The 72,089-nt window shown below is 28.8% G+C and overlaps 2 protein-coding genes across 4 annotated transcripts; both read left to right on the plus strand.

Moving 5' to 3' along the window:
- The first annotated feature begins 7,891 nt into the window (after positions 1-7,891).
- LOC132924290 (uncharacterized) lies at positions 7,892-21,004 on the plus strand. Its single transcript, XM_060988514.1, has 12 exons — positions 7,892-8,250; positions 12,599-12,832; positions 13,138-13,227; positions 13,366-13,969; positions 14,475-14,602; positions 14,666-14,824; positions 14,893-15,399; positions 16,457-16,724; positions 17,257-17,879; positions 18,536-18,721; positions 18,792-19,313; positions 20,026-21,004. Exons 1-12 carry the CDS (start codon positions 8,233-8,235, stop codon positions 20,515-20,517), a joined length of 3,831 nt encoding a protein of 1,276 aa, XP_060844497.1. The 5' UTR covers positions 7,892-8,232; the 3' UTR covers positions 20,518-21,004.
- An 8,492-nt stretch (positions 21,005-29,496) lies between these two features.
- On the plus strand, positions 29,497-54,816 carry LOC132924399 (calponin homology domain-containing protein DDB_G0272472-like). 3 transcript variants are annotated; one of them, XM_060988687.1, is made up of 6 exons: positions 29,497-30,209; positions 44,910-45,702; positions 45,974-46,939; positions 51,780-52,041; positions 52,151-52,655; positions 53,906-54,816. In XM_060988687.1, the coding sequence occupies exons 1-6, from the start codon at positions 29,980-29,982 to the stop codon at positions 54,462-54,464; spliced, it is 3,315 nt and encodes a 1,104-aa protein (XP_060844670.1). In that variant the 5' UTR covers positions 29,497-29,979; the 3' UTR covers positions 54,465-54,816. The 3 variants fall into 3 exon arrangements, with proteins under 3 accessions (XP_060844670.1, XP_060844671.1, XP_060844669.1); XM_060988688.1 differs by lacking the exon at positions 29,497-30,209 and adding an exon at positions 42,151-42,371; XM_060988686.1 differs by lacking the exon at positions 29,497-30,209 and adding an exon at positions 42,151-42,367.
- Positions 54,817-72,089: the final 17,273 nt, after the last annotated feature.

The raw sequence follows: 72,089 nt of genomic DNA on the forward strand, positions 1-72,089 counted from the left end.
TCCATAATAATGTTATTATTTTATATTATAAAATTAGTTAAGAAATATATTGATTTGTATATTTAATTACGTAAAAAATACAAAACTGCTAAAAATTGCAATAAATTGCAACATAAAATTAAATAGAAAGACTGTAATTAATACAAATCGTGTACATATTTGATCAGATTCGAATTATTTGAAGATACAAATAAGTTGCAATATCAATTAAATCCGGTCTTTAGTTATAAATTATAATACTGTAAATACTTGTATAATAGATTTACAACGCACCTCTCCCTAACAACCGATTTGCCTATATTACATCGACAGGTTCGCGTTACCAATTTCAATAGTCCTATGAGGCACCTAGGTTAGTTGTAGGTACAAAGCATATGCATAAAACGATGCGAAAATAAATCACTGACTTAGGTACCCGAACGATGAACACATTGTCACGAGATTACGACGATGTGCAATGATTATAACATAGGTACTATCAAAGACATAGAAAATAACTAATTAATTTTCAACTAATAGGGACAGACTTGAATAATCGTCTACAGGTACAGATTATTTTTTTTCAAGCACAGACCATTATGCTTACGTGTACTTTTTAATACTATAAATGGAGCCCTGAGCCCTAGCGGTACAATAATACAAAGGCGAGGGATACTCACCGCAGTAGTCGACGTCTATATAATATTATAATAGTCGTTAGCGTCGATCAGCTAGTCGTCGTCGGCGCGAATCGGGTTTTCGTTCCTCGACGTCACGGTCTAGGCTGTGGTACTCGCACTCGAGAGCCTCGTCGTCCGTGTCGCTACAGGTCGGGCTGCAGCAGGTCAGAGCCAATTTGACGACGATTGCGGTGAGCGCAGAAGCCAGGACCAGGATCACAGTGAGCAACAACAACGTGAACGCACCGGGCGACAGGGCTGTCAGCACCATGTCACTTGTGAAACGACGGCCGCCTGCGACGTAGTCGTGAAGGCGATTTGGCGAGAAACGGCCGAGGAGGGTCTTGCGACGAAGACGGTCTATGGCGGTGGACTTTGCTACGAAAGCTCGAAGAGCCGTCGCCGATGGCAATGTCGAATGACAAAGAGTCGGCGGACGAAGTTGAACGCCGCGGAAAAGGCCTCGTCGACGTGTGCTCGTGTGCTAGTCGGTTGCCGTCGTTTCAGCCGTAAACTTGGTGTATAATTGGCTTATTTTAGAATACAGTCGTAACGCACTCGACCGGGGTAAATGGATAATAATAATCAGAAAATTATTATCATTGTCGGCAGCAGTGATAACCGACGACAACGCCACAATCGAAAACGCCGATAGTACCTACACTATCGTGTAATACGCCGCCGCTCTTATAATATAATAATAATATTATTATTAAATCCCGATGTCCCGTCTTAGCGAAAGTCACAACTAATAATACGATATGAGCTTTTTAGACTTTCACTGGACACTAGGTTAACCACAATCGTTCAGCAAGCTCACAGCTGGAGTATCGTGAGCGATAGTTCCGTGTGACACGAATGGATATCGATGTCGACGGAATGATACGAGATAAATGATACCGATAGCTATCACGATCGTAAATTATACGCACTTATTATTATTTAGGTTTATTATTATAATTAACAATGATTACGATTTCATCAATGACGAGTTTAAAAAGACAAAAATATCATGATAATTTATTATAACAAAGCACCTTGTCGATAAATTAAGACGTATAAATGTACATAATATATACAGTAGCATTTTTCAGACAAGACTTTAAGCATGGAGGTGTGACCGAATTTAGTGACATGTCACAAAAAAATATGAAAGCAAATTATATCGCTTCGTAATTTGCGACCTAGGAAGATGTATATATGATATAGATATGTATTATTTTTCCAGATATGTTTTTGAAATTATTAACATTTTTCTATACTGTGCAAGTACCTATGTTTAATAAACATTTTAAGTACCTATACCTACTTAAATGTAATTAAGTATTGATATAATAAACTATCTTAATCATCTTCTCTATTCATAAAAATATTAAATAATATTTTTCCATAAGTTATTCTTACTCAAATTTAAAAAGTTTAACATAAACCACACTAAATTTTTATCAACGTTAGAAGCTCAAATTATGACAATATTAAGTAGGTATAAATTTACACGTTAAATAACGATTTTGTTACCTTTTTTTATTTAATTATTTAAGAATTAAAAAATAATAATCATAAAAACTGATTCCATTTTTATTTTCAATACACAATAAAATGTTCAAAATATTAAGAATTTAAAACTTATCGATAGAAATAAGAAATTTTTTATTTTTAAATACCCAACAACTTTAAGGGGTCCATCAAAAAGACTTAAAATTGAGAAACAAATTTCTGATAAATTTTACTTATACTGATTTACAACATCAAAAATATGCAACCAATATATATTTTTATATATATATATCAGCATTTAGATTACAAATCTAGATAGAATTGGATATTTAAACGAAAAATAATGACTAATTATTTTGTTTTAATTCAAAATATTAATGTAACCTACCGTATTACCAATGTATAATATGTATAATTATTTATAGAAATATACTGACAAGTGACTGACTGTCTTCGCTCAAAATTATTTATATTGTACCTATATATACAATTATCATAATATATTATATATATCATTAAATTCAAATTTAGCATATCCATAATTCATTGTACAGACGTACAGTGGTCATTAACCTACTCTACAATCACAACTCACAAGGTACACAGGACACTCATTATTAAACAACAGAACTAGTCATATGGTTTTTTTTATTTTATTTTAATGATTAAATAGTAAATATCTAACGTTTACGGAAAACATCAATAATATTAAAAATTAATGTACCTATAAAATTATAAACTGTAGTGTGGCGTTTATCCCGATGTGTAGGAAATTGTTGTAATCGAAACATAGGTATATATAGTGTTCAATAAATTTGGAAACAGTCATCAGACTAAATAATTGAGATTGATACGATAATATTAAATAATTAATGAGGTTATTAAATATTTTACATTATGAATGTCCAGCAGTGTTATTTTTTATTGCTCCATGTAGGTATTAAAATATGTATACACTATACAGTAATTAAGAGTTTACAAACTTATTAAACACCTGGTATATACAATATACATATTTAGGCATTGGTAAACAGTGGCGTATTTACGGGGGGGTCCAGGAGTACTGGACCCCCCCAAAACCTCTCCAAAAAAAAAAAACTAAAATTCTTACATATTTACAGAACCCGATTTATGTAGGCACGCGCGGACATATTTTTTTCCCGTTAACAAAATATTGTATAAAATATAGTTTAAAATTTGTTACGCAACATATGTTCCTTTAGCATGGTTTTAAGTAATAAGTATAGAAATTATACATTTATAATAATACAATTATATATTTTGTTCAAATTCCTCCAAAAACTGCATAAGGACGTAACTATTACAAGATATCATAGTTTATAGTATATAAACTATTATTCATATATTATAGTTTATCATAGATTAATTATGTATAAACTGAGGACCCCCCCCAGAAAAATTTGAAAATACGCCACTGTTGGTAAAGCGTGTGATCTAATTATGGGTCCGCCACTCCACCGTGATCTACTATTAATAGGTAACGTATAATAATATGCCTTTTGTGAATAAATACACGGTGATAAGGTCCTTGGGTGTTTGGTTTATGCTGGAAAAAGGGTGATGTATTATAACGCAGATATTTTTATTGTTGAACGAAGAGATAAAAATATATTAATTCTAATCATACAAAGAGAATTTTTGCCGGGGACTACCATAGTGTCTGATGAATGGAAATCATATTACTCCAGTCTAAATGATATTGGATATAATCATTTAACTGTCAATCATTCTAAAAATTTCATGAATCCTGTAAATGGGGCTAATACACAAATAATAAAATGTTTATGGTCAATATTAAAATTCAAAATATTAAGAAAAATGCATGGGACTAATGAAAATCTATTGAGACGCCATTTAATTGAATGTCAGCATCGCTCAATAACGAATCGGAACAATTTATTTATACATTTTTTGGAAAATATAAAAAAGTTTATTATTTTTAATATTGTAACAATTATCATATTTTAAACATAATTTATATATTTTGACTAATACTAATTGTATCATTTGTTTTGTAGACACAAAAAACTTTTATGTATTAAATATAGTTATTTTTTTAATTGAATTACATAATATTACATATTATTTTTATTTAACTAGTTATCTACTGTTTTCTCGCTTGATGACACATTAAACCTCTAAATGACCGGTAGATCACACGCTTTACCAATCCCCATATTTATAGGTAATAATAGTGTGATGAGATGGATGCGTATGTATATGTTAATAGGACCCAGAAAAAAATTGCACGATCCTAATATCTATAAAATTATAGTTGGTAACATGCACAATATAACATATTATTTTGTCAATTAATTTTGACGAATATCTAACCCAAAATTTATTTGAGAATACATTATTTAGGTGAGAAATAAAACCGATCGTTTGGGAAAATTTATCTTTGACTTTTGTATATATTATATCTACCTGAAGTATAGTAAAAATCAGTAAATATCAAGTGGGTCAATGTAGCAGATATGTTAAATTTGAATTCAAGGATATTAATATATATATATATATATATATATTATTTTATTATCATTACATATAATTTGCATATGAAAAACGATTCTGAGCGGAGACACAGTCTGTCAGCCTACCTATATCAATTTTACTATAAGTACCTATTTCATATTTGTTATTTGATCATATGTTTATTAATACTTTAATTTATTATTAAAGTAATTTATTTTACTGTTCGTAATACGGAAGGTAGATTTAATTGTTTCCTAAAACATTGCATTTATTATACTATTAGTATTCAATTATTATCATAATATTTATTCATGCCATATTATATTATTTACATTATTTTATAAACTTTTGAGTTAGTTCAAACTTCAAATGCATACAAAAAAAACATTTACACATAAATTTTAGTGAGTAATTATTATTTGGGTTTAATCCCAAAGTTTTCACATTTAGTCCTTATGCATATACAAGGTCACTTGGGGATAAAATATTATAATTCTATAATATGATTATTCCAATTATTGCGGTTATTATTCATGTAGATATATGCAGTACCTATACACATTATGTTTAGAGTGCTGTTTGTTTTACTTATTTGTTTTGTACTCTATTGACATTTTAAAAATAACACATATTAACAAAATATTAAATCCAGTAAATACCTATTACATTTTAATAAAATAAATACAAATACAGTAAGTCAACTCTCGATAATTCGAAACTTTCGGTAATTCTAAATAAATATTCGTTCTCATGAAAATCTCCCGTTAATTCAAATAAAAACAATTCATTAAAATACACTCGATAATTCAAAATTAATTTTTGGGAAACTGACCACTTAGGTATCGCGTGATAATTCAAAGTTACATCCGTTCAACGCTCAGCAAGTCAAAATATATTCACTATTTCACTAAATGTATTTTTTATATTTTTGTAAATAATTTATTATACAATTATTGTCTAAAATTTAGCTTATTATTTTTGATAACAATTGCCTACTGATTTCTTCAAAAAATAATATTTTTTTATAATAATAATTTTATATTTACATGTTAAAAACAATAAATTGATGTAATAAGTAATAACGCCTAATTTTCTGAAATATTTAATAATTATAATAATAAAAACAAAATAATTTTCTGATCTCAGTAATTTGAATTTCTTTTTTTTTTTGCTTTTAATATTCGAACTCTTGGTAATTCGAAATTTTTCTTAAGTCCCGCCAACTTCGAATTATCTAGAGTCGACTGTAATTTAAGTATATAGTCTTTAAAGACCAATATCAGTTATTTTTAAAAAACTATACATTTTTTTCTGTTTCAAAAAAAAATGTACTAACTCTCAAGTTTGAAAGTATTTTTATTATAACACTGCAGTATCAATGACATTGAATTTTTACTCTGATAAATTATTTCATTAGGTAGGCTCATATTATTAAATTTAAATTGTTAAAAGTTTCTATTTCTTAAAAAATGCATTAAAATTATTTATACCTACTAAACTGCGCAAACCACTAAAAAACAAATTTCATATTAAATTATTAAATTATATATTTATAGGTACATAATTTAAAAAATAAAGAAATTTAATACATACCATAACTTCGACAATTATATGAACAAAATATCATTCATAACCTAATGAATCACAAAATTTCAGTTAAAAATATATATTTCAATTATAATATTTACACAGATTCCTAAAGATAACATCAAAACAACAAAAACATCAGTATAGTATACCTCTGCTTATTTAATTCTAATTACGGCTATCAAATGACAATTTCTTTTCTTTTTGTTGTTTTAAAAATGTATAATAAACGATAACGATATTAATAATAAGTAATAATACTATTATGAACTGGCATTTTGTACTTATTATTATAATTTATATTATTATCTAATTAATATAGATAATTGCATTTACTCTGTAGTTAGTATAATGTGTCGATGTATCATGTATACATAATACTTACTGTTTAATCAAATATTTATCTTTGATTATTAATGGTCAATGTTTATCAATTTATTAATGTGTATCTATAATAAATAATTAATAACTAATGAGTAATAAATTACTAATGACTGTTAGTATTGTATTGTTATTTGATTATAATATGGAATACATTAAAACTGATCAAATGATTAGGACCACTAATAATCACTATCGATATTTTATTTTATACTCATTAACACAGCCATACATATTTTTCAAAATTGTTATGTCTATTTATTAGGTATTGAATCAATATTATTAATGAATATTATTTTAATAGTATTTATTTATTTGTTAATAATATATTGTATTTTATATAATTTAATAACATTTTCTAAAATCTTCTAACATAAAAATTGTGATATAGGTTAAAAGAAATATATAATTAGTTTTAAGAACAAAAATGTATCTACAGTGAATACTGAATAATAATACTTTTAATAGTTGCATGTGTTCACAAATGTAAAACGCAAACAATTTGGGTTCAAGTTACAGTGAATTGGACTATTATCAGATTTGTAAGTAAAAATATTATTTGTGTCCATGTTTTAAATTATTTTTATTTTCAAGCCGTATAGTTATTCATTTATTTATTTTGTTTCAAGTTGATTACATAATACAATTATAATCCTTACGTTTATTTTTTATAACAATACAACGAAATAAAAAAAATATACAATAATCTACAGACTATCATTATAGTGCTATCATTTAGTTTAAAAACTATGAGATTGTAAATTATTGTTATTTTGATCGAAACGGTTTTGAATTTTTTTATCTATCTACCTATTCGTTATTACAAATACGGTAAAACACGGGTAATAAATTAAATTAATAATATGAAATATATTTTTCACTTCTCCCTGAATCGTCAAGATTCGTGTAAGAATGTCTGTAAAAGTGTAAAACTGTAAATAAAAATTGAAATTATTAATTTTTGCTGTCCAATACTTCAATTTTATAGTAATAGACGCAACAGTGCATGTTGCGTACGTACGGAAAGCGCGCTGACGTAGTTGAATTCCGATTTAAAATATTTGAAATCAGAAATCTCAACTGCCGTTTAGCTTTGCCGCGTCGGAACGAGTCGTCGTCGTCGTTATCGTCGAATGTGATGGGTGTGGGCGCGGCGGAGTGGGACCGAGGCCGATACACACGTCTACCACCGACGCGACGGATTACCTCCACAGCGACGACGGTTAGAAAACGACCGTTGCGCGGCGTTCGTATATCCCCACCGGCATGTTGTTGTCTACGCGCAACGTAGCGGCGGCGGTGGCGGCGGCGGCGCAGTAACACCGTTGACAATCTCGTCGGACGTTAAATTCGAACGCGAAAAACGCTAAAAAGGTGAAAACCCGCGCTTTCATTGTTTCGTCGCCCGAGTCCAGTTGAACTCACTCTGCCGACGTCGAGTCGATCGATTTGCGTTTTTATTGTCGACAATACCGTCGTAAGAATAATTTTCGGGCCGAGTTTCGCTGTCGTGTGTTTTCCGTTCATCCGCGTCCTCTCAATCAAATCCCGTGACCAGCCCAACCGGACCGTCACGGTCGGAACTGCGACTCCTCTGTTCAACCGATACACCATGGACGACTTTACAGAGGTAAATCATAGGAATGCGTTTTAATTTAGTATAATTATTACTATGATTGTTGTACAACAGCCGATAGACATAATAAGCATAATAGCAAGCCGCTGTTATGACAGTTTGAAAGATTTAATAAGCTCTGCACTGTCGTGTACGTCGGCGTCCAATTTCAATAGATAATAATTTATACATCATATCAATGCCCATTGCTTACGGAATGTTTGTTTAAATTTTAAGTATAGGTATTCGAATTTGCCGAGTCCAAGAGAGGTTTCTGCTTCTGTTATTGTTGTTAAAATAAGAACACCAACGGTCACTTATCTAGGTTGATTTTTTTGCAATTGATACCTATTTAAACTGCATTATCATTTTTTAAAATTGAAATTTTACAAACATGCATTCTATATAAATTAATTCTATCTTGGTGCGTTTGTACTGGGTTATGTAGTCAATTTGAGTGATTAGACCGTCAAAATGAACAAAATATCTAGTTTTCTACCAAAATATCACTGAATAATATACATATTATAGGTAATTAGGTAATGATGTATCCAAAAAAAAACTCATTACCTATATGTTGTGTAGTTACTGCATGTTTATCCGATAAAAGCTGGAAAAATTACTACCATTTAATAATACATTTCTATTCTTTAGATAAGTAGATTCAGAGTTGGCTAATCTTTAGGTATGTTAAGTTATTATGAAAGTCAACTTTGTAATTATATAATAAGCATCTATGCATCTATTAAAATATCACATTAAAAAAATGTTAAAAAACATTGCAAAATGTATTTCCAGTATCTATGATTTGTTTTTTTTTATATTTCATATCAATATTCCATTATTAAGTATGTAGTAACAGTTCTATAAGGTCAATAATCGATACAATTGACCTTTTTTTCAATTATAGAATTTTCTAAATAATAAACTTATACAAATTGTGATTTAAAATTTTCTAAAATGTGAAAAATAGATACTTAACACAAATAACGCTGTTACATTTTTTAGTATTTTTTTTAATTTTACTGATAGAACTCACAAAAGTTGCTACTTATAATATAATTTAAGGAGTTTATATAGGTAATTTTTCTGTAAATTATGGATGTGTTGTGTAACAAGGGTGCCCAAATAATTGATTATAATCCATTTCATTGTTTATCTGGTTGTTAAATAGATTTTCCCTTAATAAATGCCGGGATAAATGACCCTAAAGAGGGTATTTTACCTATTGTATGTGTCTTACTAATATAAAACATAGACAATTTACTTTCAGCAGAATCCATTTAATGATATTTGCTTTAATATTAAAATCAATTTATTTATTATTAAAATTAAAAGTAAGAATATTATCATAGACTTTTTTCATTTTAAAGTAAGTTATAGCTGAAGTTATAGCTATGCTAAATACTGTTATAATACTAATAAAATTCCATGATAAGTAAAGTTATAGATAATAGTCTTACCTTTAAGTTTCTAAAAAGTAAATAGACTATAATTATAAAGCTAATAGCAAAAAACAGATTCTGCCAAAACTAAATTAGCAATTTTTATTATTAGTAAGATGGAATAACACATTTTCATGTTTTTGTAGACCTTAAATACAGGGTGTCCCGCCAGGATTTACCCATTGCGATATCTCCTGAAATAATAGAGATATCATAATTCTGTTTTTTTAATAAGATTCACAGGGACAAGAACTACAAATTTTTCATGTTTTAATTTATTTTTATGTTTTGGTAAAAAAGTTAAAAAATTTATTTTTTTATTTAATTATTTAAAAAAAAATTGAAGATAGCCATTTTGTAGAGTTTTTTTTTCTGAAAATATTGACGTTTTAAAATTTTAATTTCATCAATTTCCTGATTTTTAATATTTTTTCTAGTTTCGAAAAAAACTGCGAATTATTTAATACGATAGTGTCATAGTGGTATCATTGTATCAAACATGTGGCCCGCCGCCCGCGTGCTCGTACGGCTGGCGAACGGGTTTCAGTGTGGCTCGCAATAAACGTCATATTTTATTTCTTCAACATTGTTAAATTGTTAAATAAAGTTAATAACTACCTATTGTACAAAATATCAATATGTACATGTTTGTTATACCTAGTATTAAATATTATAATTATAATAAATAGATAAAACAAATGTATTTTGTTTACTTTGAGTTTGAATTTAGTAAAAAAAAGGTGTTTTGTCCGCCAACGTATAAATACGTAATAGTTAATATTTTATGGCTTGTTGGTAATTTGAGTATGACATAGTCCACAATTTAAATACCTAATTTAATGTTTTGATATTATTGTCTTGTCCCATTTTTTGGCAAGACATAAACATAATATTATTAATTTATTGTTGGTCTACAAAATTATGTAATATTTTGATAAAAATGATCATCACTACATAAATTCTAAAATCACATCATTTTGTATTTCATGTCTATCATATTAATTTATAAAGTAATAAAATGCAGTGTTGGGTAGTAACATAACGTCCGTTACTCGTTACTGTAACGTAGCTACAACTTTCAGTAACGTTATGATAACTTCGTTACTATTATTTTTTTGTAACGACAAGAGTAACGACGTTAATTATTTATAAATAATTTACCAGAAGAACGCGTTGCATTATAAATTTAAATATTTAATTATATATTTTTGTTTGTACATCGCGGTGCTATGAAGGCCGAAGCGGCACTTTGCAGGCAGTCCTTCCCCTCGTATCAGCATCAAAAAATTTAGTTATATTTAAAACTCAAGTAGATATAATTACATGTATGTATAATTACAACATTTTTCCAGTATAAATATTAATTTATAATATAATAATATAATATCCATGTATAAATAAACTACAATTTTCAGTTTCAATTTCGAGGAAAACTGAATATAACATTGATAAACAGATTGCAGGAGTAGAGATAGCAATATTAGCAATTGCTATATCTTATTTATTTTTAGATAATGTCTGATAAATTATACAACATAAGGTCGTCTTCGGATTACCGCTGTTATTGGTGATTAAGTGAAAACTTAATAAGGTAACATAAGAGTAACGTTAAAGTAACGTCATTGTAACTCAATTACTTTAGTACTTGAGATTAAGTAACTAACAAGTAATCTAGTTAAAAAAATAATTTACCTAACACTTACTATTTTACTAAAATGTATGGTACTTGTTGGTACTTGTGATACTACGTAGTACGAATACGAATTTTACTTTTTGGAAGAAGGAACATAGGGAAATTATTATATACAATAAATATTTTAGAAGGTCATAGCTGAATATATTTTGAGGAGGTTAACATTTGTTTTTTTTACAATACATGTATATATGTATATTACAATTGTGAGTGTTCAAACACTTTGTTTTGTGACTATAATGCAAAACACAGAAAATTTATCTAATAATGTTAATTTAATGTACTAAATTAAATAATAATCTACATTTTTCAATTTGTGTAAACATTTGATTATTCCTATGTAAAAAAATGTGTTTAGTGTTTTTCTATTTTAGAGTTAATACTTAATAAATTTAATAATTTATTAGTTTATAAAAATAAAATATTCTAATAAAGTTTCAAATATTTAATCAAATCTATTTCAAAACACTTAAACACATAAATTACTACCTATACATTTTGTAGTTAAGTTGTAGTTAAGTTATTACGTTTTACTTATTGGTTATAATTACTCATATATTATAATATTATATAAATTTATAATCTATTCATAAGTAACAGAAATTATTACTTAATTATTATATTTATACTACTTTAGTATTAACTTATATATGATCCAGCTATAACCACAATCAACTGTATCTTATTGTTTAATATTTACACACCAAATTTATATTTCATCTTATAAATACCAATAGTTAGTAGGTAATTTTTGTTTTAAGGCTTTTAAGTATTTTTAACAATATAACTTATTTTAAACATTTGAATCATTTTAAACCACGTTTATAACTTTTGAAAGCTTGACTCAATTGGATCTTAATGTACTGATTAAATGATTTCTTTTTATAACAGTTTGTTACCTAAACTGAGTGAAGTATAAAAATTATCTGTTATAATAGTTCTGCCAATATATTTATGATCTTATCCCTGACATTGAGAAATATCTAAATAATTTGCAAGAACGTAATTTTTGTTTTCTTCAATATTGATGGTTTGTTGAAAAAACTTACATCGTCATTTATGTTGTCTAATAATTGTTTTATTACTATCAGCATTTACTTCAAATTTTATTGGCTAAAATAATTAAGTTAAAGTTGGTAAATCATATGTTGGATTATAAGTTCATCATATGATCGCATATATATATATGCGATATATGTATCCTAAACTGTTATTGTGTTTTCAGCGCATGTTGGAAAGAACACAAAGACGTCAAGAGCTTCTTAAGTCCACATTGTCCCAGGTATCTCAACCAATTCCTTCATCAGCTATGGAAACCTCTCCAACAATTCAGCAATCGCATTCACCACCTTCGCGTCGTCAGAGACGCACTCGCCTTGCTGAACTTGCTAACCAAGTAGATCAATGGTTGTCAGATGATCAGAACTTTAAACAAAGTGAAAATATCTCCAACCCCAAAGTAAATATTTATTAAAAGTTGAAGTAAATTGTGTATGAAGTACAATTATTGATTTTAGATTTGACAGATGCACCTGCATCCCAAGTTTTATTATTTTTACTATTGTTTTATTGCTATCATAATTTTTTGGTCTATTTTATATATAAAACTAATATTACCTTCTAGTTATGTAATAAAAGTAATTGCACTTGTATATCTTAAATTATGTGCATAGTAAATGTGTAATTTATACTTATAGCTGCACATTATACTTTTTAATAGTAGTAATATGATTCTAAAATGTATTTATGTTTGTTTTTATTTAGAAGACAGAAAAAATTAACGACATTCAAAATGAATCTAAAAAATTGGCAACTGTATCTCCACAATATGCTATTACAAAAGATTTAATTAAGGTAATATGTTATAATAATATAAGCTCATGCATATTAATATTATATTAGAGGATATGTTTTAATAAGTTGTACCGTGCATTTATATAGTAATTTAAAATGATTATAAAAATAATGTATTTTAATATTTTTGATTTCTAGACTAATGAAAATAAATCAGCTGACATACAGCAACCAAAACCACAGCAGTATAATATTAAATTGAAACAATTACGCCAACAGCAGCAATCAGATAAAGAAACTCAGCCTCAAAATAGTTCACTAAATCTCACTTCTACTACTTTGACAGTTGCACAACGTCGAGCATTATTTGAGCCAAATATTGTTAATAATGTTGTTAATCAGCAGCAGAATAAAAAACCAATTACTACTACTACTGTAACCATATCTATGACTAAAACTACTCCTGCTACTGTTATTACTAAAACGTCAACAACTGCGGCCAATGGAGCAACTGAAGAATCTGTTGAAGATGTAATTAAAACGCCACCACGTCCTATTCCATGCAGTGCATCTACCCCACCTTCAAGACGTGGTTCTAGGCCTAGAACAAGTCTAGGTACTTCTACTGCCTCAAACAATTTGACTGAACAGAAACGAACTGTATGGACTCCCCCGTGTATAAAAAATGTGCTTTTAAAAAAGAAATTGATCAATGAACTGGAAGACGATGAACAATTGTCAGATAATAGTACTAAAAATAAAGTTGGATTAAAAAGTAGTCCTTTTGATAAATATAATCCAGGTACAATAGTTATATTATATTATATTTTTTTTACTTTCTAAAACTTAATTATAAGTCTTTAATTCTTACTGATTTTATAATTATAATCAGAATTATAAAATAATATTTTAACAAATATTAATATAATAAACATAATTAGTAAAAAAATTAAAACTAATTGTGTTTATGCATATATTATTCATTGCTTAATATGTTAATGTATATAACATTATTTAATTTTTTTCATTTACCTATAATTAATACATTTGGTTTTGAGTTTTTTAATATCAAAAATGCTTATGGTTTGATTTTAATTATTACATTATAAATGAACCTAGTGTTGTAGATTAGCATACAAATAACTGTTCTTATGTAGTATTGACAAAAATTATCGTTGGATTATTAAAAACCATACTATATTTTTAAAATACATTGAGTATATGTTTTAATATGTATTTTTATGTAAAAATTTTTTAATTTTATCAAAATTGTGTTATTTATGATATTGCGTATTTTTATGTTACAGGTTGTATTAAATACAAGCCAGCTTCACCATCTTCCAATTTGTATCCAGATTTATCTTTGATAGCAGATGATGACCTAGAAAACAATAGTTTACCAACTTCATTGGAAATCCAATCTATAGCATGCAAGGTAATATTGTTTGTGTTTATTTAATGTACATGTATCAATGATTTCTATAATCCATGTGTGCAGAGACGTAGCAATGGAAGCAGTGCTTTAAATATTTCTACTGCATCTTCCGAATCTGTGCCTGAAGACAGTGATGATGCTGACATTTTGGGGGCTAAACGTTATCGGTGCCATCAGAAAGAAAAAGATCAGGAGACAAATGACATTGCTACACTTCAAGAGGTTAGTATAGTAATATATTTTTTACATTACTTATATTTTATAATTACTAATAGTATGTAAATTTATAGGTAACTTCTCCATCCACGCCTATTACAGGATTTAATAGTACCCCGGGTGGTGGTCACTGTTCTATGCTATCAAGCCACGCAGGTAGTCCATTATCACAGGCTTGTTCCAGTTTTATATTTCAACGTGGCAATGAAAGTCTCTGTGGTAACAAAAGTTTCTCTAACTCAACTGAGCAAAGACAAGGTTTAGAAGATCAACAATTGGGTCAGACCAATCAGTTACCTGAGTCTCGGCTCATTGACAAGTACTTTGAGTTTGTGAATTCTGATGGTGAAGAAGAAGCAGAACTTACTAATAATGTCTTATCGCCTAATGAGTCGGGTTATCATGGCCAACTTCAGTCGAACAACAGCAAACATAATGTTGATATCGAACCTAACAAACAGAACAGCAGCAGTAGCAGTTGTAGTAGCAGCAGTACTAAGCCAGCGCTTGTACACACAGTTAGCACATATCGTAAACAACAGCAACAGTTACGATTAAATGGCGCAAATTCTTCTAGCAAGGTATTTGTTGTCAACAGTCTGTACATGTCTTAGTTTGTATCTACCAAGTATACATTTATACTTCGATTTTAGATTGCAGCAATGAATCTATTGATTTTACATTAATGTGTTTTTTATGTGTATGTGTGCATGTACAATTAATAATAGAAAAAATGTTTTGATTTTCAATATTGAAAGTTGTTATTGAAAATTCTGATCTATACTTGTTACAGAATAAGTACGTACCTCGTCACGCAAGTAGCGGACTAGTTCCCCATTATAATCTCATCATAAGTATATATATATATATATATATATATATATATATATATATAAGTATTATTTGTAAGCTAATCAAAAACAGATTTTGGTCCGCACCCAGGTATGCACTTATTCGGCAGCAAGTGTAGTTAAGTGTAGATAGGTCAAAATTGAAAATTCTTTGTATTTTTTAAAACAATCTAGAAAAACTGGAATTTTTACATTTAACCTGTTTTTATAACTTGTGGGTATTTGAAACATTTAATTTGTATTAATATATTTTATATACACAATGATTTTCAATTGTAATATTCTGGGCAACAATTAATTCAACACAAATTATAAAATAAATTACTATTATAGCAATATTAATAAACATAAAATATATTTTGTAATATGGGCTGACAAATGGTTTCTTAATAGTTTTTCATAATTTAACACATTTATTGCTGTGATCTCTACTCCGTGCTACTCAATGACAAGATATATTTCTTACTTCCCACTTTTTTAAATAGTTATTTATAAATCATTTATTAGATTAGTGTTTCTCAGCCTTTGTATTATGGCGACACACTATTTATTATTTTCATACTTTGTGACAGACAGTAAAAAAGAAATAAGAATAATACCTATCAATTTTTGTAAATATAGTGCCAACAAGATTGGTACATTTAATATTAGTATTTCTCGCGAAAAGTTTGGACTTACCGGCGACACATTGGTTGTGAAACACTGTCTTAGATTATTAATGCATTATTAGTGTTAATATTAATTAATTACTTAGCTATTAACACTTAAATGTATATTTTTATCATAGCAACAAATGAGAATTCCGGAACAAGTAAAAGAACAAGATGAGGATACTGATGATGAAGAAATACATTTGCAAGAGCTGGAAAAAGTAGCAGCACGAGCTAGAGACTTAGAACGGATAGTAGTGCCAGAGCAAGACCGTATTATTGAACAAGCCACCCAAGCTTTGAATATTTGCGATGTATACAGGCAAAAAAACACTCTTCGTCCAGTGATTTCTAATCAATTTTCACCTGAGCATGTACACGCTGAACGACTTTTGTTAATTGCAGGTAAATACCTAGTTATGACTTTTTTAAAGTTGCTTAAGTTAAGGTGTTTTTAGAATAAACATTCATGGATGTCTAAGTATATTAATCTTAAAACACCAAAAATGACTGCTAAAGTTATTTTAATAAATACTAAACAAATTGTATTATAAAGAATACCTATTAGGTACTTATATCGTACAAGGAACTAATAACTAAATTTGTATACAATTTAGTAGTTTTAAATTATGCAGTGCTATTTTGCTAAATACTGCAGTCTTATCTTAACTAAATAAAAATTATAATAAATAACTATTAGTTTTGTGTTAATTTATTGATTGTTCATTTAATAGTTTTATTTTAATATATGTTAATATAATTAATAAAATATATTTTATTGCACTTATTATTATTTCCATTATTTAATTTGAATGTAAATATTTTTAATTTGTATTAAAGTGGAACGTAACTAGCTAGTTTTTATGAATTAAACTTTTTTTTATTAAACTATTAGTAAAAAATGATTTTTTAAGCATTCAGTTTTGTAATTTTATAGGCTTGAGACGAACAGATGCAGTTCGTGAGGCGCAACGGCTTCGTGTTGAACGCACATTGTTACCAGGTGGAATCATGGGGGACAGGTCCACATACTTAAATGCTCATGGTGATGGTAAAACACTTGTTATTCAGAGTCTGCGTGTTCCTATTTTATCATCCTTGAATGGTGGTGGAAACCACAATAAGTCAAAACATAATTCAGGCGAAGGATTAGAAAACCTAACCAGATGGCCAGGAGGGTATAGATATTTTGTATGTGCCATTAGAGCAGTGGCTACAGTTCACCGACCACCAGTGACAGCTGCTTCTCGACCAGCTGATGCAGTTGAAGAGTCAGTGCTCCGATTCTCCAATGATGCTTCCATCTGTCGTAACAACGATGAAATAAGTTATGGATATGTCGAATTCATTACTAAAAAAAGAGTTAAAAACTCTAGTAGCCGAAAGGCTCCAACCGAATCAGAGGGTGCCCCTATAATGATTCATGGGTTGGATGATAGAGGATGGAAAATCACCGTTGAGCTATATGGTGTATCCCCAACAGGTGCTGGAGATCATGACCACCATAATGGTGGTAATAATGTCAAGGAACACGATAGCCATGAAAATAGGAGTGTACTGGTTAGTATGTTGTTGCAATAATTTTGTTTGTTCTATATATTTAATTAATTGTTATATTTTTCTATATTCTATAAGTCATAAATATGCTATGTTTTAATATAATAATAATATTAATATTCATTATTGACGGGAAAAAATGACCAATTACATAAACTAAAATATAAAGACACAATGTAATAACAATAAGTAATGTTATAATAGTAATAAATTTATATAAATAAGAGAAACGTGAAAAGCAGAAAAAAAATAGTATATAAATATTAAATAGCTATGTTATGATAGTTATGATTTAAAAATATAAAATATAAAGTGATATGAATAATATAATTAATTACAGAATAATAGGGTGACAAATATAGGTAAGAAAAGAAAGGAGTAATATAAGAGAAACAAAATTTAAACCAAATACTTGATAAATTGAATAATGCAGTATTAAATAAATCTGAATTTGTATTTGAATTACCCTCAAATATAAGCATATTTGCAGGAGTATATAACATATAACATATAATTTATCTTGTTTTATTAATCTTATTCAATACTGAAATATTTTAAATAATTTTAGACAATATTGATTATAAGCTAGAAATAAATATTTTAGTTGTATATTAAAATAAATATTTTTTGATTCTAATACATAATTTTATGTTTACCAGGATAAGTTATGGTCTACAGTTACTACCCCAAGTAAGGAACCCAAAAAACACCATGGTTCAACAGCAACAGCATGTATTGAATCGCCAGGTGGACCTATGGCTGTGAGAAATACAGTTTTTCGACAGCTTGGTTACTTTGTATTTTCTGATGGTCAGGTAGACCGGAAGCAGTTTACTCTGAATAAGGTTTTTAATTAATTTTCTTTGTTAGTCTATGATAGTTTATTTATTATTTATTTTGTTATTCTATGCATAGGTCCATCAATCTAGTGGTATTTCAAGCAGTTCTAGGGTTACTACAAATGCTGCTGTGGAAGAAACGGTGCGTGTGCAGATGTGCCTTTTAGAGGAAGGAGAGGAATATACCTATGACGATGATATGGGAGGAATTAATTTGGACAACAAATCTTCGGGATCCAATTCATATGCTACTGGTGGCATTAGAACTGTTTCAGCACAAAAATCATTGAAATTCCCATCTGAGTGCAAACGATTGGAAGGATTTTTAACACTTTTTGACGACCATGAGTTGCGTACACAACATTTTGAGCGAGAGGGTCAATGGAAACGTCGTGCAGATATTGGTGGTTGTTCTAAAGGTGGCACTACTTCGTGGCGTCGTCTTTGGTTTAGAGCTGAAATAATTGATGTGAATCAACAGAAATCTATAAATAACAGTGACAAACCACAAGAACAGCCAAACGATAAAAATTTAAAGCAGCAATCTATAGTGTTACGCTATTGGATGTATCCAGAGTATGCTGAACAAGAACGAGAGGTATCTATAGTTATATGTTTATTTTTTTTTTTTTTTTTATTGATCTCTTAAAACATCGGCTGCAAGGGCCATTAGTTTAACATACAGTTAATTTACAGAAAGTAATTAAGTTACATGTTATATACAATATTTACATTTAGGTTTTGTGGCTTAAATTAAATTATATAGTTGTGCTTCTTTTAGGAACCGTAGGATGTTGATGGATGATTGTGGTTCTGGACCTAGTGCTTCCCCAAATATATGTTTATTATATTATACACTTGAGTACAATTTAAACATTTTGACTTTTAGAAAATAAATATTCTTATTCATATTAATTATTTCATTAAAAGAATGCCACATACTCGCTTTTTAAGAGATTTTATCCAGAAAATTATCGAGAAATACTAAAATTGTAAATCCTAATTCAAAATAACTTACAAATGGTCCAATGTTTGTACCATTGTTGGTTATTATGTGATTGTGAGATTCTATAAAAAATAAAAATAAAACTAGGACACGGCAAGTATTATCTTCTGCATTGTGTTTAAATATGGTTTTTAAGCTTTAACTAGATTGAATAATTCTTTGTCGCACAAAACAATTTTTACACATAAAAAGTGTTAAAAATCAAGAACTGTTAACTTAAAAAATATTTCTATTCACATTAAATCAATCATATATAGTACCCTATAGTGATGATAAATATTAATTTTTCACAATATTTTTACAGCCTTTAGGTAGCATAGACTTGAATTGCTGTCTACCTCTACCCCCACCTGAAGAAGAAATTACTAGTGCTGCCTCAGGTCAACAGCTTAAACATAAACAGAAACCAATCCCTGCTGCTCCAGCTCTTCCAGATTTATGCACTCGACCAAACACTCTGCGTTTGATTTTATATACTGTTGGCGCCGAATATGATATCTTAAATGATGGTGATCACGATGATGAAAAAGCTCATGAAGTACTGTTGCTAGCTGCTGACACTGCAGATGAACGGCGTGAATGGTGTGAAACTATAAATGCAGCAGTAAATGCTATTAGTGGACACCGTGAACAGATCAGATTAGCTTTAGCTACTCAATTGAAAAAAAAACAATACAATAACGAAAAGGAACAACAACAAATACGACAACAAGTTGAACAACGTACTGGTGCTTGGCCTACTACGCCAAGTGGTAATCGTCAATATTACGGCAAAAAAAAGAAGTTCTACAAATAATTGATGACTTCAAAATGTTTAACCTCAAGTTGTTTTATAACTCTTGTTTCATTTTAGGTACCTTATAATTCATTATATATTATTATTATTATTATTATTTTGTTTGTTTTTTTTATAATACAATACAATATTGCATATAAGAAGTTATACTTGAATTTTTAAAATTCAACTTTTCATAATATATTTTTAGTTTTGTGGAATTTTTTAATTGTAATTTGAAGTAATGATTTCAATACAAGCTAAAATAATAATATGAATATTATTATTATTACTATTTTTTGTTTAATTAACAATATTTTAATTTACAACTATGATTATGTTCTAAGTTATTATATCACAATTTATTGGTATACAAATGGTTGTAATTTTTCGTTTTAATTTTTTGCGAATTATTATCATTATTATTTTTGTGTATTTGAAACATATTGTAAGGAGTGAATTTACTCTTATCTTATTTTATATACATTAAACATATTTATAATTTAAATATTTAATTGTTTTATGTGTCGTAGCTATTATTTAGGAATCAAGACCAAGTTTAATTAAGATCTTGGAAAAAAAAATTAAAATATGATACTAAACATTAGTGTAACTCATAAAGTGTAGTACTCAATTTTGCTATATATTTTTACATAATTGATATCTATTCCAAATTTATCAATTTTCAGCTAGGATAAGTAGAGATTGAACTAACAAGAATTAATATTTTAACTAATTTTGAGATATACATACATATTATATTCTATGAATTCAACTTTATAAACAATAAATCCATTGAATTTTTTACATATTATTTTTATGGTTGAAATAAATAAATCTTAGATTTATTATACATAGAGAACAGTCATTTTAAGTAAGAGATAATAACTATTCAACTTTTGAGATTTAATAGTTTTGTTAGAGTTACTGTGATTTTGAATATAAAACTATAGAACTAGGATAATAGATAATTTGTTAATTGTTGTCTCAATTTTTATTATATACATAATATATATTCTGTTCAAGTTAAAAACCGTTTTATGTTTTTTTTAGTTTTTATTCTAAGCAGTCTGGCAATGCCCGCCCATCACCAAATGTATTAACTGTTTGCCAGCAGCGTTGTGAAGTGAGTTTAATGTGCTCCTGTGCATAATTCATAAATGATTACACGAGTTTCTTATTCTGAAGATAGTTTAGTTAAGCAGGTTTATTTTAGAATAGGTGAAATACCTTAAGAGGACGACATATCCGCATGTTTTATACTTAAAAATTAAGATATCAATAAAATCCTATGATATGCCCTAGATAATGTTATTACCTTTAAGTTTGATAATAGGTAAATTGACTAATCTTAGCTATAACAGCATAAAATTGAATCTGCTGAACACAAATTGTCTCTGTCTTACGAACGTAAGACAGAGACAATACATGCGGGTATGACGTTCTCTTAAATTTTGACAAAATTAAAGTTAGTTTTAATCGTTTAAGATGTTTGATTTTGATTCTGAAAAAAAATTTCAACTTACAGAAAATTGTCTATAAATCGTATGGAATACTTTGCAAAAATTAAATCTTATATTCTAATGAAGTGTTAAGAGAATGTCAGCTTAGTATTTGCTATCTCTCTTTAACCCACGCGCAACATAGCAATTATTACGTTCACAACAATGACTATAATAACCATATTAATTTCTCAAATTAGAATGAAATAAACTCTTATAAAATTTAAAATTAAGAACATTCTCTAAGACTCTAAGCGTCTTATTATATTTTAATTTTAAATCAAATTGTAAATTGTTTATACATCTTAAAAAACTTATAATTTGATTTAAAATTAAAATATAATAAGACGCTTAGAGTCTTAGAGAATGTTCTTAATTTTAAATTTTATAAGAGTTTATTTCATTCTAATTTGAGAAATTAATATGGTTATTATAGTCATTGTTGTGAACGTAATAATTGCTATGTTGCGCGTGGGTTAGAGAGAGATAGCAAATACTAAGCTGACATTCTCTTAACACTTCATTAGAATATAAGATTTAATTTTTGCAAAGTATTCCGTACGATCTATAGACAATTTTCTGCTGAATTTAAATATTTTTTTAAAATTAACATCAGACAACGTTAACTAATTTTAATTTTGTCAAATTAATATGTAAGTTGACGTAAAATTCGTATAGTGAATTAAAAAATTATTTTATGAACAGTACCAATTTGTAGTCAACTTTGATTGATTAAAAACTTAAAACCGTTATAAGTTTTAATTTAAAACTATTAAAAAAAAATCTTTAGTAGAAGTATATTTTGAAATTTGAATTTAAATTAATCGTTAAAAATATATGTGCCGATTGCCGATATGCCAATTCACCACTGTATGAGAATATCGTACACGACATCACTCGGTACATTCACGATGAAAACATCAAATTTTTATAAATTATTAACAACGTCATTGATGATAATATGTGAGTTATATGACGTTTGGATTCCTAGCGCGAATACAGACTGAGCACCAGCCACCAGATCCTTCATCAGTGTTTTTTTAGTGTTAAAAATTAAAATAATGTTTAAAAGTATAATAATGTTTAAAAATATAATAACGTTAAAAAACAAAAATAAGTAATATTTGAACGTATATAATGTAATAACGTTAAAATAATCGAAAATGGATAAACGATATATTTTTTTAATATTTAAGTCCTGGTTTTTTCACCAAATTATATGTAAGAAATTTATTAAGCATTTAAAACATTTTAAATAAATTAAAGATCACGGCATCTTCAGAGCATCTTTTATCGGTATGTTTATTAGTTATTACTAAGTTAGCATTAAGCTAGTTTTAAGTATAAAGTATAATAATATTTATAATTATATTTGTTGATAATTATTTAATTTCCTTAATTGATATATATTTTATTTAACGATTGTAATTTGTAAGTTTTTATTAAAATAATAATATATCAAAAATTCATATGAGACGTTTTTAAAAATATTGTAATCTTCAATTTATACAGTAAGGGATTTCATTCAATAATTAAAAGTGGTTCTATCAGAACTGCACATTTTTTTATACAGGAACTGCAGAGAATGTATTTTAAGTTATTAAAATTATTGTTTATATAATAACGTATTACGTATATCGGTATATCATATAAAAATATTTAGTCAAGTTATCAAAAAACTAAAAACTGCATTGTATATCTACAAAAATTATAACAAAATTATGTTTTTTTCTATCATTAATAAGTATCAAATAGAATCGTAGTAGTTTTAGTTCGAACAAAATTTTTTATTTCCGAGTTATAAGTCACAATTATACAATTATACATTTTATTTTTATTTTTAAATTAAAAATTATAGAAGCCCTTAAACATTTTATCATAACAGAACTCTTACGTTGGGTATAAAGCGGTTTTATAGCTTCGAATTATTACCCCAACACATACACTGAGTCATCAAATCGCGTCGTTCCGCGGTGAATAAATTGAGGGGTCGCAAATGGGGTTGATGTGGAGCCGCGGAGGAGAAACTACCACTGCTGAAACAACAACCCCATAGCAAAAACATGGGCTCAATCGATTTCACGGGTCCATAAATTAAATTTAACGTGGGGTGGAGAGGCCATGCCTAAAGCAGTGTACAAATAAGCCATATAGTAACTCGTAGCAACCGTCGCCGAGCAACAGCTTATTTTTCATTGTAATACTTACACCACCGAGACGAGGACAGGTGCATTATTTTATAGTGGTTTTTATAATCATATCGATGGCGTTTTAAGAATGGATGTAAACTGAATAGTTTCCAATATACTTAAACACGTTTTTAGTTACTTTTACAAGTATAATCCTGCGTTTAATTTAAGAGTACGCGAATTGAATCATGTAATATTTATTCACAAACATTTTCATTTGTAGGTACTTACAATACAACAGGGAGTGATGAATTTAACGCATCTGAGCACCTATGAGTATTTAAGTGTAATCTTGGGCTAAGGATAAACATTTTTATAGAATAGCCAAAAGTATCACCGTTCATATTTTTTTATTATTCTGTGAAAACATATATCTACGAGAGTACAGGAGTGTTCAAAATCATTTTTAGTATCTCAGTTTTAATGTAGTATTTGTATATTGGTATTTTTAACAATAATTATACGCTACCGTTTAAAAGTAGGTATATACATACACAAATTAAATATTTATGAAGTCCGTTATAACATTTATTTCAATAAATTTAGAAGTTTATTTTGATGGGAGAGTGGTCACCTTCATTAATTTGTCAGAATGTTCAAGAATTAAATAATAAAATAATAATAATAATAATCTTTATTTAAATCATTCTGCGCGCCCGGCCCAACTCGGCGTATGGGCGCAGACAGACTACTCGATATCAGACGTATACATAAAAAACATATAATTATTCTTTTGTCACTAGTCGTCGTGGTCGGTCCGAATCGTCGGCCGACACACGCCGACAACGTACGTAAAATAATAAAATATAAAAATAGATCGAATTATAAAGTGGCTGTGCGTCGTGCAGACCACGGCGATAACATAGAATAATAAAAAAAAACATAATAATAATAATATTTAAAAACAATACAATTTAATTGATAACGTTCATGTATTTTTCAGTACCCGTACAAATGTAAAATATTGTGTTCGTTATTGTTGCACCCTCTTTGTGATTTCAGCGACCAGCCGGCTTTATTGATTTTATATATACATGCTCCGCACCGGCGAGGCAGTGGTATCCTAGCAACTGCTGCAGTACAGCTGCCGGCGAGGGTGGCCACAGCTGCCTCAGAAGGCAACACCCTTGTTGGTAAAAATAATTTTGCACACGCCATTCCCAAAATTCAGTGTTGATTTTGGGGTATTGAATAAAGGGGACTAGCGGGTTTCAATTATTAATTAATTCACGAAAGGGTCGTTATTAATAATTAGCTATTGCACTAGATATATTATGTATAAACAATTTATCATTTTCTTTTAATTTAAGTTAAAAAATATAATATAAAACCATTTTTAAGTTTGACTAAAAATTAACAACTAATATAAAAATGATAAAGGTTTTTTAATCATTTATTTTTGTATTAGACTTAATTTTCATAAATAAAACAAAATGTATTTTAATATATTAATATAGAAATACAAAAATTAATCATGATAAATAAATAGATATAAATTATTAGTTATTTCATGATAATTTCCTAATCAATTAATTACAACAATGATATTCTATTATGTAATTTAATGGGTGATGGTAGGATCAATCAAATTAGAAATTCCTAGACTTATGAACTATTTTTGTAAAAACAAATTCATAATTATAATGTTTTATTTCAACTATTAGGGTTTAGGTTTATTTCTATATAATAAAAAATATAATTAACCATGACAGGTATAGCATAAATTATTAATATAACTTGAATATAGGAAATAAATATCATAATTCTTATAAAAGTATTATGCATGTATATTAAATTTCTTATAATATATAGATATAGTATGTTATTGTATAATACACGAATTAAAAAACCATCCATCTCAAACATCGATTGGTTATTACTTATTACTATTAAATTGAGTTATTTTAAACAAGATTATTCGGATATTGAAGTAAAAAACTGAACAAATTTGTTAGTGACTTAGCTTAAGCTACTTTAGATAAATTTAATCTGAAATTATATCCTGGTATATAGTAAGTACATCGATCTCGTTTTCAAAATAAACTAGCATAAACCCAATATATACGAGATATCCATTATACAATATATAGTTTTATTGGGGCGATGGATTTAGTGCCAATATATATTTATATTTTACTCAACTTAAATCTGAAAACTGAAGAAATTAAATTAAACTTAAAATGCTCTGATTTTAATTTTGAAAGTATATTTTAATTATTCATGTTTTTATAATTTTATTATTACGTGTTCGGAAATATAAATTTCATAATTTTATTATAATACTATTTCCAGTAATTTACATAATGTATTTTGTTTTGATCCATTATAATATTATATTATAGACTTAAAATTAAAAATAAATCTTTTCCGATATAAGACATAATCTGAGCTTTTATGGATTTTAAAGAATTATTGTTGCATTGTACGTCATTACTCACTTCTATACGCACGTGCAAGGAATATTATTAAAATCCAATAGTTGTGTTAGATATGATAACGAATTTCTTATTTCTTATGTTGTTTTAAGTACTGTTCATCTAAAGACCAACATAAAAAAAAAAAATGATGAGAAAAAAATATGCAGAAACGTATTAATACGTTTATTTTATTGCGATCACCTCCGACTATCATTTTTCATTATTATCGCAACTATAAATTTGTTAGTCTGTTGATAAACACATAACTTCAAACAAACACATTTCTCTATAATAGTTGTAATAGTATTTTTTTAAATTTTACTATTAAATATGCGTATTACAAGGATATCATGAATTTAATAGAAAATAAGAATTTATTGCTTACCAAAGTTTTGCATAAACTTACTTTAGACAGGAATATTTCAAAAATTCATTGAAAAGCGTGTTCATTTAATTTTTACGTAATTAAATATTTTGAAATTTTTTCTCTTGATATGTTTATATTCTGTTGCTATTTAATTTTAATTTTACTTATGATATATTATATGAACACGATGTTAGGTAAAGTAATACACTAATACCATGGGTATATTATGACACATTTGAAATTTATAAAATATAATATTGTTTTAATAAAACATAATACCTATAACTACCAAAGGATATAAGCCATGCATGACGTAAATGTAATATTATACTGATATGTTTTAGACAGGTACATTATTGTTTAAATTAATCGGTATAGGTTTCGTTTAATTTACGGAGAAAATGAATACCAGGGCAGCTTTGCGTTGCTGTTGTACGTACTAGTTTGTTTGTTTGCCGAGACCAACGCCGTGTTATTGGCGCCAGCGGTTAGAAAACAATGAACATTGTTTGACATTGATTAATACTGTAATATGAACGAAAAATATGTTCCGATTGATAAAATGTCAAAGAAATTCCGTTATGTAAGCACGAAATATTTTATATAACATATTATTAATTTATGATGACTACAATAAAATAAAATTTAATCGAATATGAACCAATCGAACTGTTGTGGTTTTGACAAAAAAACGTATACGTTATGAAAAAAGCGAAAAGAGTAAATTATTGCGTATTTCACTAATTCAGATCTGTAGGCACAATTTTATGCTCCGATTGGATCTGTAGGGTTTTAGCCGTTTTAGGCTTACAATATTAGACTGGAACCGATTGGCAACCTGCTATATGGGTTGTCAACTCTGTTGAAAAGATAATATTACACAAGACTTTACTCGTGATAGCTCATTTTCACTCGAACGTTATCTGAACTAAAGTCAGAGCATAGTAAAATGTCATTAATTTTATTCGTTAGTTATTGCTGTTAACTGTAGTATTTAATCTAGATATAGATGATGTACTTACGATATGCGGTTCGTCCGCAATAGTCTCTGTATTATGTTTAGACTCACATATTATATGTAATATAAATCATTATTATTATTTAATGACGAGTGATGACTGTCAGATGAATAGTGAAAACAATCGACTTGTCAAATATATCAAAAAATAATTAATTAAAAACAATTCGTCAATAACAGTTTTTGTCAAAGTACATCTCATAAAATAATACAATATAATGTATGTACATAATTTCACAGTGTTTTTAATATTTTATTTGTTGAAGTAAAATTTTAGTTATATTATTTATTATATTGTAATAAATGTTTTTTATTAATTTAAATTGAATTGTTGGTTTTAGACGTTTAATTGTGGATTTGACAAATAGATATTTTTACAAATTGTCTTTTTTAACGATAATAATTCGTGTGTTTGTCATTTTTTAAAAACTGCCCGGATATCTGCTGCATACAATATTAATTGAGTATCACAAAGCGGATATTTTTTGAAGTTGAATATATTTTAGCATCCGTTCTTTAATAAGTGGACGGGTTTCAAGGGATTTTATGTGGGGAACTATTCAGTAAAATTAAAATTTTAATCTCAAATAGGTATATATATTTAATAATAATATAGTATAACGCATAAATGGTTCTGTGCCAACAATATTTTAGATGAGATTATGTAAAAAAAAAATGGTTTCGCGTGAAAAATAACCACTCAGGTTACACTCATAGTATAGTTTATAAACCAAATTTATACATATATTATACGATATACTGCAGAATTCAAAATTTTTTTTTTTTTAATTAGTGTCGTTTCTATAAGATAAGTTATTTAACTTTGAAAAAAATAAAACTAAAGGATTTTAAAACGGATAATAACTTTATTTTTGTATCAACAATATCGTCACGACACAGAAGATATTGTGTTCTGTATCTTGGATAAATTCTGAGCGGGGTTCTTTTTCACACAAAACGGGTTTTAACGAGTGTTTGGCGTACTCTTGCACACATCACGTCTCCAACCCTTTCCCGGTCCACACGACGGGCACCATCTCTGGACAGTGTACGCACATCGTCGTTCGCCGGCGCGTGTTTACAGTGTTCGCGGACACATTATTATATCAACGCAGTCGTATTTTTATAACAACAAAAATATAATAAATCTCTTCTTCCGTCTCACGCGTTACTACGTCATATTATATCGTCGCTGTATACACCGTCCGTTTACCGTTATTCTCCTATTAACTTTTATTATTATTATTATATTCTACTCGCGCGTGATTCCCGTAACAACGCGGCGGCGACGAATTCGTGTTCGCAAGCCGCCGACAGCTCCTACAGCTAGTGCAATCTCGGCGACGGCGGCGGCGGCGTAGTTATTTTCGTTGGCCGCCGTCCCTGTTACCGCCATCCCCGCAGTCGCCTCCACCGCCACGTATGGCGCGTGCGCGCGCGCTCGCGTCTTGATCCCTTTCTCGTGTTCGTGTGTGTGTGTGTGTGTGTGTGTGTGTGTGTGCAAGTGACGGTGGCGGCCACGACAACGTGTCCCCGGCGCCGGCCGTTTAAATCGCTGTCGCGGACCTAACGCCACTGCACCAGCCACAGCCACCGGCGTAGCGCGTTCGTTGCTCCCTCTCTCTCTCTCTCTCGGTCTCTGGCTCGCGATCGGCACGGACCCTGTGCGCGCGACGCTCCCGAATTAGATGCACGGAAATCAACAATAATTATTATTAATAAATAATCATTAATATCGCGCGCGGCTCGACAGCAATTCAATTTATACAGGTTTACCGCACTCGACAATACGATTATATAATATATTATTATAAACTCATAGGTAGGTGGTAGGTATATATCTCGTCAGACTCGCGCGCCCGCGCCGCGCGCTCACCTGTATACAGTGGCAGCGGACGAGATATTGTTATTGTGCGTCACGCGCGTTTTTTTTTCCGGCCCCGACGGGGCTGACCGACACGGCGGCGAAGGTCCCGCAGAGCGTGCCGCGATGCTGGTGACGCCTACGGACGCGGTGGACCAGCCCGACGACGAGCAGCGGAAAATCGACGATGGCGGTGGAGGCTGTGACGGCGGAGATGGCGACGATGGCGGCGGCGGCGGTGGTGGCGGCGACGGTGGAGGCGGTAAGAAGCACCGCAAGCGGCGGAACCGCCGGAACCGTCAACGACAACAGGCCGAAGACGATCGCGCGGCACTGTCTCAAACTTCTCCCGCAGGGTGAGTACTCAATACTATGCTAATTTTATAATGAACGGTGTAGACACTCGTGTGTATGGCATTGCAGTGGGGTATATAGGTAACGCATCGATTATAAGTATATATATATATATATTAAGTATAGTAGATTATACCTCGCAGATCTGTAGTCCATTTGCGTTGAAACTTATACGTTATAATTTAGTAATTATAGGGTGTTTCATAAAGGCGCGGTTTTTGAAAATGCGATAAATCGGTCACTGAATTACTCAATGACAATTATAAGTTCAATAAAAACGATTTACCTTCCAATCGGAGTGATAATAGAAGAAAAAATAATTAAAATAGGGTTGACAACCTTCAAACGAAAAAATCCCACGCATTTTAAAAATCGCACACTTCATGTAACACCTTGTATATATAATATATATAAATATATATATTACCCATATGTTATATAACTACCTGTGTAATTTTTAACTATAGGTGCTTATACTGTTTAATGTACAACTGTACAACCGGTGCTTGAATTGGAAAAATAAAAGTAGAGGGACAGTTTAATGTTTAAAAAAACCGACCTTATCACTTATATTTACATAATTACATCTTATACTATTTACCAGTTGTACCACGAAGACTACGCCCCCAGGCTCCAGTCCCTTAAAAACACGTTTTAATTGTATAAACATACGTTTACAATTTTATGATACAAAACTTTAAAATTCTATCTATATTATAGTAGAACCTCATTAATTCGGACTCCATTTGACCGGACTTCGCTTAATCCAAACTGCTGATTAAGGCTGTTATCGTGTTAATTTTATTCTAAAATATAAGTTATAATAAGTACCACAAATTGTCTACATGTTATCGCAATTAGATATCATTTAAACATTGTCATTCACATTTTCCTTTATTCGCCTAATACTGTATTTATGTATTTTGTACCACATTATAAATTATAACACATATTTTTAAATCTATTTATTTTGTTTAAAACGGACAACCTAGAGCCTTAATTAGTCTGAATTAATGAGGTTCTACTGTACTTACATACTTTTAGACTTTAGTTAATAATTAATTGTATTGTACATTTTATGTTATTGAAATAAGTAACTGTCAAAAGACTTTACTTACTTTTATTTGTTTATTATTATAAGATTTTTTATGTCAATCACCGTACAGACATCAACTCTAAGTACAAAATAACTAGTATACCAACAAATAAACAACTAGGTATACATAAATTAAAAAATCAACTATCACAGAAAAATGGTTAAAGTAACTTATGTAAAACAAAAATAAAAACAACGATCAATAATTGGTAAAAGATAAATTTTAGGTAAAACATAAACAATATAATACTAATTATTATTATATTATTAATTAGTATTGTCTTAATAGTTAATTTAATCGTTAAATATACTATTATAAATAGAATACCCATCTATCGTAATTGTTTTTTCGGTGCAATATTAAAATATAGATAACTTACAGAAATACTGTATAACCACGGTTGTAAGTATTATTATAAAAGATTAATTATCAGCGGTCTGTTGACATATTTTTTGTATAAATCACTATAATTATTCATTCACGATAAAATAACTTATAATATACGATGAATGATGGTATCTGGTATCTTAAAATATGATAAAATAACACTTGAAAAAAGTAGTTTAGTCAGTTTAGAGGTACGAACAAAATTATTAAAAAATAAGTCGAGGTACTCAGTATTTTTCCTCCTTCAATTCAAGCACTGGGTAAAATGTAATCACTAATAACTATATATTACTCAATGCTTGTATTTTTTAGTTAGTAATAAATATTAGTATTCTTAGATATATTATTTTAATAATATAAATGTTTGAATCTAAAACAAATAAAACTATAAACGAGAAATATACATTATAAACATTATGTGTATTGTTAAAATTATTATTAATTATTTCTTTATTAATCGTCTATTTTAAAAATCTATGTGACAACTTGTACATCGACTCATCACCGGGTAATAGAGTGGATAATAACACTCATTAGTCATTTCTGCACAAAACAATCTATAAACCTATCTATGAATCTCAATAATTATATTATAAATAATTATATTGATATTAATTTAACATTAACCAATTCGGTTGGAAATTACTTAATGTAATAATAAGGAATTATTGATGACAAGTGTGATTCGGAAATCAAAAGTATATATTTTTATTACTGTCGCGTACACAGGATATTATAAATGATATAATAAACTAGATACCTTACAAGATAACTACAATATGACAAAAAGGCCAAGTGTTGCTGTTTTTCCGCTAAGTTGTTGTGAGTTATAGTATTTTGTCAATTTTCATCGTCAATATGAATTAAGATAGTAAAATAAATTATCATATATCAGTATTCAGTACCTATATGTAAATAAACTTATTGATAAGTTTAGATATTATATTAATCATGTGCCCTGATATGATAACATACGTAATAATGTAATATACTGAGCTCACAACCAACGTGGTGATTACTTGACGTCGGTTGTTATTACCTGCAATTAGCAATCTAGTTAGTAGTTTAAAGTTATCAAGAAAATTATAAGAGAATAATACAAACACCGTCGATAACCTATATAATAACTGCTTTCAGAGATTTTTAGAATTTTTATACCCGGTGTTTAATTTTTTTCAACCCATCTCACAATTGAACAAATTTTAATATTGTTGGAAATAAAATTCAATTTTCTACAATTTAACAGGGAAAAAATTTCAACAAAGAATAATAATCACTTTTCTGCAATCGGCTTCTAACGTTCTGAAACGTGTATTTGATCCAAGCACGTATTCAGGATTAATTTTAGGGGGAGGGGTTAAAATATTAATAATACATAAATTAAAAATACATTATAAAGTTTATAGTTAGTTTGTTTCTATTTTAAACATTTCTGGAGGGTTTGAACCCTTAAAACTCCTGCGGCCCCGCTGTATACGGGCTTTATTTGGTATCTATATATCAGGCATGTCAAACACGCGGCCCTTGGCTCATTTTTTTGTAGCCAACGGCTACCAATAATAATGGACAAAAAAAAATTACAGTAAAATATTAATGTCGTGTCACAACTATCTTAGAATTTTTGAGAATTTTTAAATGCTTTAATGTTAATATTTTGTTTAACTTTTTTAATTTAGCTGTACCCGCTGTGTTTGTAAACGTAAAGAATAAAATTGAAAATTTTGTTTTATTCAATTTTTATGTGCGGCCCGCGTAGTAAACTATTCAATATATTTGGCCCACTTGATACTTTGAGTTTGACATGCCTGCTGTACATGATACTCGCACGAGTTATTTATAATTTGCTCCATTATACATTTATTATAATTCTGATTTTGAACTTTCAAGTGTCAAGTTTTTTTAACTCAAGTTGACTGTGGTATAAAGTTTGCCACCTCTACTGTGATACACATCGTATACATAACATGGTACACGCTCGCTAAACTGTTATAACTCTGATAGGTATTGCCTATTTTCATCAATATAAAAAATACCATCCCGTATATTATATGTATATAAATAAATAAAGTTGTTGGAACCTTGATGATTTTGATGTTTAAAAAATAAAAATGACATACGCCCGCAGCAACCACTGTAACATACTGACATCTATCGTTACTGATAAAAATCTATTGACAATTATCAATCTTAATAACTAATATGGCAATTTACTATATATTTATCATTAATCAATGTAATATAGCCAGTATAGGTGTTCGCACGCTTACAGCTACGCGTATTTAAAATATCTACTTCATACTTAATATAAAGGTAGAAAAAATTATTTCGAGTTAGTTATGCTAAGTTTACGGTAAAAACATTTGGTTATATTATGTTGATAGTTCAAGAATATTATATTTTACTCTAAACTTTAAAATTTAATAAGAAGACAATTATATGCAAAACATAACGCAATTAAAAATAAGGTACCTGGATTCATTGTTTTTTAATTAGCACTTGGGTCACACTCAGTGATTATGCAACTTTAAATTTTTTTTTAATTATACCTTACCATTTTGTTAACAATTCATCCTACTATTCCTGTAAATTGCATAATAGCTGTAGCGGTTTAGTCGAACGTATACTAAATTAGTAAATAAAGAAATATTAATCTGTTTATTCTTATTTAAAACCATTGTATACAGAATAATTAACCCTACTATTAAATACCCATTACCATACCTATTAAATCAGTTTTTAGTTTTAATCACATTCATAGACATTAAAATAACATGATGTATAAAATATATGAATATTAAATAAATTAAAATTTTTACTTGATGCATTATTTTCTGAAAATTTACTCGATGGTGAATACTATAATATTTGTACTAAAAGTTAAAATATAGCCATACTAGCTATACATAAACGATAAACTAGCTATATACCACCACTCGGGAGACAGTTATTATAAATTATAATACTCTTTAATCTTTATAAATTTCACTTTTTAGTAATAACAATTGGTTATATATATACATATATTTATATTATGTAATATAATTAAATAGGAAAAACAAATTTAAAAAGAAAATTAAACAGTTATTTACTAAAAGTAGATTAGTGATTAATTTAAAACTTAGAAAGTATAGAAATAATTACATATTAATAGCTATATAATATTGAATTATGTAGTAAGTAAGAATCAATTGTTAATAATTATAAAATAATAATTACTATACTTTATATTATTTATTAATATATTTATAGTTATAATAATAATATGAACACAATTATGTGTAATAACTAATAGTACTACTTCTAGAAATGGCCCTCTCCTTGCAGCTAGTTACCCATAAATCATAATACATAACCGATTGTCGTGCGACATATGAATAATTATTATAATAGGAATTAGGAGGTATACCGTATAGTAAACGGCGTGTACCTATTACTTTATCCATACTTTCATAAAATTGCAGATTTATTACAATACTAGATAGCTGCCTTGGAGATAGTGCTGAACTTGCTCCTAGGTCCCTAGGAGTTTACTTTACCCTGCGTATGTAACTTGCCCGACGTCCAGGCCACCAGTTGAGTACCAAAAAAAAAAAAAAATGTCACAAAATGAATCAACATGGAGAAATATTTCGTGTACAGAATATTATTTATTTATTTTTTAAGCTTTTGATAGAAATAGGCTTACAAGAATATTATTATGAGGTATAGGTTAGGTTACTGTATATTGTTATGGGTATAAAGTAATGGAAATGGGTGTAAAGTGATAATGTGTATCGGAACCGTATTTTATACATTTTTAAAAGAAGTTTTTATTAATATTACATTTTTATAAGGTCCCTTATTTAGTAGCCGCTTTGTGGCCCTGAGACCCTTAACTCTTAAGTTTGACACTGCTTAGAGATATTAGTGAAGCCCACATAGTCTAGCCGTCTGGTTAGGTTTTTCTCATCTAAGAGGTGTATTTTTACATTTTATTTACACTGATAAAGATTAAAGGACGTTTAAGATTATTTATGATGAAAAAAAAAATATTAGAACAGATGACCACGCACCATCTAATTTTATAAACATTAACCTCTTAAGTATGACATGATAAATTTTATAATGGCCATAGGTGATTTTAATCGCCTTCAATATTTTTAAATTATTTATAAATTACATTATGAAATAATGGATCAGCTATCTAGTATTTTTTTTTATACATCTACGTCCTACAACCTACCTGTCGGCTGTCGGCCGTTAGTGTTCCACCAAAACATGTTTATTGCCGCGTAATTTGTTACGATTAGAATATTAATAAATAAAATGCATAAAAAATACAAACTAATAATAATATACGCACAAACCGGTGCGCTCGTACCAATTTTAAGTTTCAATGTAAAATGTACACCGGCTAGATTTGTCGCCGGCAACACTCGTGTCTCCCGCGCACGCGTCTAATAATAGTTGACTGCGACGACAAGCTACAGCCGCCGGACACCGCCGTTGTCGAAACATGAGATACCGCCGCCGCCGCCGCCAGTTTATAATTAATCGCATTCGCGTCCTTCGTTAATATAATTATTTTTTTATAATAACATTAATAACATATTATTTTGTAAATTATTTTAAACATCATTATTATATGCGCGTGTGGAGACAGATTTATGTAATCTGAGAACCGAAAAAAACTCAAAAAATAGGCTCTGCCTATAACTGTATGATTATTATACGAAAGATCTATTCTTTACTTAGTTTTCTTAATATTTTGTTTTTGTTTTTAATCATAGATTACAATGAATTTAAATGTTTTATAGATACAGTAAGTAATTAATTACTACTTGGAATTATATGCACTAAAAATGTACGAAATATGCATACACTTATGAACTTATCAGTTATCAGTTTATCACTATGAAATACAAGACACCACATAAATCTGTAATATAAGCTATATAAGAACATTATAAAAATCTAGTCACAGTCTTTTTTATAAGTGTTTGGAGTTCAAATGTTGACAAAACTTATTTATTTTGTTGCATTTTTACTACTCCTAAATGCGATGATAGACTAAAAAAAAAAATATACGCACCATTGTAAATTAACTATAGCGGTTACAAACTCTTTTCTAATCGAACTCCGTTCAGAATAATTTTTCAAATGAAACGATTGAATGCATTTTAATTTAATTTAAAAACAAGCAACTAATAGGATGAGATGATAAAATTCGATTATTATAATTTATATCGATTGTAGTAGAATCATGTTCTTTAATATGTACTAAGATAAATAATTTTGGATTTCAATATAATCAAAATAGGTATATGCAATTGACAAAATTTACCATGTTTATTAACAATATTTTAAAACTTTAAAATAACTTTCGTAATTTTAAAACAAAAATATGCATTAGTAATAGCTAAAAACATTAGACAACTCTTGAATCATAAAAAAATAAATAAAGTAGTTATTCTCTATTGAAGTATCTATAATTTTGTCGATATTTTAAATTCAAATATCCAAAAAGAAATTGTACTTATATATATATTCTAGATCTGAGTGGAGTGATTAATGTATTGATATTTTACAATAATATGTATTTTTTTTATTTTTCATCCACATCTGCATTTATCGATCAGTAAAAATGCTTAGATTTTCAACTTTAATATGTTTTTTGGTAAGTAGTTGAAAAATTAAACTGATTAATACTTTGCTGGGACGGGGAGGGGGTAAAATAATTGTATTCAAATTATTAGTATATTATATACACATGATATAATTTTTAAAATATTTTAACTCACTATGAGCTATTTATATACTTTGAAATTTTTGATTTTTTTTTCTATAAATTTCGATAAAAATGTATTTGATCTGAAAACAGCAAAAAAAAAAAAATGTTTTATTATAGGTTTCTCATTAATTGTTATTTAATTAATGTTAGCATAATTAATTGATTGATTTTGACAAAATCACGAACATTTTAAAATTATTTTTCAATTAAAAACTATGTGATTATTATACGATTAATATTCATTGTCATTTAAAATTATAAAACCATGTTAAGTAATTTATCATTTAAACGTTATTTAACTTTGATTATTAATTCGATATCTACGTATAATTATAGCGAGTATTATTATACCACATACAGTTAAATAATGTACTATGTGCCTTATGCGAATAGGTTCATTGTACTTATATATCACTTAAAATTAGTCTTTGAAATTACATTGCCTATTCGATGTTAATAATGATATATGTAATAGCGAAAAGTTTCAAGTCTCGTGAATAATAGTTTTTAAATTATGACATATTGTTATCGTAATTTTGTCAATATTTGAACTTAAAATATTTATAAAAAGAAAACCGTCCATAAGTAATTTTGATATTTTTAGAATGCTGTTAAATACTATAAACTACTGTTAAACTATAAAGAACCTATTGAATTAAAAGTAATATTACCATGGCTAATAAAATTGAACATTTAATAAATTTTAGCATAATTTTTAAATTTTCGTGAATTTGACAAATTTAATGTTGTCAACATTTGAACTTTAAAATAAAAATGGTTAAAAAATTGATAATTTTAAGTACCTATAAATAGTTTACAATTTATCTAAAATTATAAAGATTAATATTATATTGTATAGAAAATAAATAATTCAAGCAATAGTAAAAATATAACTTTCTATGGTTAATATTTTTTTAACTATACCTGAAGGACAAAAGTAATAATTTTTATGGGTTATTATACATTTTAATATCCAATGCCACTCAAAAGCTTATGGAAAATTATTGTGGTTTTTTATTAACATTTTTCTAAACTTCCGTAATATATCTGGTAAGGGATTTTTCATTATATTTAAAAGTTTGAGGAGTTAAAATTTAAAGTGCGACGATATTAATAATTTATTAGCTACAAAATAATTTAGTAACTCGTTATTTTTACGGAATTGAAATTAAAATTTTAATTTTAAACGCTTATAAAAATTAGGGAAAATGTATTTTTATAAATCTATCGAATTTGAAAGCTTTTTGGCTGATAAAAAAATAGATCAACATTATTTAATAAAAAAAAAAATGTTCAAATGTCTATAAATAGCTCAAAAAATCAAAATAATTTTAAAACCAAACGATGTATAGAAAATTTAAATCTTAATAATTGGTATAGTTTACAAAACAAAAAAAAAAAAACAATTCTTTTCAAAAATATTGGTATATAGGTATCAGATAAATATTTTGTGTTTTTCTTAATTTCAATTTGATAGACGAGAATTATTTACTTTTGTCTATTTACTAATACTAGTTCAAATTTTCTACTAGAAGTTATAATTTAGCTATCTTTGAAATTGAAGTTTGATATAAGTTTTTTTCATTTCGACCGCGTACAACAATCAAAATACATATCAATTTTAATATATAGATTATTTTAATTATTTATTCTCAACAAATATTAATCCGAACTAGATTGAATTTTTGTTCACAATTAAAATTTTATTTTTAAAAAAGGTTTATTTATATGACATGTTTATACGTTTATTATTTCACATCAGAACTTTTTAAAACTGAATACGTCTCATTTAAATATTTAATAATAACTTTTTTATGGGTATTAAAAATCTGGCATTAAAAACCATATAATGTCAAATATAAATATACCTTTTTTCCTAATAATAAGCAATTAATAAAGAGTGAACTTAAATAGAATAATTCTTAGATAAAACTTTTTATGTTGCCGTATTTTATTAAATGCATAATGCATAATATATTCGATTGGAGTAATATTGTAGTTATACAATAATAAACTTATAATAGATCTATGTAAAGTATAAACATTAAAAATATTGATTGTTAATTTTACGAGGTGGGTATTTATTATTAGGTTTTATTTTTACTATATTGATTATTTGTTATTATTAAATAACATTTTTAGTAATTAAAATTAACTATAGTTTAAAAACTCGTTTTTTCTTGCGTTTTTACTTAAAACATGCCGAGTGCAAATTATGTAGATAAAAAATAATAAATCGATTACTAATAAATAGTTTTATTTTTATTTCTATAATATACTTGACTTAAATAAAAAAAAAACCATAAATAGAAGTATTTTCACAATTATGTTTCAATATGATATAAACTTTCTTTATTTGCCATTAAAGATTACCGAAGAGCTTTTACGAGTAAAATTGTATAGCTCGAAATGTTATCGTATAGTATATTAGTAGTATTTATAATATAAATAAATTAGGAGTATTGTAATTATTTAAATAATCTGATAAAAAATAAATGATCTAATGATGATTATATTTTTATTCAAAGTGTTGATTATTTATTTGTAATATTTTGAATTGATATTTTTGATACTTTTTACAATAATTATTAAATAATATAATATCTAGTAGTTTTTATTATAAATATTTTTGTTATGTATTGTTATACAATACCTATTGTGAATATTATTGAATCCTAATGTCTAATTGCAAAGGTTAGTATTCTATAGATTTGGAAAGGACGTTTGCCTGAAAATTAAGACACTTGGTGTTGTTTTTTTTTAATCATCGGGGAAAAAACCTTATTAAAATCTCGTTTGTCAGAAATATTTCATTGTACATAATATTACGTTGCTGTATTATGATAAACTAACGATTGATCAGTTTTATGATAAAAAGTATGTATTATAATAAGAATAAGAATATAATATATTATAACGGTTATTAACGGTTTCTGTTATATAATATAATATTATAATTTTAAATAATAATTAATAAGTAGGTACAATGTTACATTGTATTTATTATTATTTAAATACGGCCAAGTCATAAAATGTATTTTGAATGGCTTTGGTTTGCTTAAATTTTTAGCGGGTTATTGACTTCAAATTTGATCACACATCCGTCTAGATTTAATTAAATAGTGATTATTTTCAGAGAACATGTTTGAATAGAGTCGTATTATTTCAGTAGTTTGATCCTGAATGAAAATTGTATCAAAGTAAACTGACTAGCATTTAATGTAAGTTTAATGGGATGTTCTATAAACAAAAAGTTTTAATATACATAATAATATGATTGTAAGTATTTATCGTTTACTGAACCGTTTGAGTTTATATTATAATTCTATACAGACGCATTAATCGTCATGTACAACAAATGACGAGCGTCTCGATACGCAGTGATGATACATTGGTACTTTTATGTAGTTCTGCTTTCGTTCGACATTGTGAATCGTAAGTTCTATACTCATAGATGGCAGCCACCCAGTTTGTCCAGACAAACATGTTGGCAAGATATTGTAATTTCTCGCGGAGCCGATTAAACGTCATGCCCACGCGGTAAAAGACTCCATACAATTGCCTTTTTTTTCTAATAAATTTCGAACTAGAATAGACCCGTTTGAATTACGCGCATCTATTGTAATACATACTTTGTATTGTCAGGATTTTCGTCGACAGAGAATATCTAGCTGTAATCGGTCCTCTTGCGCTGTTTACAAATAAATTGTATTACGAAACCTTTATTAGAAAAGTTTTTAGTAACTTCGAGCTTTAATTGATCCAGAAATTCGATTGATTAAAATCAGACTGAGAATCAGGACTGTTAATTCGATGCACTGTTGAATTATTTAATTTCAACAAAATAATAAAACAAATCATCGTTAAAATTAATCGATCTATGCTATTTTGTTGTACCTCATTAAATTATTTATAGCAGCACTCACTATATATTATAATATGTTCAAAAATAACTATCATATTTCAAAGGCAGAACACAGTGTTTATTTTTTAGCGACATATGTAAATATTTATTTTGTTTTTTCAGATTAAAGTTAAATTATTAATTGCATCAACCTTTATACAAGTTGAACTCGTGCAGCTTCATAACCCGATGTTGATCATTATTATATATAATAGTATATGCAGGTGTACTATAATAATATGCGATGTAAAATCAGTGATTGTAAACTATTCATCCATATGATCATATTATTATTGTGATATACATATATACAGCATATACATAATATATATCGTGTAATGTGCATATTATATACAGTGTACGCATGCAATATACATACAAATAGCGCTTATACACTTTAAATCCGACGACGATCGCCGAGACTGACGACGGAGGCTTATAATATATATATATATATATACATACATACGGCTATAACCGCAAGTGTGTATATAATTAGAAAAACACTGCTCGTCCCTTCGCCCCTTCCACTACACTCACCCAATGACCACCGAAACCGTCTTCCTTCTATCCGTTCACTACTGCAACAATACGCACACGTATATAATATAATACGTATATATGTATATATACACGATACGAGAGTGTGTATTGTATAGCGATATACACTATATACACTGTATATATGTATATTGCACTCGTGTATAAATTAGTTATTATTAGTAAAGTGCGGTGGCGGCGTATTGGCAGCCGGCGGCGGCGCGCCCGTCTTAGAACTTTGGCGCTCACTGCCATTGACGTCGTCGGCATTGGATATATTATAATATTAGGTACCTACGCGGCGACACGAATTGATGCATCGTTTCGCAATCGCCACACTGGTGTAATATTATTGTATGTCCGTCACTTCGTCGGTCGCGTATCGTCCGTCGATTATAGTTTAACAATTATAATATACGCCTTTATATATATATATACAACACGATATCGTCACGTTATCATGTAGGTACGTATTATTGTTATTATTATTATTATATTGTTATTGTCATCAACTCCGGTCGAACGCCAATATTGCACACTCGTGATTCAATACGTTTTTTATTACGTAAAGTTTGATTATATTACTCGGTTATAATATCGTTGTCTGCTATCAAAATATATTGTTAATATAATTGTTAATTAATAAACGTCGCTATAATCGTCCGCGTGCGCGCATAATCAGGTTAATCGGTTTTAACAGACGACCGCGACGGCGACCTGTCAACTTATTGAGAAAAACAAATTAAATTAAAAAAAGTTACGACACGAGTATCGAAATACAATAATGCCTTTATAATATAATATGTACGTAGGTATTATTGATATGTTATTAATCTGTGCGTCGTATGATTTACTAAACATAATTAAGTATTAAAAACTGGTTAATTTTTTTTAAAACAAAATTATAAACAGTTTATTTATTTGACGAATTAAAAAATTAAATGAAAAAAAATAATAATCAACTATTACTTTAACGAGGCCAAAAAAAACTTGTTAATTTGCCCAGACTTCCCTTACCTAAGTGTCGCCCGCGTTACATCCACCTAATAAATTGTTAATTTTTACCTATTTTTTTCTTCTTCGATATTCAACATAATTATACAATTTTTTTAATCGTAATAAGAATTTATATAACGATTAATACATTATGCAATCGTTTTATAAATACATATAATATGAGAAAAAAATTATCATGAATATTATTATATGTTATAAATTTATGTGTATAATCGTACTACTTTGATATTTATATTTATATTGTTTAGTGTATCAATTAAATTATATTTTGTATATATTACATAGTGGATGATTTTTGAATAAAACAATTATTTAAAATTGAAAATTTCTGATGTTTATAAAAAACTCGGAGTTAAAATGTAATCGTTTAATGACAATAGTAATATATAAACATTTGGTGAAAATTGCATGAATCTATTGTTATTATATTTTAAATTATAATAAAATATCGAAAATTGTTTGAGAACAGATAATATTATTTTACTGGTGAATATCGAATATCGTAAACATTTAAACTTGAAATGCTTATAAAAAAATTGATTTAGCTTTTGGAAATTTTTTTTCATGTATAGGTTAAAAAACTAATAAAAAACGTTGTATTAAATTTTTAAATCTATTAGGTATAAAAAAGTTTTTATTTTATTTTTAATAATTTACTAATTTTTGCAATTTTTATCAATTTTATCAATTTTTTAACTATAACGCTTACAGAAATATATTGTGACTGTATGCATTTTCGATATTTTTTACTCAAGAAATGAACAACTTACTATGGTTATTTATATTAAATTTTCAATCTTTTGTTTCTTCTAATTTCAAGTATCTAAGGTTATTTGTTTTCAAGTTACATAAAAAACAAAATCGATTTTGCCGTAAATTGAATTTGCGTAAAAATTTCCGTTTTCCTTAATTTTTGTTTGTTTTTACTAATTATAAAAATAATTACTAGGAATTTTTAATGTTGACTTCTCAAAATACAAACTAGTTCCTATTTAATAACTTAAACCTCCATCATTTTTTAAAATCGAAACATTTTATCGACAAATTATATTTTACTCGTTGGTAAAAAAAAGAATACATAAAAAACCATTAAACATCCAACGCTTCATAATCTAAAATTCACAAGTATATTTTATTTATATAATTTTATTTATTACACAATATTAAATGAATGACAATGGATTAGGTTTTCTGATCTTAATAGTGCACACAATAAATGATTTGTGTATAATTAAATTAATAATACGGTAAAACATTTCAGTTGTTTATCTTTAATTTCAGTTAGCGTAAAATTAAGAAATAACTGAAAAACTCTAATATGAATCTTTATATACTATAGGTAAGATAAGTGATCTGCTTTATAATTTAATTTATTATCTGAGTTAAATTTCTATAATATTATTAGAAGAGTTTTGGGTCTTTAAAAAATTATATAGTTACATAATTTCTAACATTTACTTTACCGTTTAAAGTTTAAAAGTTAAAAATAAAACAATCATTTTTTTTTTCAAATTCCTAACAATATCGAGCAATAACTAATAAGTTGTATTGACACTAAAACTTTTTATTTTATTTTAGTCTTACACGTGTAAAATATCAAAAACAAGTACATAGAAAGTAGTGAATAATACAATAATGTTATGAATGATTGACAAGTGATTTAAGAGCCAAAAAATCCATTGTAACAAATAAAATAAATAGATAAAACAATATTTCTGAGTGAGCACAGTATTTTTGCTATGCCAAAATATTTAGATTTTTATTCCAATAGGATATCTATAGAGTATAACTTTTTTTATTTATAAAAATATTCACAAAAAACTTACGTTACGTTTAGAGCAATTAAGTTAAATAAAAAATTATATAATTATATTTTCTGGTGAAGCCATTCATTATTGTAATACATTACAAGTAAAATTAAGTGAAAATGTTTTTCACATTATATCGACTGTTATTTTAATATAATATTTTGTTTTTATACCCGCAGAGGCGACAACTGCGAGCAAACAACCATTACGGCTAAGGTCAACGACAAACTCGTCGAAGCCACCACAGGTGGTGCTGTCGCGGAGGCGGCAACACCCCTGACGCCAGCGCAACTGATCAAAAACGGCGGTAGTGTCGACGGTGTAACCGCCACAGAAACCACCGCCGCAGAGGACGTAAACAAAATGGAAGTACAAATCGACGACGAGATCGACGAAGATGACGGCGAACGGTACTCGTCGTATTCGATGTCGTCGGCGGAAGACGAAAACGGCGACGGCAGTGACGGTAGCCGTCAGGCCACTGTCGCCGCGAAAGCGACGTGCGACGAAGACGACATAGACTGCAATAACGACATGTTCAAGACTCAAAACAAGGGCCACGGCGGTGCTGGGGCCGACGCGACCACCTCGCCTCCCCCGGACGTCATAATGCATCACAGCAACCCCGACGCGATCAAGCGGAAAGGTTCGCGACGGGGCCGCCGAAAACGACGGTCGTCCGCCGCCGCTGCCGTTACCGACCCGGACGTCCTGACGACGCCCACGGTCGGCACGGTAGGCGAAGAGGAATCGCCGGCCGAGACTGACGCGACGAGTACCGCCATCGACAGCAACACAACCGACGTGACAACCGACGGAGACGACGTGAAACGCGTCGACGACGACCACATCGCCGCCGATATCGTTAGCAGTACTACTGTCGACGCCGGTACGACGGCCATCGAAACTACCTCCACCACAGACGACAGCGACCACCAATCCACGACAACGACTACATTGCAATCACAACAGGTAAAAAAGAGTAAATTATGACCAGACACGGGTCCAGACTAAAATTACGGGGGGAGGGGGGCGAATACTATATGCGTATTGTATTTTATCTGTTGCCAAAAACAGACATCCTAAAATTTACCCGTGTGGCAGAGTCTACGGTGGGGGGGAGGAGGGGCATGGTCCCTTGGCCCCCCTTGGGTTGTGATATATATGGCTTGACCGCGATCTAATCGTATCTCGTCGGTTTCCCGTCAATAATATATGATACGTTTGTTTTTTCTGTACACAGCAGCAACAAGAACCATCAACATTGATCTCGGGCTCCGTTACGGGGCCAATGGTAAACATTGCCGCCACCGTAGCAGCTGTCCAGGACGTGGAGAGTAGGTTGTTGGAAGATTTCGAGTGGAAACTCAGCGAGGTACATCGGCAATGGAAACGCCGTCTGTCGGAGCACGAGCGCAAGCTGGCCGACGAGATGGCCAAGCGGCAGCGCGAGCTGAACGACGACATGGAACGGCGGGCGATAGAGCTCGCGGAAGAGGTGATGAAACGCGAGCAGAGGATGGCCGAGGAGATGGTGGAACACGAGCGACACCTCAAGAGCGTGTTGGTAAAACGGGAACGGGATCTCGAGGAGCGGACGGCCGCGGAGGTGGCCGAGCGCAAGCGAGAGTTCGAGGCGTTGGCCAAGAGCCAGCTGGACGAACGGAAACAAACGTTGATGGCCGAGGTGGAGGCGAAGGTGGCCAGGCGGGAGAAGGAGCTCAAGGCGGAGGCGGATGAGGCGGTAGCGGCGGCGAAACGGGAGCGCCGGCTGGCCGCGGTGGAGGCTGCGAAGCGCGAACGGGACGCAGTGGCCGCCGCGTTGGCGGAGGCGGCCAAACGAGAGCAACAGATTTTGGCGGACGCGGACAAGCGGGAGCGGGACCTCGCGGCCGAGGCCGATCGCCGGCAATGGGAGATGGTCGAAATGGAGGTGGCCAAGGCGGCCAAGCGGGAACGGGAGTTGCGGTTGGAATGGGCGGCCCGGGAACGGCAGCTGGCCGCGGAGTCGGAGGAACGCGAACAGCGCGCGGTGGAGGCGGCCGAAAGGCAGGTGCGCCGTCAGTGGCGGCAGTGGGAGCGGGACGCTAAGGCCGAGAGCAGGAAAGCGGTGGAGGAGCAACAGGAGCGGGCCGAGCGTGAGCTAGCCGAAGCGCGTACGGCCTGGGAACGCGACAGAACTGACCGGATCGCCGCACTGGAAACAAGAGTATGTACATATTTTGTGTTGTCACTTCGGTGTGTCGTACGATAATAATATTACGTAGCACTATGCAAGCCACCGACTAATCATAATAATTATTGTGGTCGGTGTGGCGGTGTTGATCTATACCTGCAACGCTAAAAATGCTTTGCACGTGATTATTTTTTTGTTTTTGTTTTTATATAACTTCGTTAACGCATCACAAATTGTTAAGAAAGCAAAACAAATGTATACTCAAAAATTTAGGACACACGTCGTTCAGTATTATCGTATATAAGAATCGAAATTCCTCAATAACGTTATGCTTAGTATTATTATCGTTGGAGTTATCTGAAACTTTTCAGACCGAAAGAAATCTTGAAATATTTATATATTTTACAATTTGAATTGTTTGCAAATATATTGTTCAACACAGTACTCCTCAAAATCGATTTATCATAGAAATATTATTTATGGCGAAGGGGAAAAAATGCTAAACATGTTATGGTTAGAAGAAAAAGTTGCAATAATTTATTTCGATAGCTAGGTGATGATTATGGAAATATCAAATTATAACAGCTATATAAAATATCAAAACAGATATAATTTGATTTAATTGTTAATATTTTCGTAATATGTTTTGAAAATAATATCGATAGCTACGGCTAAGAAAGCGTCCCGTTTATATAAAACCTGTCTCATATTTTGGCTTTGTAATATTATGAGTATGTATGTTTCCAAAATTAATATTATTATTTGTGTTGCCGAAATTAACATAAACATATTTTACCAAATTCTGTACATAAAAATTAAATAGCACAGATCGGGTACAATATATAAAAATATAATATCATAATATTTTTTTAAAAATTCCGTAAAATGTATTGCTTTTGAGTATTAATTATACGTTTTTGCGTTTAACGTATTGTATAATTTGTGATATTACATTGATTTCGTTTCTTTCCATAATTCCATTACTGAATATTGGTAATGTTAAGGTATAAAAAAATGTGTTTTCTTTCGTGTAACTCTATTAAATTTATTTATAACTCATCTTAAGTATAGAATTAATATTTATTATAGTGCTTGCTATTTTAATACTATTTGCAATTTGCTTCATCAAACAATTTCCATAATAAAAATTAAATTGTGACAAATAAATTGAAAAATCAAAAACGTAATTATATTTTCTACTAAAATAGTAAGCAGTAATGATGTATTACTTACTTATTATAGTATACCTAATATTTGTATGCTGACTAGCGACTACTTATATAGAGTTACAACAAATTATAATCAAAAAAATTACTTTTTGTTATAATGGGACATATTTACTATTTAGTATTTAATTATATAATGATTTCTAACTAATAAACTCATATATAATTTAGATAAAAAGCCAAAAAGATTAGGTAGGTATATATATACTTTACGTATATAAAACCTATATATATATTTATTATTAACTATATAATGCCCTTTTATAATCATGACGTTACGACACCAGAAAAAATTAATGCCAAAACGGATTATGATTTTGTGCCCAACGAGTGTTGAAATAAAATACCCACTTAAGTTGTAGTGCTTTATATATTAATATAATTTTCAATTTTGAATTTAAAATTATTATTAATTATTTACTAAATGGTAATTAATATCATCAGAAAATGTACTTTATATTTTTTTTATTATAGTTAGTCTATTATAAATAATTTATAATTATTTAATTGATAATTGTTTTTATATGATAGCTAAAAGTGCAGAAATTTTAAACATTTATATTATGTATATTTTATATAATAATTTACAAAAATAAAAATAACTAATGTGAAATTTAAATAATTAACCAGTTAAATAGGTATATAGTTATAAGTGTATTTTTTAATTGATTTAAAAAAAATGTCAAGCACTAAGCATATATCTCTTCAATTTATATGTTGTTATACAAGTCTTAAAATACGAGTATTATAGTAAGCACATTATATAAATAAATAGATAATTCCATACATTTTTTCTAAACGTTTCATCATTTTCTTGGCGTCAATTCAATGCATAATTTAATATAATATTATATATGTTATTAACTATTCGAGACAGTCTTAACTTATTCGCTAATAATACGTATATTTGAAAATTTAAAAATAATTTAGCTAAACTCATAACTCAATATTGTCAAATACTCAATATCATTGTAGCAACTAGCAATGGATACTAATTATGTTTCCCCTTGACATTAATAACTAGGGCGCCCGGATTTAAATGCACTTACTAAACCATACAAATATGCTCTAAAAATAGCCATAAATGCCCTTAAAAATGACATAATATATATTTTTTTTATACAATTTGGTGTTTTAATTAGGAATTTATAAATAAGGTATAATTATTATTTTATTAAAAAAAAAACAACCGAAAATTAGAAAAAATGACTTACTAATATTGACACGCATATGTTTTGGCGCAATGAATGTATAGAATGTAATATTCTACTCATTATATTCATTCTAAACATACAAAAATATACATTAAGATTTATGTAAAATTCAAATTCAAAGTAAGCCTATTTTACTTACTACATTTTGTGCATTGCATTGAACAATAATATATTGTTTAATATGTTCAAACACCAAAGATCTTCTATTATCTGAAAGATTAGGTTAGAATTTATACAGCATATTGAACAAATATACATTAAAAACGAACAATATGCCCCAATAACTATAAAAACGCAAAATAAATGTTTACCTTTGAAACACTAAACACTCGTTACATGAAATTAATTATGTACTTGGAAAGCATTGTCTAAAATCAATCAAAAATTATGCACTTTGTATCCGAGTCCTATTAATATACCCATTGTATAGTGGAAGAAAAATTAAAATTAACCCCTTTTATTATATTTATTAAATATTACAACACTTGTATTTTAGTATTTAAGGCTGTTGAAAGCGGGTCGTTTTACTAATTACGCATTTAGACTAATAAGCGAAAGAAAAATTTACCCATTAACAAAAGTCCAATATTAATTTTAAAAACATATTTGAATTCCTTATTCTTTTTTCTAGGATATGTAGAAAATGGATTTAATTTTTTTTGTAAAGTAAGGTGAATTTTGAAAAACAAATTATATATAAATATAATTCATTTGTTACTACAGTAATTAAACAATACAAAAATATGACTCTTTATCGTACCTACAACACTAGGATCATATTTAGCGTATATCGGATGATGTATTCCATTCTGGTCGCGTTCTTATAGGATACCAAAAAACGCTAGTCCGAGTGTCCGATAGCTGCACATTCATAACAGTCGAGATCTTTATCAAATATATCCGATTTTTAAATTTTGTTGAAAATATATTATAAATTACATAATATGTACTTCGGGCAACGAGAAAAATACACGAAAAAATGCGTGCAACATTCACAACATTTATACAGTCCATCAGCACATTTGTGTGTCGTAGCTACCAGTGTCCCATGCAGACAAGCGCGCGTTAATCGTTCGAGTAGGTAGCAACCGACAACGCATGTAGTTGTAGTATGTAATATATTATTAAGGCTGTTGAAAGCGAACCATTTTTAAGGGGTCGTATTTAGGCAATATTCGATCTCCGTCGTGAGATATGTGTAACAGTGTGTTGTGAGTTTGTGACTGATCATTAGTGTGCGCGAGGTCCCCGAACGCTTTATGTAATTAAACATAAACTACGGCTAAGATTGTTGGAAATCAGTAACGTACATACGCGCGGTCACACGTCACTAAATTTTGCGATAAAAAAAGTTTTTACATGAAACTCCCAAAAAGCAGAAGAAAAATTCAACCAGTACCAAAAGTCCGATTTCAATTTTAAAAACATATTTGAATTTCTTATTCTCTTTTCTAGGTTATGTAGGAAATTGATTATAGATTTTTTATATTGTTTAATTACCATAGTAGGTAACAAATTAATTATATTTATGTATTATTTTTTTTCAAAATTCACTTTACTTTAGTGTTACTAAAAAAAATATTTTTAAATCCATTTCTTACATAACCTAGGAAAGAGAATAAGGAATTCAAATATGTTTTTAAAATTAATATCGGACTTTTGTTAATGGGTAAATTTTTCTTTTGCTTATTAGTCTAAATGCGTAATTACTAATTAGTAAAACGACCCGCTTTCAACAGCCTTAAATACTAAAATACCTACGCGTGAATATTTATTAAAATAAATATTGTATGCATACATATGTGTATAAAGAATGTTTTCTAAGTATTTATCTACTATTAAAATTTAAAATACATAAAATACGATTTGTCAATATTCCAATATTTTTTATTACCAATATCATCATTCATAATTATATTTAACGTGGCTAGATAACAAATTTAATTTACTGTAATACTTTATAATACATAGTGTGTGGTTGCTGTCATATATTTTTATTTCATACCCATGATGCGAATTAGAAATCACTGCATGTGTTTGATCTTCGTGTTGTGTATTCTAAACACAATAGTAAAATTAAAAATTATAATAATAATTTTATAAGTGATAAAACTTTCGTGCACTTATGTTTATAATAAACATTATAAACATTAAACAGTAAAATATAGTGATTGGCCATAAAATTCGATTTAATTATAATTATTACTTTTAATAAACTTCAACTTTTTATTTTTGCTCTTACTATATATTTTTTGCAATCAAAATAGTTTTGCCCTTTGAAAAAAAAAAATATTAAATAAATACGATTTTCAAAAAAACAGTTAAGATATTTCGCAGTTTGCTAAATCAAACAAAATCACTTCGTATCATGCACGCAAATAAATTGCACGATGGATAAATATAGTGTATAATAATACGATTTTCATTTCACAGTGGACCGAGCGCATGCAGGACGCTGTTCAAGCGGAACGGGCTAGGGGAGCGGCCGCAGCGGATGAGTTGCGGCGTACTAGTCAGGACGAACAGAAGCGGGCTGTGGCCACTGCAGCTACGGAGGCGGCCGCCGAGGCTTGTCGTAAAGCTCGGGCCGAAGCAGACACCGAGTTGGTCAAGTTGCGCCGAGCTGTAGACACGACGGCGCTGTGGTACGAGGACTTACTTGACGCGGCCCGCGCTGAACGAGACCGATGTATAGGTGAGTAGACGACGGTCGAATTATAATAATATCATGACTGCTATAATCGTTAATTAATTTAAAAACGCAGTATCTATTAACCGATTGTACTTTGTGTCTTTGCGTATAGAAAAAGCTGACGAAGCGGAACGGAAACATTCGGATGCGGAACGGAAACATTCTGAAGCGGAACGAAAACTGTCGGAAGCGGAACGGAAATTGACGGATGCCGAAAGCGCCAAAACGAAAGCAGAGAAAGAGCTGGCGGAAGTGTCCAGATGGCTGGCGGAAATGGAGAAAAATCTTGCCACAGCTAAGAGCGATCTCGTCAACCTGGAGAATCTCTTAGTACAGTCATCCAATCGGCAGGCAGAAACTGAGAGCAAATTGTTATTGGCGGAACGTAAAGTGACTGAAATGGAAAAAATGTTGGCCGCCTCCGTGGCGGCGAAATCAGCTAATAACCGCCACAACGACGATAATGACGAGGTCGAAGACGAGCAAGATAATAACGAGGATGACGAGGACGGTGATGGAGACGTTGAAAGTGCAGCTACAGGCTGTGGTATGGCTACAGACGAGGATGACATGAACGGTGAGACTGAGCCGAAGAGCTGCTGCGTCCGGGCCGTCAAGTAAGCATACTTGTTTACATAACTTAATACTAAATTCGATATATTCGAGTCATTTTGGATGGGCTGGTCTCAATGTAACAATTTTTCTTGTTCTTTTTCTGTTACATTCGCTCTCGATTATATGGGGTTGCTAAGTACAATTCCATAGTGTTCTGTACTAAATTATTTTCTCTATTCATCTCTCGTCTTTGGGTTTTTACTCTCTCTATTTATTTCTACATTCATTTCCATAGTCATTCTCAGAGAAATATCCAAGATCAAAATTCAGGATAGACCCGGTTATAAGAATTATGTCTATATTATAGACTCTACATAATAGGTACACAATTTTTTTTAGCGAAATTGTAATATAATTTTTTAATGTTAGTACTTTGTACTACTATAGCTTGTAGTCGATCATAATATATAATCATAATAATGGCTATTTATAAACTATAATATTTAATTAATAAATATAATTCTTATATTTTTTATTTTACTAATTTCGTCAATTATCTTTGTAAGATCTTACAATAGCTGTGAACTGAATTACCTTTTTTTGTTTTCTATTTGCACCACTCATACACTGCCTCTAATGAATTAATTGATTATTTTATCCTTCCTAGTTATTCTATACACCTATATTCACCTCAGCATTCTCATATCTGCTAGACTAACCCTATGTTTTGTTTTATTAATCATTGTCTTACATGTTGATCCATAAAACAAGACTACTGGCACCCTCTTGTCATACACAACACGTTTCTCTTCATTTCATTCATTCACACATAATCATATTTTTCTTGTTTATATAAACCTCATGCTCCACACCATCCTACATGTTGTCGTTTGTACTTTTTATTTCCAACACCAAAGCGCCAAATCATGATAATAATAATACTAATAATATGCACAAACAATATTTACAATTTATCTTCATATTATAATAATACTTTGTTAATTTATTATCCAGATCACAAATAATGAATAAGACGGTATATAATTCGTTAATTTGGATTTTTTCGTTAAGATCCAAGATAAAACCGTTGCTATTTATTTTTAATGCTAGTTTACTAAATAGTTAAGCGCACAACATAGAATATAGTTTGGTAATGCTCTTTATAAAAATTAATTTAACATTTAATAAAAAGGTAACCTCTCATAGATCGGCTGTATATAATCAAATGTTTTTATACCACGTATTAAATTTTGATATTGATATAATAATTGCACAGTGTACTAAAGCTAAGATTTTATATTTTATTTAACAGGAGACGAGTGGCACAACTGATTGTGTCACATGGTCAGCGGATGGAAGAGCAGCGTGAACGGCATGCGCGACAGATGCGTCGACAGCTGGAGATGTTAATGGACCAACGCCAACAGCAGCACCATCATCAACAACAAAAGCATGAACAACATCAGCAGCCCCAACACCAACAACAGCAGGAGCAGGAGCAGCAACAAAAACACCAGCTTCAGCGGAATGGTCTGAACGAGAGTCGTCAACAAGAAGAACATCAGCAGCAGCAGCAGCATCAGCAGCAGAAACAGGATGAGCAGAACGAGCAATGGCAACTCCAGCAACGAAGACGTCGACCCCGTGGAGGTGGAGTCGTTGGAACCGAAAGAACGGAAGCAGGTACTGACCGCAGACCACAACAGCGTTCGTCACCGCCTCCTTGCAATGGTGGCAGCGGAAGTAGCAGCAGCAGTCGGAACAGCCGACGCCGGAACAAGCACCGGCAACAGCAACAGCAACAGAACCCGAACCCGAATCAACGGGGACCTCCGCCACCGCCCAGACCATCCGGCAGACCAACCACATGACAAATAACGAACGCCACTGAATTTTTATTATTTTTACTCGTATGATAACTGTTTCTATTGCGTGGCATAAGCCCACTTTTGTTTATAATTATTTATTTACGGCTGTATTTATTTATATTTATTTATTTGGGTTTTTTTTTTATGACGCGTGTGTTTCAAAAATACTCATTTACTATTACTACTATTCTCATTATATCATATCAAGTTTATTATATTATAATATGTATATCGTGGCCGCTGTCCAACCTGTGTAAATCGGCCACGACCGCGTCCCTCAGAGACGACGAGTTTCTCAACACTCACCCTCCCACCACCTTCCCTTTTCATAATAAAGAACTTTACGCACATTGAATACGATTGAACATTGTTCGTTAGTGATTTGTTTTGATCTATATGCGCCACGCGGCCTTTATTTTATTGAAACAGCGTCTAAACCTACGTACATTATACCCGTGACTCGTACGAGTAGTCATATTACGGGTTATCACGTTAATACTTCACAAAACTATTAATAATAGGATAGCTATTAGGCTAACCGAAAAATAATATCGTAAAACGAATGAGAAGAGAGTGCGACTAATATAAAACGGTACAATAATATTGCTCTTTTATAAAATCGGTCTAATATAATATTACACCAAGTACAAAGAGTTATATGATTTTGGCCATCTCAAAAATACGTTTTCGTTATGTTTTAAAACGATTGGTTGTTTAATTTTACAAATATAACTATAATCGTTCTCGTGTTTTGTCAATACAAAAATATAGATTAGGTAATCATCATTTGATATTAAAAGCATCCGTTATCACACTAAAGTATAACTGGCAGACGAATTGTGAAATTTAAGTTCAAAAACAAGTGCTGTTGTCTAAAACAGATTCCATAAAAGTTTTCATTGAGCAAGTGCAGTATAATATTTAACCTGGAAAATCAGAAAAATAATTTATTCTCACGAGTTTACAATTAGACATTTAAAAATGCACAATGGTATAGTACGAATACAATACATAATAATTATTAATTATTTTATTATTATTGTTTTACTTTTGAGCACCCAACCTATAACATAAGACACACGAATACGAGAGTATGGACATTAAGAAAGGCGTTGAGTATAGGCAATATAATATATAATATATCAGTAATATAAAATATGTATTATGTGAAATACAAGTATAAAATATAATTTAAATTTTAAACCGTGTAAATTTAGTAACAATATCGTTAATAATGAATAATATTATACACAGCGTATAGCATAATATCAAAATGAATAAAATATACAGCATGACTGTAGATATAATCTTAAAACATATCGAAACAGGACATTAATAAATATCTAATAAGTGCCTAATTATAATTATTACGCATGTAAAAACACGCAATATCACTATATCAGAGGTCACTCGATTTTAATATCGGCAAATAAATCATCTGTACAATTTACCGAGCACACATCTCTATATAACTATCCAGAGTTCATAACATTTACTTTTACACCATTCAATCATTTTAATCCCACTAATAAATCTTAAATCTTATTATCCATTTCATAAATCTAATACACAGATTGTAATATCGTCATTGCGGAATGGTTAAGTCAAGTTGTTTTGTGCGCGTTCATATAATGCAATTTATCATTATTGTGCACGCAATGTTTGTGTGAATACTTTTTAATTTTTTTTCGGATTGAATAATAAATGAATTAACAAGTCACAGAATTTTTCTCAATAACAAAATCTTAGATTTGATTTTAAATCGACCTAACACAATGCGTTTGCAGAATTTTAAATCACAGCAAACTACTCATTGACGCGCGTATACACTCGATTTCTCATTTTGAATACCACTAATTTTGTATTTATTATACTTGAGAAACCCATTTTTTGGTGAATCGACATAGTTCGGATTTATTCGTGAGTGTGTGCACTATTATGTCACGTGTTGATATAATATATACCATTTACTATAATGCCCACGTGCGGGTAAACGTGTCGGTCTGATATTAGGACCACAGACAGTTGATTTTATAATATTATTATATATAACGTATAATATGTTATAACCATATTAATATATTATTATTACTTCACGCCCGCCCAAAAAACCGGATGCCACGGCGTCCGTCGATATAACATAATATTATATTATAATATAATATTAAATGTATATTAAAATCATATAACGCAAACCGTAAAAAAATTAAATAATAAAACGTATTGATGGGAAAAACACGAAAAAAAAAACGCTACCTATACTTGGAATTTTTTTATAACATACACAATATTATGTGTGTACGATATACGTGTGTGTGTGTGTATTTATATTATAATATATTACACCGTTTAAATAATAAAAAAACGAACGTACACGTCGATGACTAGATCGGCTATGGCCATGTCGGCGGTATTGACATGACCTACATATGCGGATAAGTCGTCGTTGTCGTAATAATATACGTATATAGTATGATAATATTATGTGCCTATCTTCGAAGTCGTCTCGGTCGCCGGTGTTGCGTCGTCGGCACGGTCATCGTATTTTTCGTAATTATACACAGTCATACGTAAATATATACGTAATATTGTATATGTTCAACCTCCGGGATGGAAGCAACCTACCGGTGCGGCGTGTTGCGGCTTTGTGGAAAATATCGTTTTCTCGCGGTTTTACTTAAGACCAGGGCCTGATTTAATAAAATTAGGGCCAAGTGCACAATTTTTTTTGAGGCCCTCAGGTCAAAAAAATGTTCTAGAAAAATTCTACATGGAGGAGGGGGGGAATGTTAATTATAAAAAAAAATATTTATATGTTAAAAGTGTTAAATACAAAAATACCTATCTGAAAACTCGTATAATATTTGTACGTAATTTCATGTGCTATAAATACAATTTAATCACTCAATTTAGTTACTTGGTCTAGTAAATTAAGGACAATGGAAAGACAATACTAATTAAATAACATAACAAAATTATAAATAAATACTTAAGGAATTTATTATATAAATTTAAATTTAAATAATTAATTTTCAGTCTTCCATAAAATTATAAAAATGGAAAATAACTTATTAATTTAACAATTTATTTTATATAATTAAAATTTTTATTTTTATAACATTTTATCATAAAATATTTTAAATTAGTTATTAGGTATCAAATATTTCTGATGTTCAAACAATTTTCTAATATTATTATTTTAATATTTTGTGATGGTAATTTATTAGTTATTAGCACTGGGGTATGGAATAACAAAAATAACCAAAATTCAACTGACAATTTAATTTACTAAGGTCTGAACATTGACAGTTGGTATTACATTTTAGAAAATACATTTTCGTGGAATTAATATAAAAAAAAAATAATTTTCTACAACTTACAGAGCCCGGGGGCCAAGTGCAAGTGCTCCATTTGCACTTGCATAAACCAAGGCCTGCTTTAGACATAGGTCCGATGGCTTGCCGTGGGGCTAGAGTTGATCTTTTATAATGTGTTCAATATCTTAACGATTATTTAAACAAAATTTCGGGCACTGTGCACAATGTCAAATCAATTTGGATGATGTGAAAATGATAATACGTCTGAGACTCTAATATTATTTCCTACAAGGTTCGAACTAAGTACCTACATTCTGCCCAGGCCTCGGAGTTCTGTGGTCAATATGAATTATATCAAATTGTTATTATTAAAAAAAAAAACACGTACTTATTTGCTCGTTGGATAGTATTTTACGTTGTATAATAATACTGCAGTATTACTGTAGTAATAATTATTCGATTTGGGTATGAATATGATGTATAAATGTAAGAACCAGAATATTATAAAAAACAAAAATAAAATTGCAAAATTTCTTTGCACCTTTACAACTCTAAGTGCCTTAATAGTTGTTCGGGTATGAAACAACGAATAAAAATAATAATCAATTATTTTGTATAATAATAATCTAATATAATACCTACCTAATTTATTATTTTAAGTTTATTTTCCGTTTTAATAATCGTAATAATGGTTGTTATTATTATAAAAAATAATATCACGTGATTTCATCGTATTCTTATAATAATATTTTTTAATTTGTTTGGTTCATAGGATTAAATACTCTGTTAAATACGATTTTAATCTAATTATTTTAATATTTTTTTTTATTTGCCCGCCATTATTATAGTCGCATTAATTATGCGCAATGTCCGAACAATTTAAACTTTTTCTTAAGTTTACCACTATTGTGCATAAGGCCCGATTTCATACATTGCCAGTAATATAATGTAAATATATATAATATATGGACATGTTCTAAGACTTAGCAGATGTGTTTTTTGAGTGTTGTAGTAGGGCCTTAGACTTTATACAGTGGCATAATTCTTTGTCTTATTTTTATAAAAATTACATAAATGCAATGAATAATATATAATTACCTAAGTGTCGAGTCGCCTTACATTAATATTAAAAAAAAAAAAAATCATAGTTGTAAAGGGATGTACCTATACTTGATTTTGACAAAAATTTATTTTGAAAAATCTGTAAATACATTATGTCACTAATAGGCATAGGTAATAGGTATATATATTTATGTTATGTGTATCAGTTAGGAATTTCGTGTATTATAATATTATGTTAACGGCGTTAACGCTTATCAAACGTTTTATTGAAAATTAAAATTTCTGTTGTATTATAACGTAGTCTCAAAATATATGTATGTAGATTTCGGAAGGAGAATATTTTCGTGAGAAAATAATTACCCGTAAGTAAAAGTAAAATTTAAAATAACCTTGGTATTTATAACACTTAACAGCATTGTAAACCGCACAATTATTAGGTAATATTATAGCTTGCAATATATTTTATTTTATAAATACAATATTCTCATCGAATGAATTTGTTACGTATATTTTTATTAATCATTATAAATTAACGCCTCAATGGCTCATAGTCAGTGTATAAAACTACAATTTGAGTATATTAAATTACATAGAATAATAAAGAAATAAAGAAATAATTAAATTTATATTAAAAGATTACGTTTTATAATAGTATCTGATTAATTTAGGATTATTTAAAATATAATATCTAAAGTACATTTCTGAAATATACGCATTAACAAATAAAAATATGCAATTAGTGCAATCAAATTTTTGAAATTTAACCGCAACTAAGAATCATTTATATAATCATAAACATTTGAAATAATATTATATTTCTTATTATCCTGAACGACTAAATAAAAAATTGATTTAAAACCATAACCTTTATACCGATAAATTATATAATAAATATACTTTATATTTTATTATTCAAAAAGTATATTTTATCCGTAATGATTTACCATTGGTACAACGGCTGCGTATAAGCAACGTAGTTCAGACGATGAGCGGAGTTATTGAGCGGTACGAATTCGTGGGGTGAACAATATTTACCCACCGAAATATTATGCCACTATATATAATATAATACACTCCAACTAATTCGCTACGTTTTAAAGCGTATAGCAAGCAAAATACGAATTAAAATAGTAAACATTAATAAATTGAAATTTACTGAAATATGTTCAGCATCATAATTATTTACTAAAAAACTCGGGATTTGTTGTTTTTTTTTAATTTTAAATGTTTGAGAAACATCGATTTTATATTTATATAGAATAATACATATGAAAATAATTAAAATTAGATCACTATAGGTATTCTGGAACGACATTTCGCTTAATAAATCAAAAATAAACCGCCCGAATTGGTATGCGCGTTTTAAGTTACCGATCAGTATAATATGGGTCTGACGTTTCGTTCGTATAATATTTGACTTTGCTCAGACACCTCAAAAGCATTCATGTCATGAATATGTCTATAGGTTCTGCGAAAGTTTGAAGATTGCGTACATAATTAAATTCGAGTTTCAACGGCAGATTCGGAGGGTTGTTTTACCGCCGGCAGCCGCCGCCGCTGTCTGATAACGTACGCGTTTCAATTATATCGCGAAGATCGTACGCTAAGTCGAATCGACTGCGAAGTTAAAGCCGACATCGCGTTTAATCGAAAACGTGTCTATGTCGAATTCGTTTTATAATTAAACTTTGGGACCTGTCAAAAGCACTCGGTTGGAAAACACAGACGGATTGACGGCCGAGTAAACAATAATTATAAACAATGTCATGGTGGTATTAAGGGTTGATTCGTGGTTGCTGGCTATACGTAGATAAAGCCGTTCAAACCTTTGACGTCATCGGTGTATATTGTATTAAAACCCATTTCCAATTATTATATCATCCTAAATCAACGGTTCTGATCAACTGCGGAGTTTGTTTGTCGACAATATATGCATTATAATACATCAGCGAGTTCACTAAAGAGAACTGCAAAACTTTCCGCAGAACGTTATATTATTTCAACCCACAACAGCACACACGTCAAAATGTTGTTTTCCACACAATGTACAGCAATATAGACACGAAAAGTCAACAATAAGCAATAGAATATCACAGACAATAATAATTGGAGATTGATTCGATTCTCTGTTAGATAATACAAAATATAATGTCGGATGCTCATTGTGGTTTAAGGTATTCAAGAATAACTCTTTCCGAATAATATTATACTTTATTCTAATTCAATAATATATGTATCTAATTAAAAACATATTATTATTTATCTATCAGAAAATAATCAAAAACCTGTCTACTGGCAGGGCCGGATTTAGGGGAAGGCTGAGAGGGTCCCCACAATTTTATGATATTTAAATTAGGGTACAGGAAAAATATTATGATGATATTACTTATACTATATAGTTATACTCGTTTTGATTGTTTTTATATGATTATTTATTATTAAATAAGTAGTTAATTATTACTACTACTAAATACGATAATAAATGCTATTTAATAAGTAAAAAAATATATTTCCTTGTTTATATATAAGGGGCCCCATAATGGATTCCATCCAGGGCCACCACTTACCTAAATCCGCCCCCTGTCTACTGGTATTAAAACGTTAATATTGATAAATTTAAAAAACTCCGACATTATTTGGACCGTTAATTAAATGGCTCTAAATATAGGTAGGTACTTACAACGAATTTGAGATAGAAATTTCAAATAAGACACAAAAAATTGTATTTTGTTTGATAGTTGTTATAGTATATAGAGCAGCCATAGGAAACAATATTTTTCGTTCAGCTAGGGTCGTTGCCGAGAAAAAAAATATATTGACTATATTATGCTTGACTGAGAGGTTGTTTGAGAACAATGTTAGATGGAAGAAAAGTTATTATTTTTCGCGTCTAAAATATTATTCACCACATATAAGTGCATTACTGTAAACACTACACGTGCGGTAAGATACATTGGTCGCATCATATACGTATATATACCTATACTCAATAGATAGCTATACTATAAGCACTCAAATTCGAGTGTTCAATCACTCCGGTTGGCACGCAGGTGGTTATTGTACATCACTCGGTGTCAAAAACTAAAACTTAATATAATATTGCACAATATTATATACCCGCGCGTATCTTCGAAAACTCGAAAACAAATTTTCACGAGTGGTTATTATCCGGAAATTGAATTTGCACCGCCTTAGAGTTCTTCGTCATATTCTTCGCTGTACACATTATATATTATTTTTGAATTTAATATTATGTATATGTATGCACACGAACCCTTGGGTAAATGCGTAGGGGTGCACTTTAAATTTCACGTTCACACGTCATACGCGTCACATCAATAGGGTGCGTGGAATTGATGTATGACGACGAGGGGAGACTTTACCATTTTGCACTTTGCAATACAAATATTACATTTACCGCAGCTGTCGCCATATGGGAAAACAAACACGGGTTTGAGCGCGATTGTGTACATTATAATATTATTTCTATACATCATTATTTCATACATATTGTGTCATTTCGAGGAACTTTCGATATTTTTGTTTATTCAGCTGAAAACACAAAACGAACACACAAGTTATTATAAATCAAAAATACGAAAAAAAAATTATCGCAATAATATTATTATTTCCAAACACATTTCATTGTTGATGGTTCGAGCCAATCAAGGCAATGTAGTTTTAACTCGCCGTGTGCGCAGTGTATAAATAAACACACGGTAAATAATATTTCATAATGGTTATTTAACCTATAAATTCTATAAAGTTAAATTTGAGTAATTAAAATATCTACTAATAAATTATTTTATACATCCAATAATAATTAATATACGCAATAGTATATTGTACGTATTTTTTAATATGCCACGTAACAGCAATAACTAGTTGTTTCGTATTTTTTTAATAGTTTAAAAGCGTTGTTAACTATTTTGCCATGCATATTCGTATAATAATTATTAATTATGTATTGAATATGATTAGGTAATTTCATATTTTTTTTATGTTAAAAATTAATTATTGGTTGCATATATTTTTACTCACACATATTCTAAAGATTCCAAAACTTGGCATGTCTGCATGTCAATAGTCATACTCATACAGTTACTTTATATACCTAATAATATAGGTATATACCGGGTTTCCTGTGAGGATTTACCCATTGTGATATCTCTTGAAATAATAGAGATATTATAATTCTGGTTTTTTAATAAGATTTACAGGGACAAGAACTACAAATATTTCATGTTTTAATTTATTTTAATGTTTTGGTAAGAAAGTTAAAAAATATATTTATTTACCTATTTAATTAGTTTCAAAAAAATGAAAATAGCCACTTTTTTGAAAATATTGACGTTTCAACATTTTAATTTCATTAATCTCCTGATTTTTAATATTTTTTCTAGTTTCGAGGAAAATTGTAAATAGTAGTACCAATTATGTATCAAAGATGTGGCCCGTGTGCTTGTACGGCCAGCGAACGCTTTCAGTGTAATTTACAGTTTTTCTCAAAACTAGAAAAAAATATTAAAAATCAGAAGATTAATGAAATTAAAATGTTTGAAACGTCAATAATTTCAGAAAAATGAACCGTTTCAATATGGCTTTATAATATCTTCAATTTTTTTGACAATAATTAAATAAAAAAATACATTTTTAAACTTTTTTACCAAAACATTAAAATTAAAATTAAAACATGAAATATTCGCAGTTCTTGTCTTATTAAAAAATTAAAATTATTACATCTCCATTATTTCAGGAGATATCGCAATGGGTAAATCCTCACGGGACACTGTATTTTAAAATATTTTAATCTAATTTATACATAGAAAAATTTAATATTTTTTTATTTAAGACTATTATTTTGATTTATATACCTACTGATATACCTAATGGCTAACATAGTATTTTTAATAATATAATAGATATGTATATGCTGAAAATAAAATTTAAATAAGTTTAGAAAATGTGTACATAATGTGGTTTTTTTACTACTATTACAACGCAATAACACTGTCACTATATATCTTTAACGTAATTATTATTGAGTAGAGACGTATCGAAACCACTTTTTTTTTTTTTACAAGAAGCTATGTGTTTTGAAAAACTTACGTGGGTAGGATTCGTAGGCTAAAAAAAACCGGTAAAAAGCAATTTGTGTTAGAAGGTATGTTTTCCACTTTGATCGTCTCTAAGGGATTCCAACCCTTGATAATTGCGTTTACATCATGCGTCAGAGGGTACCTCCAGAGGGGACCTCCATATTTATGAAACATAAAAAAGCAGTTTTTATATAACATGAAATAATATTATAAGATTATAGACAAGTATATGTCGTATTTCTGCGTGTGCACAGTTGACAATTTATACTCGCATCAACATCATTCACCGTCAACCACATATTATTATCATCATACTGTAACGGTATATTTATCGTCGTTATCCATCATGTTATAAGAAAATAATTTTTATTTTATCAAACATCTTATGCTATTGTTGAATGTATTATACGCGTTAGTGTTTTATTTTAATATTTCAAATATTTCAACCATACCTATAATGCGAGTGACATACCGACAGTACCATACTGTCACTATTCTCTATAATAAAGAATAGGACTCTATTATATATTTATAACTTTATTAACCTATTACATATTAAAAATTATATTATATTAACTTTCAATTTTAAAATAATAATCTACATTTTTAATGTAAAAATTATTTTTTATAACTTATACTAACAAGTTGTATGGTAGTCGCGGAGGCAAAAGCAGTTCTCGTGGCGACGTCGGTTTCAAAACTGAAAAAAAAATGACGGTTAAAGTTTTTAGTACATGCGTCTAATATTAGACATTTAGAACAAGAGTTTGTAAATTTTAATACTTATCGGAATAACCATTGATCATTACACATTACTCAGTCATTAATTATCTGTTAAATTCGTTTGTTGATTTTCATTCTTGACTGTTCAACGGATAACTTATAAGCAAGGCTGTGAATTTAATGCATTTAAAAACTATTATATATGCACTAAAAACTGACAAAATATGCTTAAAACCATGCTCTAAAAATTCTTAAAATATGCTCTCATTTTTCAAAAATATGCAAAAAAAACTATTAAAATTTAACTTTCATTCTTATTTTTTATTAATTTTAGTTTAAAATATGTTAGTAATGTTACAAATTGGTAAGCTTGCATGAGTATATGACTTATCAGGCTTGACTAGTCATGATCTTCGTCGTATACAAGATCTATAAAAAATATATGCTGAGAATAGAATATGTTTTTACTTAAAATTATATATTTTATACCTTTAAAGTAGTTATTGAATTGTACAATCAACGATTTTTGTCATCCGTTATGTACTTGTTATTATTAGTAAATTAATTTAATCTCAACTTCAAGAGTACAATAGTCAATAATACCCGTTAAATACCTGATTAAAAATAGAATAGTACAAAAAAAAGCATTTATCTACACAAACAAATCGTCAAAAACATGCATTTATATGCTCCAACCCATGAAATATGGAAAAATATGCAAAATTAGATTTGGTATTTGAACTATAAGTAAGTCAAAACAAATTTTGGCCGAATCCATTTTATTATACGGTTGTAGTAAAAAAAACATGCAAATGCATTAAATTCACAGCCTTGCTTATAAGTTATAAGTTATAATTTTTTATGGTAATAGAAGGGGTGAGTGGATAAAAATGTCATTTTTTGAGAAATTAATTTTTATTGTATGAATAAAAGTGTTAGGATATATGTATTATACATTTTAGTAAAATCTAAACATTAAAATGGAAATTTCGCAGTACATTAAGGCGTTATTAAAACATTATTTTTTAATCTGTGACACATGGATAAATGTGTCAATTTCTGTTAGTATATACGTTTTGAAAATGTCAATTAATATAATATTCTATGTATCCGTGCACCCATTCAATTATGATTTATAATTAATAAATATAAATGTAATAATAAAAATAGTATAGAATTAGATACATACAAAGTGAACCATTTTACGTATTTGCCTTTCACAGTTTAAATTATTCATATAATTTAGAACTAATAAAAAATCAACGAATATAATCAATTTATATCATAAATAAAAACAAAAATAACTAATTTATTATAATTACGTCATAATTAATAGTTCGCAGCAAAATATATTAATATTTTATATAGTTACCAGTTTACCACACAAATACACAAAATTTTCGATTGTAGTGATTGTGATTAAATAACACTATAACAATACTATTACTATATATTATATTATATAGTAATATAACAAAAACCACTTGACACAATAACACGTAGAACGTTGATTTTTTAAATCATACGATTTCTATAAATAAAATTACAATAAACCGTACAAATTACACTTTAAAATGACCATGTTTTATTTGTACAAAATAACACTGGGCATAGTTACGAGCAACGACAAGATGTATTATTCATTTTTAACAGCGCGAAGGTTATCGATCTGACGATCTTATACAGTCTTACACGAAAACATAACTACGTCCGAAATGGGAATGACGATTAAAATATATTATACTCGGCCTGTGGCGGGCTCGTGTAAACTCAGATTTCATATTTTATTCATAACACAAATATTTTATAACTTCAATCGACATTCATAAGAGCACGATCTTACCTACGGGCGAAATTTATTATTTTACAGCAGTAATAACTAATAAATATACGAATGGTTTCGTTTTAAATAAGTATAATATATAATATATTTATAGTATATAATATACTTATATATAAATATATATATTTTAATAACAACAATTCAATTTGTTCCCAAAACTTTATTTAGCTTTTTTACAGTGGTTATACAATTTGAATAATTTTATTTACTTAGCAAATATATATTATATATTTATGTGTACCTATCCGTGTGACGATGTTACATAATATTTAAAGGAAAGTTGTTAATTCTATTATAAAAAATCGTTTCATAATTTTGTAATAAGTAATACAATCTTCTTTGACGTTTTGAAAATAAAAAAATAAAATTATTTAGGAAAAAAACTGGGAAGTTTAACTGGGATATTACATGGCCTGCGATACACAAAAATTAATTAAGTAATTTATATTATGTAAGTAATTACTTGTTCGAAGTCATGTAAGTAGTAAGTTATTTTTTTAATTTCCTAACCAAGTATTCAACGATCCTTGACTATGGGAAAATATCTTTATTTCTCTCATTTTTTATAGTATAATTTATATAATGTATATATTAAAATAACAATTATGATAAAAGTCTATTAAAATATTTTATTGTTATTAACTTTTGAGTTAATACCGACTTACCGTAGATCGGTGTGAATAGGTTAGGTTAGTGATATAGATAGACAACATCTTAAAATTGATTATTAAAATTTTATATTTTTGAGAGGCCTGCTGTGTATTTTAAGATGTGTTTTATTTAATATATTTATATAATATATTTTTTTTTATCGGAAATGGAATTTTCAATGTTTACAAATTTAAATAATGTATTCAGTGATCAGTTATAAACGGTTTTGTTTAAGTATTTGGTCTACGAGATTTGGGGACAAAGCACACAGGCCACCTTTAAATAAATAATAATTGTAGTATTCTCAATAATAAGTCTCAAGACTGAAAATAATAAGAAAATGAAGTACAGGAAAAAGCAGTTTGGAATTGAAAATGGATATTTAAAAACATAAACTTAGTGTTATGAGGATATATAACACGTTAATCATAATATCAAATCACGATAATCGTGTTTTATTAAAAATTATATTTTTTGTACGATATTAGTTTATTACAAATGAAACGCCGATGTCTCGGACACGTTTACAGAAATGTTGTTTTAAACATATTTATTATGATAGATATTTTACGTTTCTAACGATCAATCGGTCGTATAATCAATACGCACTCGGGAGTGATAGTGACGCGCTATAGCTAGGCTAGCTGATATGCAATATTATGCCATACCGCGATATTACGTGACGGCGTTGACCGTTCATCAACGCGTGAATGTGTAATGTGCACGCGCTACTATACAATTTTTACTATCGCACTATTCAAAAATAGTAATAAAAATATGTAGGCGATTGGTTGCACAATATAAATTGCACAGCGCATAGATACACTGCACACGGCGAACACACTCATTCTACATGATGTTCAGTGCCTATAGCGAATCATAAAGACGGGTTATTTTATTATTATTATTATTATCATTTTAATATCATTACCTATCGTAGACAATACCGTCGTCGACCGGCAGGATGAATGACCACAGCGACGAGTCAGTAATGACAGCGGTGTCCTACTTACTACTTAAACAATATTATAGACTGGCTAGTGCCTACCTATATACCTATACGACGTACGTACATACTTACGACATGTTATATTATATAGTATTTACACTCGTAAGGCGACGTTTAATAGAAATACACATATACCGCGAGATAAAACCGTAAACGATAGCCAAACATAATATAACAGCGAAAATGTAGAAAAGATGTTATGAATGAGTTTTTCGTACAGCTATAGACAGATATAAATCATATTCGATGGGTAGACGCCAAACTTAGCACATACATTTATTTTCAATTAATAAGCTTTTCGATGAACAAAAATGCATAATTAGCTCACATTTGTATTTTTAAGTAATTATCTTTTAAAGAAAATAAATCAACGAGTGTATCTAGGATCTGTGAAAACTATATTAAAAAATAATTATTTTTATTATTGATTTATACTAATTAGGTATCTATATATTTTTAGTTCATACCTATACTGTATTCTGTACTAGTCACATATCAAAGAAAATACATTTGACTTTGAATTTTCGTTATAATATATTTGTTAGTAGCTTATTATAATAAAATATTCCAATTTTTTTATGTAATTTTAAATTAATTTAAATCAGGAAAACATTTTTTAAATTTAAATTATAAAATAATATTTTAATAAATTATAATTTTAAACAAATTCAACACATTTTCTAAATATTTTTTACATATTAAAAACCGTACAAAAATATATATACTTTATTATTTTAAGTATCTACCTATATAATATAACCTTTTCAAAAATTGTAATATCTACCAAACTGTTGAACTAACCTGCAAGCTGCGTGGACTTTTATAATATCAGTTTCCATCTAAATAGATAGATTATCTAATTTAAAATCTTTAACTTGAAAACAAACCCTGGTAAAATTCCTTTTAACCAAATTTTGTAAAAATCATGAATACATTTAATTTTTTTTTGACATTGCAAATTCAAGACTGGACAAAAATTTAAACAAATTTTTTTTCAGTTTAGTTTTGTAAAATAGTGTGGCTATAAAATTCATAATTAAAATCTTATAAATTAATTTACATATTAAAAAAAAATCATTACGTACTTTAAAATGCATAATAGATGTACGTAATAGTCTTAAACTCTGACGAATAATATTTTTTTGATTTACAATAAAATAGTTAAAATCGTTATTTTTTGTTTAAATATTTAATTTTGTCCAAATTTAAATTTCAAATAGCTAAAAAAAATTTGCTTATATTTTTCTTAAATTTTTTTGGTTCAACTGTGAATTATTTAATATTTATTAAAAACTAATTATCAAATTTTCAAACTGAAGCATTGAATATTTTATAAATTTTAATTACAAAATAATTTGAAAATTTTCATAGTTTTAACAAATTTTAAACTTAAAAAAAATCACATAATCTATAAAATGTACTGATTAATGTATGAACTACAAGTGTATGATAAACCAGATAAACATTCAAAAATATTTTTTTAAATTATAAGAAAAAAATAAAAACTTCTATTATTTTTAAATAGCTTAAAAAGAGTCAAGATATTTTTTAAAATAAACCATGTACAGAAAATGATAAAAAATTGGTGAAAATTTCAAATAATTATGGTTATTCGTTTTTGAATTATAACAGAATAAAGAAATCAATTTTATCAAAAACTGGTTTAACAGTAAAAAATATTGTTTTTTCTGATTATTAAGAATTTTTTACTTTTATTCTCCTAAGTACTAACTAAATCCAATTTTTTTTTTACCAAAAACCATCCATAAAGTTGAAAATAGAAACATATATTTACTGCTCCAAAAAATAATGACAGATCCAAAACAAAATAATACACATCACTGTCAGTCTGTAAAATAAATACATTCATAATTAAAATTAACAAAAAAAATGTTAAATGTATAGTAATGTGATTGTTTTAACTCAGATATTTAGAAGCCAACAGTTATAACTAGTTTGACTATATTAATTTAATTATTTACTAATATTATTGAAAGCAACAATATATTTTATAATAGATATAAAAATAAATGTTGTATAGATGCACTTAATGAGTATTATTAATTATATAGAATACAATCACTTATGATATTATAATTTATATTAATAGACATAATAATATTATATAATAGTATAATAAATATGTATATAATAAAACATTAAACATATTATAACAAATAAATAAAAAAATATTCATAAAAATAAATCACAACTTGGGAAAATATATAAAACTAATATAATCACTTCTAAGAATATAATAAACAATACGTTTTAGGAAACTAAAATTATAAGAGAAAGGAGGAAACTCAATATTTTATACATAAGATATAATATTTATAAAGTGTTGTTAGCGAATCATTCAACATTTTTATCAGGTATATAATCCTCTTCGTTTATTAATACGCTGACCTCATTGCACCAAATAAACATATCACGTAACTAAGCTGCATTATACCGAATAAAATCATTTTTTTTTTAAATTAATGGTAAATCTAATGGATTGGTATACAAAAATAATAAGTAATAATAAAAACATTATTATTTTCACCATTGGTTTCATAATAATTATTTAATTAAAAAGTCATCAACATTATTACTTACTAGAACAACTTTACTGTGCGTCTAATATCTATGTAGTTATAAAAGGAATTATGAAACAACAATCATAGTGATGGCAGGTTTTTTCTGTTTTTTGAAAATGATCAAAATATATATCTAATTCATCATGATTCTTAGAATTTGTCCGATTTAAATTAATTTTTAAATTTGAGTTTATAATGTTTTCATATACATATTTATACATGCTACCTAAATCAATGATAATATAACAATTATTTCAGTATGATTACATTTTTTGTTTAGTTTTTCTATGATAACTATACATATTTCTAGAAATCAATACAAATAAAATTATAATAAACATTTAATCAATCAATTTTTACATTTTTGTGAACACTTACGATTATTTTAAAATTATAATGATAAATTTATATTATTTATTAAAATCTTTAAAGCTCAGATAAAAAATAAAAATATTCACGGATGAAAAAATCTTCTAGACTTTACCTTACACAGTTGTTCAAATTTTAAATAAGTAATAAAAAAACGCTATACTAATAAGTAATATAAAAACGCTATACCCGCATGTGTTGTCTCTGTCTTACTAACGTACATCATAACAAATTTTTGTTCAGCAGTATACATTTTGTGATGTCAGCTTTAATATTAGAGTAAATTTACCTATTATCAAATTTAAAGGTATGAATATTATCTAGGCAATGGCATATGCTTTTATTGATATTATTATTTTAAAGTGAGTAATGGACATTTTAAAGTCGTAATATTTTGCATAGCTGTAACTCACTTTAAAATAATAATATCATTAAAAGCATATGTCATTGCCTAGATAATATTCATACCTTTAAATTTGATAATAGGTAAATTTACTCTAATATTAAAGCTGACATCACAAAATGTATTCTGCTGAACGAAAATTTGTTATGATGTACGTTAGTAAGACAGAGACAACACATGCGGGTATGGCGTCCTCTTAATAATTTATTATGTCTATTTCACAAATAGAAAATTAAAATATAAATATAAAATGTCTGTATTACAATAGGAAAACGTGTCATAAATACAGTTATCTGAATATATTTTTTTACGAATCGTTCACAGTTTAAACAAAACTACATAGTGTAACGATGAGAGATCACGGATGATTAGTTATTTATAAATAAACTAATATAAAAATTGAAAGCAAATTGAGTTTTACTTGAGTATCGGAATATTTTTTAGATAATTAATTATTTTAATCATTTTTAATCACGGTCATCTAGTAGATATAACGTGGTTTTAATTAATATAGTTTTATAACAAAAATATTTATCATTCGTTATTCTAGGAAACTGTTAAATATGTTTA

Source organism: Rhopalosiphum padi, chromosome 3, assembly GCF_020882245.1.
Source record: "Rhopalosiphum padi isolate XX-2018 chromosome 3, ASM2088224v1, whole genome shotgun sequence".
Classification (NCBI taxonomy): domain Eukaryota; kingdom Metazoa; phylum Arthropoda; class Insecta; order Hemiptera; family Aphididae; genus Rhopalosiphum; species Rhopalosiphum padi.

Coding starts and splice junctions, on each gene's coding strand:
- LOC132924290 (XM_060988514.1), top strand. Junction 16,725..17,256: donor ACGACTTTTGTTAATTGCAG/GTAAATACCTAG, acceptor GTAATTTTATAG/GCTTGAGACGAACAGATGCA. Junction 19,314..20,025: donor ATGCTGAACAAGAACGAGAG/GTATCTATAGTT, acceptor ATATTTTTACAG/CCTTTAGGTAGCATAGACTT.
- LOC132924399 (XM_060988687.1), top strand. CDS start 29,980: ATGCTGGTGACGCCTACGGACGCGGTGGACCAGCCCGACGACGAGCAG. Junction 52,042..52,150: donor TGAACGAGACCGATGTATAG/GTGAGTAGACGA, acceptor CTTTGCGTATAG/AAAAAGCTGACGAAGCGGAA. Junction 52,656..53,905: donor TGCTGCGTCCGGGCCGTCAA/GTAAGCATACTT, acceptor TTTATTTAACAG/GAGACGAGTGGCACAACTGA.